This window comes from Medicago sativa, chromosome 3 (genome assembly GCF_051527215.1).
Source record: "Medicago sativa cultivar Bolivia chromosome 3, Bolivia_mono, whole genome shotgun sequence".
Taxonomy (NCBI): Eukaryota; Viridiplantae; Streptophyta; class Magnoliopsida; order Fabales; family Fabaceae; genus Medicago; species Medicago sativa.
Window position 1 is genome coordinate 78745334 of NC_140751.1, and position 72089 is coordinate 78817422.

The 72089-nt window shown below is 33.3% G+C and overlaps 5 protein-coding genes, 1 long non-coding RNA gene and 1 pseudogene across 8 annotated transcripts; all 7 read right to left on the reverse strand.

The window, feature by feature from the left end:
• Positions 1-14096: 14096 nt before the first annotated feature.
• LOC146940557 (uncharacterized) lies at positions 14097-16277 on the reverse strand. Its single transcript, XR_015032059.1, has 2 exons — positions 15245-16277; positions 14097-14962 (listed from the first exon to the last, which is right to left on the reverse strand). It is a non-coding gene; the product is annotated as an uncharacterized LOC146940557 (long non-coding RNA).
• A 1644-nt stretch (positions 16278-17921) lies between these two features.
• On the reverse strand, positions 17922-20388 carry LOC146940558 (uncharacterized; annotated as a pseudogene). Its single transcript, XR_015032058.1, has 3 exons — positions 19880-20388; positions 18800-19594; positions 17922-18288 (listed from the first exon to the last, which is right to left on the reverse strand). The product of XR_015032058.1 is annotated as an uncharacterized LOC146940558 (transcript).
• A 1091-nt stretch (positions 20389-21479) lies between these two features.
• On the reverse strand, positions 21480-23053 carry LOC146940559 (uncharacterized). Its single transcript, XM_085749882.1, has 6 exons — positions 22960-23053; positions 22760-22826; positions 22545-22663; positions 22362-22446; positions 22125-22260; positions 21480-21587 (listed from the first exon to the last, which is right to left on the reverse strand). Exons 1-6 carry the CDS (start codon positions 23051-23053, stop codon positions 21480-21482), a joined length of 609 nt encoding a protein of 202 aa, XP_085606008.1.
• Positions 23054-25544: 2491 nt separating this feature from the next.
• Positions 25545-31444, reverse strand: LOC146940560 (TMV resistance protein N-like). Its single transcript, XM_085754252.1, has 6 exons — positions 30768-31444; positions 29391-30489; positions 29023-29307; positions 27951-28931; positions 27131-27823; positions 25545-26082 (listed from the first exon to the last, which is right to left on the reverse strand). Exons 2-6 carry the CDS (start codon positions 30318-30320, stop codon positions 25765-25767), a joined length of 3207 nt encoding a protein of 1068 aa, XP_085610378.1. The 5' UTR covers positions 30321-30489; positions 30768-31444; the 3' UTR covers positions 25545-25764.
• A 759-nt stretch (positions 31445-32203) lies between these two features.
• Positions 32204-39611, reverse strand: LOC146940561 (TMV resistance protein N-like). 2 transcript variants are annotated; one of them, XM_085754250.1, is made up of 7 exons: positions 39530-39611; positions 38882-39418; positions 36243-37341; positions 35875-36159; positions 34803-35783; positions 34018-34680; positions 32204-32656 (listed from the first exon to the last, which is right to left on the reverse strand). In XM_085754250.1, exons 2-7 carry the CDS (start codon positions 39355-39357, stop codon positions 32339-32341), a joined length of 3822 nt encoding a protein of 1273 aa, XP_085610376.1. In that variant the 5' UTR covers positions 39358-39418; positions 39530-39611; the 3' UTR covers positions 32204-32338. The 2 variants fall into 2 exon arrangements, with proteins under 2 accessions (XP_085610376.1, XP_085610377.1); XM_085754251.1 differs by lacking the exon at positions 39530-39611 and having other exon boundaries at positions 38882-39528.
• Positions 39612-41243: 1632 nt separating this feature from the next.
• Positions 41244-44066, reverse strand: LOC146940562 (vacuolar protein sorting-associated protein 29). The gene is made up of 4 exons (XM_085754253.1): positions 43856-44066; positions 42955-43126; positions 42403-42540; positions 41244-41786 (listed from the first exon to the last, which is right to left on the reverse strand). Exons 2-4 carry the CDS (start codon positions 43084-43086, stop codon positions 41484-41486), a joined length of 573 nt encoding a protein of 190 aa, XP_085610379.1. The 5' UTR covers positions 43087-43126; positions 43856-44066; the 3' UTR covers positions 41244-41483.
• Positions 44067-66067: 22001 nt separating this feature from the next.
• LOC146940563 (ENTH/ANTH/VHS superfamily protein) lies at positions 66068-68981 on the reverse strand. The gene has a single exon (XM_085754254.1). It carries the CDS (start codon positions 68796-68798, stop codon positions 66150-66152), a length of 2649 nt encoding a protein of 882 aa, XP_085610380.1. The 5' UTR covers positions 68799-68981; the 3' UTR covers positions 66068-66149.
• Positions 68982-72089: the final 3108 nt, after the last annotated feature.

Consider the following 72089-nt stretch of genomic DNA (forward strand, 5'->3'; position numbering starts at 1 on the left):
TCGGTCTGCCACGAACAAAGCATTTTGAACGCTCCACATTTAAAGTCTAATGGTTGTACAACTGTTTCAGCTTGCAGTTTCTATCTAAAGGACTGAGAAAATTTTCAGCATATCTTCCTTAATAGTCCTTTTGCAATATGGATTTAAGAGTAGCTATCTCAACTCATTGGTTATAATGCACACATTTTGTCAGCTCATGATTCAAGCAATTCCACTTCAAATATTCTTTTCTCAACTTTCCAGCAGGGTCTGCATATCCTTCACCTTCAGAGCTTCAGGGTTAATGATATGACAAGGAAAGAAAATCTCATTGTTGAGGTTCTTTGGAAGTGTCCTGAAAATGAGTGGATTAAAGCCAACATTGATGAATCTGCTATTGTCAATATTTTTGCAATGAATATTGGTAGAAATAATGCTTTTGTTGATGTGTTAACTTTTATTTTGAGCACAATTGAACATGCTAAGCAAGAAGGTTGGAGCAAGTTATGGATTGAAACGGATTCAATGTTATCTTTTGTAAACAAGGATTTTGTTCCATGGACATAAGCGGTCAAAAAATTATACTTTATTTAACATTTGGCTTTTCTTAAAAAATGAATCACATAATTCGACATTTATTTAAAAAAATACATTGTTCAACATTGGAATATTGGGTTCTTCGGATATCGAATATGAAGAAATCCCAGAGTTGATCAGATATACTAAAAGAACAATGTATCCCAGACCTTTCATTTTTGTGTCAAGTTATCTAATTTATTTTCACGTCACTATGGTACCAAAATTAGATAATTAAAAATTGAAGGACTACAATATTGTGATTTTGCCAAAGAAACTAAGAGCATCTACAACTTAGAGTCATTTATTTAACAAGGACTTCGACCTATTAAGGATCATGATTGAAGAAAGAAAATAGGCTTATTGTGCGATTCTGGTTAGATGGAACTTCTTGTGTTTAATTGCACTTTTGTCCTCTATATTTTTGCCAATTGTGCGATTTTACACCCCCTCTAATTTTTTTGAGCGATTTTGCACCCCATCCTTTGCCCCCATTCCCCTCTTTTAATGATGATTTTGAACAAAACACAATTGGCAAAAGATGGGGTGCAAAATCGCTAAAAAAAAGAGGGGGTGCAAAATCACACAATTAGCAAAAGATAGGGGGAAAATGCAATTAAGCCAAGAAAATAATGGGTATCTGTTAGTTACCGACAACTTTATAAATACTCTCTTCAAACGAACGGGTTCCACAAAATAAAATAAGAATAAAAAAATAGATAAAATACGTCTCCACCATCTCAAATTCATGTGTTCTTACTCTCTATTCAATTTCTTTTTATTAATACTAGCGAAAAAACGGGCACTCACGTGACCGTCTTTCCACTCTTTTTATTGCGCTAACGTTTAAAAATTATGGGCAGTTTTTTTTATTTATGAAATTTTGATTTTGATTAAAACTAAAAATATAAATGATTGTTGCTTTCAAGTTATAACAAACTAAACTAACCATGATTATCTATTTCAATGACACAAAAAATATAACAAAAAAATATAATCAAGATACTTTTTTTAGTGACACCAACAACAATCTTTATTATATAAAAAGTTGTTTAAAGGTATAATTGGGATAATGAAAATGTATGTATAAATATACTCATTAGTTTGTTACACTTTTTAAATGATAAAGGAAAAAAAACCAGACATATATATAATCATATCGTGTTTGTTATAATTTTTTAATATTTAAATATATTTTTATCTATTTGCTACATGTATTGAAAATTGAAGGCATTTTAGAAATGAAAAAATCCAGCTCAAAAAAGTTGAAAGTGGTTGTTTTCTTTATATATATATATATATATATATATATATATATATATATATATATATATATATATATATAATATAGTATAGATTATAAAATACACAAATTAAAGTTAGAGAAACTTATTTAATACTCCATCCGTTTCAAAATGAGTGTCGCTTTAGCAAAAAAAAATTGTTTCAAAATGAATGTCACTTTCAGTTTCCAATGCAAAAATAACTTTTTCTTTTCAATTGTACCCTCCAATTAATACTCTGCACACTACTTCCAAAGTATTACTTTTAAAACTAACCAATAGTTAAGGATAATTTGGTAAAATAACCATTCTCTTTCTTTTAATCATTGCATTTCTTAATATGTGTGTAAACACCTAAAACGACACTCATTTTAAAACGGAGGAAGTAATTCGTTTTAGCTTACTACAATTGAAGTGTGTTTAAACGGAACTCTTAATCACTACCAAAAAAACGGTACTTTTACTAAAATATTATAAATAATTTATATGTAGCAAAATAAAATTTAAACTAATATTATTGAACCCTTTAATTGAAAATTATATTTCCTCCGTTCCTAACTCAAAATTTAAATAATTTCATTCACAAATATTAATAACTATGAAAGGAACTATGTAAATGAAGAGCTAAAAAACGGAGGAAATATGACCTCGTTCGTCGTTGGGATTGTCGCCTTGTAAGAGAAGCATTGTTTTCGTTTTATAACCAAAAAAGGCGGCTTTAACTTGAGAGTTAGTCGATGTGGGCTATAGACAAAAAAACAAAGAAACGCTTTATGCCAAAATACCTCTCTACAAATGCACTTTTATTCTCACATTCATTTGTTTCCAATCATTCTTCATTTCCATTTCTCAAAACAGAACATAAACACTAATACAAAGTTATATCCCTAATCTTGTTAGCTCTTCATTCAGGCAACTCCATTTTAAATGGTCCTTTCTCAGCTTGCCAAGACAGGGAACATAGTTTCATTGGCGATGGGAATATTGTAGCTGCTACTAACATTGACATCAAAATTAGCATGCTTAAACCTAGTCCTTGTCTGATATTGTGAAACATTTTCCCCTGCCACCAGAGATGATGGTAAACATTTTATGATTGAAATGTTCTTGAATCAAATTGTGATGAATTGGAACATTAAGTACTACATAATTCAACAACATTTAGTGTTTCATTCAAGTAATTGCACTCTAGGTGTATAAATATACTCCATCTATGTGAATAAACATAACAAGTCTTTTCATTTATATTCAATCTCTTTTACTCTATAATTCTCTCCATTGTTAACAAAACCAAAACATCATTCATTCACCAACAAGAAAGCCTCACGGTTCTAATCAGCTTCAACAAGTTCAGTTGCTAATATCATAGTATCATTTCTACATCTAATAAATTAGTTTCTTTTGCATCTGAATCTGTTATGTACAAGCATACATGTGGTGAAAGCATTGTTAAAATTGAGTGAATGTTTGATTTTGCGTTGACAGTGATTTTGAATGAAGTGATTCTTTAAAATTGGTTTTGTCTCAAAGTAAGTTGAATGTAAAGTTATTTATGTTTGGATACATTTTAAAAGTGATTTGACAATAAATTTAAGTGTTAACAATCAATTTTAGAATAAAAAACTCAGCTTCAAGGAGAATTAATTTTGGAGGTGTGACAACAAAATGTTCATTACTTGTCTCCTATATCATTTTAATTGATCTTCTTCCTTCATTGTCCCGTCAAATCACTATCACTATGAAATATCAATAATTGGCAGATTAAAATAAGTTAAATATTAAAAAATAAAAGTTTGAACTTATTTGCATAGCTCTTTTATAACAAGTCGTGTCTCCTCACTTTTCATATTTCCCATTTATTGAGTTGAGAAATGATATTTGTACAACTACTTTATTACAAATTTTTGACAACTTTCTCTCTCATACTCATATTATATCTCTTCATTTTCTCTCTCTATTGTTTTGGACCAATAGGAAGAGAGAAAATGAAAGTTTTTTTTTTTTTTGAAGGAAGGAAGAGAGAAAATGAAAGTTGTCATCAAAGTTGTCACAAATGGTCGTACATATATCACTCACTACTCTATTGAGTTTGCCTTCACGATAGCAAACACATGTGAAAGAAACAACACAATTATAAGCAAACATGGTTGCTCATACTTTAGCTAGGGCGACTTGTTCTTTGGCTACTCACCATATTTTTTATTCTTATCATTCTTTTATTAAACATTGGTTGATTAATGATAATAGTTAATTTTGCTTTGCTAAAAAAAAAATTATATAATCTTGAATAGATGAAAAAAATAATAATTAAATTATGAAAAATAAATAGAGTTTAATTTATAGACAAGCCATGTATCCAAGCTTGTGACAATACATTACGTGATGCCGTGTAAAATCACTTATACAGCAGGAGCGCATATCAATAAAACCATAAGAAAGGTTAAATATGTTTTTGTCTCTATAGATATATCAATTTTTTTAGAGCCCGTTTGTTATAGATTTTTTAAGAAAATAATCACTTTTTTTAAAAAAAATAATCACTTTTAAAAGTTTTGCATCCGTTTATTACTGATTTTTTAAAAAAATCAGAATCTAAAAACAGCTTCAAATGAGAAGCTGTTAAGAGCAGCTTCTCAAAAAATAGATTTTTTTTAGAGGAGAGAGAAAATATGATTTAAAAAATTGAACTAATTTTGTAACAAAAAATCCCTTTTATATAGTTGTATCCAAACAAATTAGATTATTTGTTTAAAAAAAGTGATTTTTATTACGGTAAACAAACACAAAATAGATTCTGATTTTTCACAAAATCTCTAAAATATAATTTCTAAATTATTTTATGTTAAAATCACTTTTATTTTAATCCGTAACAAACGGGCCCTTAGTTTCTTTAAAAAAAATTCTTCCACTTTTAGTCCCTATAAAATTTTCAATTGCCACTTTTAGCTCCTACTTTTAAGTCAACTCATGTTTAATCTTTGTATTTTTTAATAAACTTGTGTAGAAATGTGTATAATATTATATAAATTTCTCTATAAAAATTAGAATTTTTTTAACTAAACATAAATTAAATATGAACTTTTAACAAAACTAAAAAATTCATATTTAATTCATGTTTTGTTAAAAAAATAATTTTTTTAGAGATTATTGTATATTATAAACTTGTGCGAAATTTTATTCAAAAATATAAAATCTACATATGAGTTTACTTAAAAGTATGAACAAAAAATGGTGATTAAAATTTTATAAGGATTAAAAGTTGAAAGAAAATTTTAAAAGGACTAAAACAAAAAAGTTAATATATTTATAGAGAACAAAAACATATTTAACCCTATAAAAAATTAAAAATCTAAAAATTAGTAATAAAATTAATTTTATAAAAAAATTAAATATATATTATAAAGCTTTTTTTTTTTTTATCACAAGTCATATCTGATAAGGCTTAGTCAAAAGAGTCCTAGTCTTCAGCATTGTTTGTTAGTTGATTTAGCCAAGTTTGTTAGCCAAGTTTGTTTCCTTATTTTTAGCTAGAACGTGGGTTGTAGCTTGTTACAGCACGTCTGTTTTTTGCTTCTATTTATTTTGCTGCACTTTCATATTGAATAAAACAAGTCATTCCCATAACTGTTATTTGCTTTCTCTATAGTTCTTATTGCATCTAACATTCTGGTATCTAGAGTAGTGACCTGAGAGATGGGTTCAGAAGCAAACTTTGCCGCAGCCTCCATACCAAAGTTCGACGGCGACTACGATCATTGGAGCATGGTCATGGAGAATCTCCTTCGATCCAAAGAGTATTGGGTTGCTGTCGAATCAGGCTACACGGAGCCAACAAGTAGAGATGGGATGACCGCGGTGCAAATAAAGAATCTGGATGAGATGAAGCTGAAGGATTTGAAGGCTAAGAATTACTTGTTTCAGTCAATTGACAAGTCAATTCTGAAGATGATCACACAGAAGGAGACATCTAAACAGCTATGGGATTCCATGAAGTTGAAGTGTCGCGGCAATACTCGAGTGAAGAGAGCACAGCTCAATAGTCTACGCCGAGACTTTGAGGTCTTAGCAATGAAGCAGGGTGAATCGATCACTGATTATTTTGGTCGAGTAATGACGGTTGCAAACGACATGAGGAATTATGGGGAAGATGTGGATGATGTCAAGATCGTTGAGAAGATTTTGAGAACCCTCACTGATAAGTGGAATTACATTGTTTGTTCCATTGAGGAATCCAAGGATATAGATCAGCTATCAGTGGATGCCTTGCAAATTTCTCTGCTCGTTCATGAGCAAAAGTTCAAAGTAAGTGGAGAAGATGAACATGCTTTGAAGGTAACTCATGAACAGAGCTATGGTGGAAGAGGACGAGGAAGAACTGCTTTCCGAGGAGGTCGGGGAAGAGGTAGAGGCAGGAGTAGCCAACCAAGGAGTAAGGAAACAATTGAATGTTACAAGTGTCATAAGCTTGGACACTACCAGTACGATTGCCAAGCAAATTATGCTGATTTGGAGGAATCTGAAGAGATGGTGCTAATGGCGTATGAAGACACGTTTGGAGGTGATCGAGATGTTCTATGGTATATTGACTCTGGGTGCAGCAATCACATGTGTGGTGATTCATCACTTTTCTGTGAGTTAAAAGAAGGGTTCAACAAGGTGGTTCGATTGGGGAATTATGCAAGCATGAACGTTGTTGGAAAAGGAAGTGTTCGATTGAATGTAAAAGGAGTAAGTTACCTTGTACGGGATGTATATTATGTGCTCGGTTTGAAGAATAATCTTCTCAGTGTTGGGCAGCTGCAAGAAAAGGGTTTGGCTGTACTAATGCAGTCAAATGAATGTCGGATTTATCACTACACAAAAGGTTTGGTATTCCAAACCAACATGACAGCAAATCGAATGTTTGTGTTGTTATCGAGCACTCAATCAATCAAAAAAGAAAACAAGGAAGAGTGCTTCCAAGTAACCACTGAAGACGTGGCTCACCTTTGGCACCAAAGATTCGGTCATCTCAGCTACAAAGGCCTGAAGACTTTGCAAACAAAAGGCATGGTAAGAGGCTTGCCAAGTTTCTCTGAGGGTGAAATTGTGTGCACAAATTGCTTGAAAGGGAAGCAACATCGTGATGTAATCTCAAGAAGAAGCACATGGAGAGCATCAGAAAAGTTGGAACTTGTTCATGCTGATATTTGCGGTCCAATTTCTCCGTTTTCGGAGGGTAACAAAAGGTACTTCATTTGCTTTATTGATGACTATAGTAGGAAGGCATGGGTGTATTTTCTTGCTTATAAGTCAGATGCATTCACTACCTTTAAGCTATTTAAAGCTCTTGTTGAAAAAGAAACTGACTTGTCCATTAAATGTCTAAGAACGGATCGTGGGGGTGAATTCACATCAAATGAATTCAAGGAATATTGTAAAATGAATGGAATCAAGAGGCAATTAACTGCTGCATATACACCACAGCAAAACGGAGTCGTCGAGCGGAAGAATAGAACCGTGATGAATATGGTGAGGAGCTTATTGGTTGAGAAAAATGTTCCAAGAAAATTTTGGGCAGAGGCGGTAAACTGGGCATTCTATGTTCTTAATAGATGTCCAACATCATCAGTGAAGGAAATGACACCAGTGGAAGCTTGGTGTGGGGTGAAGCCTTCAGTCGGGCACTTGAGAGTCTTTGGTTGTATAGCATATGCACATGTGCCAGATGCTCGACGAACAAAGCTTGAAGATAAAAGTCTTTGTTGTGTTCTTTTTGGTGTAAGTGAAGAATCAAAGGCATACCGACTTTATGATCCTACCTCCAAGAGGATTATTATCAGTCGGGATGTCGTCTTTGAAGAAAATGGGCAATGGAATTGGGAGAAGAGCTCAGAAGAAGATAACACGTTTGATATGGAATGGGAAGATGAGGAAAGAGAAGAAAGGGAGGAATCGAGTGATGGTAATGAAGAAGAAAATGCAGCTGATGGTAATGATGAAGAAAATGCAACTTATGATAATGAAGATGAAAATGCAGCTTCTCCCGTGACAGAACGCCGAAATAGAAGAGCACCAGGGTGGATGAATGATTATGTTTCTGGTGAAGGTCTTTCCGATGAAGAGGTACAAACTCAGTTAGTCTTGTTTGCTCATGCCGTTCGTTCTGATCCTACTTCATTTGACAAAGCAGTAAAGGAAGTGAAATGGAGGGCAGCGATGGATGCAGAAATGAAATCAATTGAGAAGAATGGAACGTGGGATCTCACGGAGCTGCCGAAAGAAGCGAGAAAAATAGGAGTCAAATGGGTGTACAAAACAAAGTTGAATGAGCTGGGAGAAGTAGAAAAATACAAGGCTCGCTTGGTCGCCAAAGGGTATGCTCAGGAATATGGAGTTGATTATGAAGAAGTGTACGCTCCTGTAGCTCGTACGGACACGGTTCGAATGATTTTGGCACTTGCTGCACAAAGAGGTTGGTGTGTATTTCAGCTGGACGTGAAGTCAGCCTTTCTTCATGGGAAGTTAGCTGAGAATGTATACGTGGAGCAGCCAAGGGGTTATGAAATAAAGAATGAGGAGCATAAGGTATATAAGCTTAACAAAGCTTTGTACGGACTTAAGCAGGCACCGCGAGCATGGTTCAGCCGAATTGAATCATACTTTAGAAAGGAAGGCTTTGAGAAGGAGGACAGCGAGCAAACTTTGTTTACCAAAGTCAAACAAGGTAAACATTTGATCATTAGCTTATATGTTGATGATTTAATTTATACCGGAAATGATGAAAAAATGATGTCTGAATTCAAAGAGTCCATGATGAAGGAATTTGATATGTCAGACTTGGGTAAGATGAGGTATTTTCTTGGTATTGAGGTAGTCCAATTTGATGGCGGTGTTTTCATCAGTCAAACGAAGTATGTGACAGAAGTGTTGAGAATATTTGGAATGGAGCATAGCAATCCTGTTGAAAATCCAATGGTGCCAGGATTTAAAATCTCCAAAGATGAAAATGGTGTTGAGATGGATGGTTCATTTTTCAAGCAGCTGATTGGAAGTTTGATGTACTTGACTGCTACAAGGCCATACATAATGTATGTGGTTAGCTTATTGAGTAGGTATATGTCAAGACCTACAAAAGTTCATTATTCGGCGGCGAAGAGAATTTTACGTTACTTGCAAGGTACAACAAAGTTTGGCATTCTTTACAAAAAGGAAGGAAATTGTGAATTGATTGGATTTACTGATAGTGATTATGCTGGATCGGCGGAGGATAGAAGAAGTACTTCAGGTTATGTTTTTATGTTAAGTGGAGCTGCAGTAGCTTGGTCTTCTCGGAAGCAACCGATAGTAACGTTGAGCACGACAGAAGCTGAATTTGTAGCAGCTGTTGGAAGTACTTGTCAGGCAATATGGATGCAAAGGGTGCTGAAGAAGATAGGCTACAAGGGCAGTGAAAGTACTGTCATTTTTTGTGACAACAGCTCAACAATTAAGTTGTCGAGGAACCCGGTGATGCATGGCAAGAGCAAGCACATTGATGTGCGCTATCATTTCTTAAGAGAGCTTGTGAATGATGGAGTTGTACAACTTCAGTTTTGTGGTACAAGGCATCAGTTAGCAGACATCCTCACCAAACCGCTAAAATTGGAGTCATTTCGGGAGCTGAGATGGAAGCTTGGAGTCTGTGATTTTTCAGAAGTTAACTAGCTGCAAATGCAGTCTAGTTCAAGGGAGGGAATGATAAGGCTTAGTCAAAAGAGTCCTAGTCGTTAGCATTGTTTGTTAGTTGATTTAGCCAAGTTTGTTAGTCAAGTTTGTTTCCTTATTTTTAGCTAGAACGTGGGCTGTAGCTTGTTACAGCACGTCTGTTTTTTGCTTCTATTTATTTTGCTGCACTTTCATATTGAATAAAACAAGTCATTCCCATAACCGTGCTCATTGAATTATTGTACAGGAGAAGTAGTCTTCATTTTATAACTCTAGAAGGTTTTCTTTAACTTGTAAATTGGTCGATGTGGGACAATAAAGAAGTCACACTTCTTCCAAACTAACTTGTCTTGAAATATAAAAAGTCAAATTTAATACACATACAAATAAAGGACACATTAATTACACTAACAATTTTTTAAGAAATGTGAAAAATGTAAAGGGGGCTTACATATAGGGACGGAGGGAGTATTCTTTTGCAATGGAACCAACTATTCGTTATATGCCAAGTCGACTTTGGAGGTACTCTTTTGGACACGGGTCCTCATTGCGGCTGAGTTGAAGCTAGTAGGCTTCTCTCTAACAGACTTGGATAATGCTGCTCAAAGATTGATGGGATGACTTCATCATTGTCCTCTTCCTCAACTTCATCCCCCAGAATTTGGACAGAATGGAGAGAGGGTTTGGAGGCCAGAACCATGTTTTGATTTGAAGGGTTGTCACTTGCCAAACTCATAACAAGCTCCAACTCATGAGTGCTAAAAGTGAGATGTTCAGGATCAAAGGGCCTTGCTTCCGAGGAAGGAGGTGCCTTTGATCTACCTTTGATCTAACATTTTTCTTTAAGCAGTCGCTCTTTCATCCCTAGTCATATCTCCTCAAATCTACCACTTCTCTAATTTATACTCCATCCGTTTTAAAATGAGTGTCGTTTTAGGTATTTACACACATATTAAGAAATGCAATGATTAAAAGAAAGAGAATGATTATTTTACCAAATTATCCTTATTAACTATTGGTTAATTTTAAAAGTAATACTTTGAAAGTAGTGTGCAGAGTATTAATTGGAGAGTACAATTGAAAAGAAAAAGTTAATATTGCATTGGAAACTGAAAGCGATATTCATTTTAAAACAAATTTTTTTGGCTAAAGCGACACTCATTTTAAAACAAAAGGAGTATTATAGAGTTGCATTGACAAATTTTCAAAACTCATGAAAGAAACAAAACAAAGTTAAAAAAAAGAAAAACGGTGAATTTGACTCCTTTGTACTCGTTGAATATGTACAAGAGAAGAAGTCTTCTATTTATAACACTAGAAGGTTTTCTTAACTTGTGAATTGGTCGATGTGGGACAATAATAAGCCTTTCTGTCCGTCACACACCTCTCCCAAACCACAAATGCACTTTTCTCAAAACAGAACAAGAACAATCTTTTTTACTGAAACTTGGTCTCTTTTCTGATGAAGCAAAGCCTTCAATGCCATTTGCAATGAAAATTATCTACGCAATGAGAGCACCATTTGTCATTGATCTTTATACTCTCCTTAAGATGCTCGTGTATTATTAATCTGCACAAAACAAGTTTTTACATTAAGACTTTGATTTGAAAGCCAGCAACAGTAACAAAATTGTATGTGTTTTAAACAATAAGTGGCAACAAATTCCATGTCTTAATAATATATCTGTAGCATATTGCTGGTTCAATCTTATGTCTACTGATCTCTTAGTTATATACCATATGATTGTTTAATGTTATACAAACTTATAAATTTTAATGATAATGATAATGATACAGATGAAAATCTTTGGTCATGGGCTGCATAAATGTTTCAGATTGTAGTTTCTATCTAAAGGACTGAGAAAATTTTGAGCATATCTTCCTTAATAGTCCTTTTGCAATATGGATTTAAGAGTAGCTATCTCAACTCATTGGTTATAATGCTTACATTTTGCAGCTCATGATTCAAGCAATTCCACTTCAATTGTTCCTTCCTCGGCTTTCCAGCAGGGTCTGCATATATCCTTCAGAGCTTCAGGGTTAATGCTAAGACAAGAAAATAAAATCTCATTGTTGAGGTTCTTTGGAAGTATCCTGAAATTGGGTGGATTAAAGCTAACATAGATGAATCTGTTATTGTCAGTTGTATTTGCAATGAATATTGGTAGAAATAATGCTTTTGTTAATGACTTAACTTTTTTTATGAGCACAATTGAACATGCTAAGCAAGAAGGTTGGAGCAAACTATGGATTGAAACAGATTCAATGTTATCTTTTAAAAACAAGGATTTTGTTCCATGGACATAAGCGGTCAAAAAAAATTATACTTTATTTATAAACATTGGCTTTTCTTAAAAAATGAATCACATAATTCGACATATATTTAAAAAATACATTGTTCAACATTGGAATATTGGGTTCTTCGGATATCGAATATGAAGAAATCCTGATCAGATATACTAGTAAAACAATGTATCAAGATACTCTACTAAAACCTTTGCTCAACCTACAATAGAAAAGTTGTAACATATGTGGTCAACTAAATTCTTATAGATAGCAAAATAACATAATGGACACTGAAACAAGTGTTGAATCAATTAACCAAGAAAGCGGAGAAAATGGAAGGTGGGCAATATGAAAGTATTTCATTGACAATCACGTGCGTGGTTGAGAAAGATGGACATGAAAAATTGAAACAGAATATACATTCAAAAGTTTTTTTTTTTTACTTGAGAGGTTGGATACGGTACTCCCTTTATATTTTATTACAAGTCGTTTTGCCCAAATAAAAAGTTAACACAAATAAAAAATAGTTGAAATAGGATATACTATTTTTTATTTCTAAGAAAAGTGGACTCGGATAAACTAGTTAGATTCTTAGTATATGTTATCATATTCTATTTTATCCAAGTATATTCAATTTTATACGATGAATTCAAATATACCATTTGGTTTTAGTCTCAATTTTTTTTTTAAATGGTAGTTATGTCAATATTTTATTAGTTATAAATTGATATATTTTTATATAAATATTATATGATTTTGTTCCCACTAATCAAAGTTTCTAAATCCATCACTGACAGTACCTGTTAGGCGACTCTCTCAGCAAAGATGGGAGACCGATCATGAGGTATTTTACGTGATTCAACAAAAATAATATATTGGTTCTGCTTAATATATTTGTCAATTTAAATAATTATCAATTTTGTAATATTTGGACAAATTTCCTTTATTTATATTAATTAATATCAAATATATTTATATAATCATATTATCAAACAAAATCAAGAGATGAGTGTTGCCACACTCACTTTCGTATAAAATCAAGAGATGAGTGTTGCCACACTCACTTTCGTATTAAGTGAAGTCAATATAAGATTCCACCACTTTATGTAAATATCATTTCCAAAGCTTAGAATCCACGTTGATTTTATTTAATAAGAGAATGAGTCTTAAATATAACGAAAAATGATAAATAATACCCATAGGACATTGTTTAAGGGAGTTGGGATCATCTCTATTCAATGGACACTATCTATCCCCAAATGATAATATTCATTAAATGAAGAGAATGCTAACTCTGTTTAAGGATACTAATATAAAAAAATTATGTTGGAAAATGATGTAAGACAGATATTATTTTTTTCCAATGTAAAAGTTATGTTGGCACAAGGTGGTTCACCTAAAAGTCAGTCTTTTTGCATGACAACTTCTTCAGAATCACATTCCTACAAAGGGATAACCTTTTGAGATGGGGGCTTCTTCAAAATCAACAGCAATTGTGTCTATAATGTGGACATCAATCATTTGTTTTTGCAGTGTAATTATTTTGGATAAATTTGGTCTATGGTTACTCACTGGCTAGGATATGTTAGAGTGAATCTAACTCTCATTTCATACCATTTATATCAATTTGGACATTTAAGAAGATCTTCAAAGCATCATCAGCCAATTATGCATTTTTTATGGCTATCTTGTGTTTGTGCAATTTGGAATGAAAGAAATGGTCGGATTGTCAAGCACAATGAACACTTTTTGCATCAATTACCCGGCTTGGTGGTTTATCCCAATTATATACTTGGGAGCTATAACTTAGTTTGTGAAATAAGATTTGTGAAATAATACACATTAGCTTCTTAACATTTGTTAACAAGACCTTACTACTAGTCAATGCCTATGAGTATGACTACCCAATTTTATGACAAAAATACAGTTATTTTAATTATAAAACGTTAATACAAAACATAAAAAAATGAAAATCTTGTTCAACTAAGAAAAATTAAAATAAGTTAATTAAATAAATAATTGGACTGATATTAAAGAGCTCTTTCATCATATTGCACATTCAAAATAGGTTATTTGTCTTCTTTACAATATTGAGCTTAATTCTTTTATTGATTCTTTATAGATAGGCAACGTTAACTCGACTGTTTTAAAGTAAAATGCTATGTATAACATACTCTTATGAGTATCACACTTTCATATTTACTGAAGAAGAAAAAGACATCATTATCTATTGAAATGTCATAAAAGATAATGTGACAAAAAAAAAAAAAAAGCCTAAATATAGGATTATAATAAAATTATGTAATATAAAGAATACCATTAAGACTTTATACGTTGAGAATCAGAAACTGACTTACCAAAGACAAGTCTTTATTTGATTTTTCTATATTCTGCATATCAAAAGCAGAAATCTCTTCTTTCAATTCATCCAATGTTGATTTGCGCATACCACTGAAATGCTTGGAATTTGAAGGTGCCACAAAATTTTCACTGTTGCTCACCTCTGAGTCTTCAAGATAATCTTCCTTGTGCAACACACGCTAACCACTCTTCTTTATCTTGCAACCCTCCACTTCCACTTCGAAAAGCAACAAACAGTTTTCCCTAAACTCTGGCTTCCGATGCTTGCTAAAGGATTCGCGCATGGACTTCTGATCCCATCTTAGGTGTCCTCGAATGTAAATAAAATCACCACTCACTACCATTGTGAACAGATACAGTTCATTGTTTGCTCCTGAACTTGAGAAGAGAGATAAGGATTTGCCATCTTCATGCTCTGAAGTATCCAAGTTCCAACGCAGACGCATGTGTCTGGTACGAGTGCTATTCGAAAAACACAGTACACAAATTAAAACCAATAATATTATTAATGTTGATAGTATTTCTGAACCAAAAAGTGAGTTTCTCCCAAATCTGGTTTGGTATTGTCAAGCTGGTTTTCTCTGGCCGGAAAGCCTTCATCAATTTTCTCCAAGGCCACAAATACAGCAACTGCCCATCCATCACATTGAACAACATTCATTAGGGATCTCCACCGTTACTGATGCTATTGAGTCCGCTTCTGACACATGTGACGAAGTCAAGGGATACAAATTCTGATTATCCAATCTTGAAGGGATTTCCATGTACACAGGATAAGGGTAATCAACCATCTGTTACAAAAACAGAAGAAATTCATGCATACATTACAACTAGCAAGTAACTTTGTGTGTGTGTAATATAGATGAACAACCTTTCTCTATGTGCTTCCTTATCTATCTCTCCAACAACGATACAACAATTAAACAAAATATAAAATCACTTCAACTTTAAAACTAAAATTGTTTCTCTTAATTGTGTTATGTTTTACTTAGGCTGAGTTGTTTTGTTTCTCTTTTGACGGAAAAGGAGAAAGGAAAAGTGGGCACCTGATTTCAATGTTTTGAAACACATACCCGAGTTACAAGTGAGAGAAAGAGTTCTTTGTTGCTTGATTCAAACAGCTTCCATATCTTTTGTGGATCTAATAAATTAATTTCCCTTGCATCTGAACCTGTTGAGTACAAGCATACATGTGGTAGAAGCAATGACAGAGATTGAAGTCGTGGACAGTCTTCCAATTCAACATAGCGAAGCTTTGAAAGATTAGCAAATTGGCGAGTGGGTAGGTGTATAAAATTATTCCCGGATAGAATTAGTCTCTCCAATGATGATAAGCCATTAATATAACAGGGAATTGAATCATCAGTGAGATTGCAATAGCTCAAATCCAAAACAGTTAATGAGGAAAGACCTGAGAAAATAGAAGGCAATATTAAACCTGTGTGAAAATTGTGGTTCATACCGAGTTTCAAGGTCCGTGCACAAGCTAACTTTTACAATCTACACGGAAGTGACTATGGATCATGAATTTATATTTTCGGTGAACGTTTTTTAATTTACACCTCCTCCATCTCTGTTTGGTATTGATTACAATACCGACTAATTTGCAGGTTAGAAATTATATTTATTTTGTCTAAGTGTAAATTTTATCATTTGGTAATCTTAATCAATAACAATCTGTCTGTTTCTAATCACTTCATTAATAATAGATGTTGTGGGTGTTCTCACCGCTGTTGGAGGATTGAAAACCAACAGTTTTTCGGGGGCAAGATCGAGAAGTGTTGTGGTTGAGTTGGATTCTCAAGGGTAAGTTGATAGCGTGACAATAAACAAGTATTGTAACATACTCCCTCCGTCCCATATTACTTGACCCAGTTGACTCTGACATATGTATCAATGCATATTTTTTATCTTTAATATCTTTAATTCTCTATTAGAAAAAAATTATGAAAATTTAATATTTTAAAAATACTCATCGAGACGAATCCAACATCTTACATGATAATGTTTATCTTTGTATATTAGTAGAAAAATACGGTCAAAGTATGTTAAGTCGATATTATACATTGTCAACTAGGTCATCTATTGTGGGACGGAGGGAGTATTGTATAAATATATACACACGTGTATTTTACTAACTTGGTTGTTATTTGATTGTAGTATAGATAGAGCACTGACTTCCGCACACGACCCATGAACGTCAAGGCTTGAAGAGTGCAGGCGATCTAAGGATGGGCAGCACCTATCCTTAGATCGTCATGAGGTTTGATCCGACAAAAATATATTTTTTCTACTTGGTACTGTATATTTCTCAATTTTAGAATTTAAATTAATATTAATACCAAATTTTGTAACAGTTAGACAACTTTCCTTTACTTATATTAATTAATATAATTTTTTGACAAAATATAAAAATTTATTTATATTTTCATAGTATCTAAACAAAATCAAAATTAACAAGTTAAATATGCATATGATTACCTAATTAATTTCATGTTAAAAAGTAGAGTTAATAAAATTATATATTATTGTTCATGTGAGCATATAGTCAGTCATAGTTCAATTGGTATAGACGATGCATTGCAATATACTGTAATTCGAACCTTAAACTTCCCACTTATACTGTAATTCAAACCTTAAATTTTTCACTTAAATACGTTATGGATGAAATTCAAACCAGTATGCACTTAACCAGGGTCGTTCCTATGAAATAGGAAGCTCGACTCTCTTTTTAAAATAGGCCACCCAATAAAATAAAAACACTATTTTTTTGCGTAGCTAAACTTCATTATAAAATCAGAGTAAAAAGAACTTCTAAACATGAAACGAAATAAAAAAAAAGTGAAAGAGAGGTGAAATTTACCTAACGGTGTCGTTTGGATTTGTCACTCCTCCATTGTGGGAAAGAGAAAAACGAATGGTTTATGCGGAAAGAAAAAAAAAGATTGTTGTGATTCTTTTAATGAAATAGCTTTCCAAATTGACTGAATAAGTGATTATACAAATTGAGGGTGGTTTGATAGCATCATATTTATGTCCAGAAAGGAGAACTATAGTGTAGAAAAAACTCAAACATATACCGAAGAAAGAAAAAGAAGTAACATATTTTTTTATTTAAGTTGGGTGTGAATATTAATTTTTTTTTAAGCCCGTAACTTTTGGAGGCCTGCCCTTAACTATTGTATAAAAAGAAAAATGAAATTTATTTTAACTATGAAAAATCAGTAATTGAAAAATCAAGTTAATTATTAAAAATAAAAATTTGAAGTGATATTTTTTAGCTACATTATCATTAGTCATATGTCCTCCAGATTCTCATTCCGATTTACACTGTTGCTTTCGCATAAAGATGAATAAATAGGATCAAAACTTTGAAAGGAAAAATGACATTGATAATCACAAGGCCCCTTTTGATATAAGAAAGACAAAGTCCTTTCCTTTTATAACGTTAAAAGCTTACTATACCCCTTGGACTAGTCGATGTGGGCTCTGCAAATACAATACCAACCAACAAACCAACCCTTCTATTTCACAAAGAGCCTTCCGTTAGAACAAGTTTTCACTTTAAGACTTAACTCATTTTCATCCCAAAAACAGCAACAAAATTACTATATGTTCCATTTGTGCATCAACAATGTCTTCTTTTAATTCCCTTGTCCCTTTAATTGATTTGCTAAAAGGTTAGGATTTCTGTTTTGGATGTAATAGTAGACGAAAATGTGTAACAAAATATAAAGATATGTTGGAAAATAATCAAACCTGGTCTTGCAACATGGGGTACAATGCAAAGGGATCTTCATCTAGTTATGTAAGAACAAAAGTGAGTCTGAGAGAAACTTGTCCTCCTTGGAAGCTGGTAGTTTAATGGAAATGACATCCGTTGGCTCACATTTATGCTATGACTACGTTGTAATTGAGGTGTATTGACCTTCAATACAGTTTTGTAGGAAAACCGGTGTGACTTCAATGGTTTGGTGTGGAGTTGGTTTGTTGTGGTCTGCTTTTCAAAGCCAAAACATTGCACTGGCGAAGGGAATATTGTAGCCGCTACCATCATTGACATCAAAATTAGCAAGCTTAAATCCAGTCGTTGTCTAATATTGTGAAACATTTTTCCCTGAAACAAAAGATAGTGGCAAACATGTTAAGATTGAAATGTCATAGAATCCAACAGTGATGAATTGAAACTTTAAGGACTACATAAATCAATGACATTTCAAGAATCGCTTTACAGAACATCATCCAATTCGATTCTTTAAGAGTACCTAGAGTTCAGACCCAAAACAAATAGGCATTTGAATTCTTTTAGTCTAAAGATAGGCTATTAATATTATACTCAAAATAGGTTATACTGTCTTCTTTACAATATTAAGCTTAATTCTTTTATTGATTCTTTATAGATAGGGAGCGTTAACTCGACTGTTTTAAAATAAAATGCTATGTATAACATACTCTTATGAGTATCACAGTTTCAAATTTACTAAAGAAGAAAATGACATCATTATCTATTGAAATGTCATAAAAGGTGATGTGATAAAAAAAAGCCTAAATATAGGATTATAATAGAATTATGTAGTATAAAGAATACCATGAAAACTTTATAAGTTGAGAATTAGAAACCGACTTACCAAAGACAATCTTTCATTTGATTTTTCTATATTCCGCATATCAAAAGCATCAATCTCTTACTATCAATTTATCCAATCTTGATTTGCGTATACCACTGAAATGCTTGAAATTTGTAGGTGCCGCATAATTTTCACTGTTGCTCACCTCTAAGTCTTCAAGATAATCATCCATGCGCAACACACGCCAACCACACTTCTTTATCTTGCAACCTCCACTTCCACTTCAAAACACAACAAACTGTTTTCTCTGAACTCTGGCTTCCAATGCTTGCTAAAGCATTTGCGCATGGACTTCTGTTCCCCTCTTAGGTGTCTTCGAATGTAAATAAAATCACCACTCACTACCATTGTGAACAGGTACAGTTCATTGTTTGCTCCTGTACTTGAGAAGAGAGATAAGGATTTTCCATCTTCATGTTCCGAAGTATCCAAGTTCTAATGCAGGTGCATGTGTCTGGTACGAGTGCTATTCGGAAAACATAGTACACAAATTAAAACCAATAATAATATTAATGTTGATAGTATTTCTGAACCAAAAAAGTGAGTTTCTCCCAAATCTGGTTTGGTATTGTCAAGCTGGTTTTCTCTGGCCGGAAAGCCTTCATCAATTTTCTCCAAGGCCACAAATACAGCAACTGCCCATCCATCACTTGAACAACAATCGCTAGGGATCTCTAACGTTACTGATGCAATTGAGTACACTTCTGACACATGTGACGAAGTCAAGGGATACAAATTCTGATTATCCAATTTTGAAGGGATTTCCATGTATACAGGATAACTGCCATCAACCATCTGTTACAAAAACAGCAGAAGTTCATGCATACATTACAAATAGAAAGTGACTTTGTGCGTGTGTAATATAGATGGACAACCTTTCTCTTTGCGCTTCCTTATCTATCTCTCCAACAAAGATACAAAATTTAAACAAAATATAAAATCACTTCAACTTTAGAACTAAAATTGTTTCTCCTAATTGTGTTATGTTTTACTTTGGCAGAGGTGTTTTGTCTTCTTTGAAGGGACGGAAAAGGAGAACAGAAAAGTGGACACCTGATTTCAACGTTTTGAAACACATACCCGAGTTACAGGTGAGAGAAAGAGTTCTTTGTTGCTTGATTTAAACAGCTTCCATATCTTATGTGGATCTAATAAATAAATTTCCTTTGCATCTGAACCTGTTGAGTACAAGCATACATGTGGTGGAAGCAATGACACAGATTGAAGTCGTGGACAGTCTTCCAATTCAACATAGCGAAGCTTTGAAAGATTAGGAAATTCGCGTGTGAGTAGGTGTATAAAATTATTCCTGGATAGAATTAGTCTCTCCAATGATGATAAGCCATTAATATAACAGGGAATTGAATCATCAGTGAGACTGCAATAGCTCAAATCCAAAACAGTTAATGAGGAAAGACCTGAGATAATAGAAGGCAATATTAAACCTGTGTGAAAATTGTGGTTCATACCGAGTTTCAAGGTCCATGCACAAGCTAACTTTTACAATCTACACGGAAGTGACTGTGGATCATATTTTTTTATTTTTGGTGAACGTTTTTCCGTTTACACCTCCATCTTTGTTCGGTATTGATTACAATACCGACTATCTTGCAGGTTAGAAATTATATTTATTTTGTCTAAGTGTTTGTAAATTTTATCATAGGGTAATCTTAATCAATAACAAACTATCTTTTTCTAATCACTTCATTAATAATCGATCTTGTGGGTGTTCTCACCGCTGTTGGAGGATTGAAATCCAACAGTTTTTCGGGGGCAAGATCGAGAAGTGTTGTGGTTTAGTTGGATTCTCATGGGTAAGTTGATAGTGTGACAATAAACAAGTATTGTAACATATTGTAAAAATATATACATACGTGTATTTGACTAACTTGGTTGTTATTTGATTGTAGTTTTTGGTTTCACTGCACTTTATTTGGTCCTTGTGTCGACCAGCTTTACTCATTCCTATCCACTGGTGGTATGAACGTGGTACTTGCTATCATGTTTGCTAAAGTTAAGTCCTACAAAGGTAAGACCTGCGTGCAAATAATATATTGTCAACAACATATGTACTAAGTTTACAAGAATTTTGTAAATGTACTAAATTTTGTCGTTCAACTTTGGCAGGTGCTACTGTGCTTCAAACCACTAGAGAAAGTTCAAAAATAATATTCAATCTAGATATCACTGAGGCTAGGCAATTAAGGAACAAGTTAAAGCATAACACCTATTGACATCATGTATCGGAACTGACTTTTATTTCAATACGAAGTTTAGAAACTAAATTTTTTTCAATTGTTTATGTATCAGTAATGCCGAAAAAACATCTCCTATGATCATTCAGCGTTTCAATGGGAATCAAGATGACAAGTGGGTTGTCCTCTATGAGCATTTTATTATAAACACGGATTGATATGAATGGACTCAGGTCTTATCAAGAGGTATTTCAATAGCACTGCCTTGAAGAAATAATTTAAACATGAATAATATGTATAGAATCTGTAAATAGCTATAAATTCATATTTATATCATATTATTTGGTAATATATATGAAAAGTATTAATTTATACCTCAATCAGAGACTTTGCAGACACTCAATTGTTGTTTTGGGTACCATTGCTGAGATCATCGTTGATGAAGGATGGTGGCACAACAATTGCTTGTGCTGCAAAAGAGTTGTTCATGGTGAAAGTGTTTTTCGGATACACGAAAGGTTGTTTAATAACTCATAAGCTTCGAAATCCATTGCTTCATCTTCAAACATATCCAAATCATACAAATGACTCTCCTGAAAAAATATATAAGTGTGAAACTTTGTTAAGAAATGCTTCAAAGTTCTTTGCCAATGTCAGAGAGATCTCTGAGGAAAATTAAAGTTATTCTAATGGCACAAGTCATTTTTTTGTTGTTTATACAATTGGCAAAGGACTTTGAAGCCTTTCTTAACAAAGTTTCACACTTATATATTTTTCCAGGAGAGTCATGTGTATGATTTGGATATGTTTGAAGATGAAGCAATGGATTTTGAAGCTTATGAGTTATTAAACAACCTTTCGTGTGTCCGAAAAACTCTTTCACCATGAACAACTTGTTTGCCGCACGAGCAATTGGTGTACAACCATCCTTCATCAACGATGATCTCAGCAATGGTACCCAAAACAACAATTGAGTTTGTCTACAAAGTCTCCGATTGAGGTATAAATTAATACATTTCATATATTTTACCAAATAATATGATATAAATCTGAATTTATAGCTATTTACAGATTCTATACATATTATTCATGTTTAAATTATTTCTTTAAGGCAGTAGCTATGGAAATACCTCTTGATAAGACCTGAGTCCATTCATATCAGTCCTGATTGTGTTTATAATAAAATCCTCATAGAGGACAACCCACTTGTCATCTTGATTCCCAATGAAACGTTTAATGATCATAGGAGATGTATTTTCGGCAATACTGATATATAAATAATTGAAAAAAAAATTAGTTTCTAAACTTCGTATTGAAATAAAAGTCAGCTCCGATACATAAAATGTCAATAGGTGTTATGCTTTAACCTGTTCCTTAATTGCCTAGCCTCAATGATTTCTGAATTGAATATTATTTTTGAACTTTCTCTTGTGGTCTGAAGCATAATAGCACCTGTCAAAGTTGAATGACAAAATTTAGTACATTTACAAAATTCTTGTAAACTTAGTCCATATGCTGTTGACAATATATTATTTGCACTCAGGACTTACCTTTGTAGGACTTAACTTTAGCAAACATGATAGCAAGTACCACGTTCATACCACCAGTGGATAGGAATGAGTAAAGTTGGTCGACGTAAGGACCAAATAAAGTGCATTGAAACCAAAAACTACAATCAAATAACAACCAAGTTAGTAAAATACACGTGTGTATATATTTTAACAATATGTTACAATACTTGTTTATTGTCACGCTATCAACTTACCCATGAGAATCCAACTCAACCACAACACTTCTCGATCTTGCCCCCGCAAAACTGTTGGATTTCAATCCTCCAACAGCGGTGAGAACACCCACAACATCGATTATTAATGAAGTGATTAGAAATAGATAGTTTGTTATTGATTAAGATTACCAGCTGATAAAATTTACAAACACTTAAACAAAATAAATATAATTTCTAACCTGCAAGATAGTCGGTATTGTAATCAATACCGAATAGAGATGGAGGAGGTGTAAACGGAAAAGTGTTCACCGGAAATAAAAATTCATGATCCATAGTCACTTCCGTGTAGATTGTAAAAGTTAGCTTGTGCACAGACCTTGAAACTCGGTATGAACCACAATTTTCAGACACACGAAAGGTTTTGAAAACATATGGCAGAATCAAATCTCGTCCAGAGTTGGAACCTGGCCAACCACATCCACTTAGAGATAACCGTTTAAGATTCTCTAATTGAAATAATGAGGGATCAAATTCCCCAATAGCAGTTCTACTCAAGTTCAGATCCTCCAAAGCCGTGTTTTGTTTTATACCATCTGGCAAGCTTCAAATTTTTTTGAACATCCCGATATGTTGAGAATTTTGAGAGACTTCAGGTTACTAATGCTGTTTGGAAGGCATACAATATTTTTGCAATGCATTAAATTAAGGATTGACATGCTTGTCATAGTTTTCCCAAATTCCGGAAGTCTTGAAACGTTTCAGCAGTCAGATAGAACGAGCATTTTCAAGGAATCCATTTCCAATATCCTTGGAAAGGTTTTATAAGCAACAATAATGCATGCAATGCAAAAGTGGAAAGAAATAAAAAACATAAACACAATGTTCAACTCTGATTTTGATCTGCCAGGTTCAGAACATATCTTCTAATAGTACCTCCTATCAATTTTAAAAGATATATGTAGAAAAGTCAGAGGATATTATTGATCATTATTAGAATATATTATGCCATTATTAGTCATGATAAGACATTATTTGTCATTATATTTATTGTAATTCCTTTTCCTATAAAAACAGTCCAAGACTGTAGAAATAAAATATGAAAGAATTATTCCTCTAATCTCTCATATGATTTCTTATATGTTTTTCAATAATATATTTCTTTTCACATAAATAAATATGGCGACCATATTTCTACTTTAAAATACTATTAATATTACTTCTAATTGAGAAATGGATTAATTGTTAAAATTATAATGTGTAATGTATGTGTTTGGTTTGCAAAACAGTAAGTACTGGACAGAACAGTACAAGACAGAACAGCACAACACAAGGCAGAACAGTACAGGACAAATTTTAATAGCATTGAATAATTTTTTTTTGTTTTATATGATTTTTAGGGGACGAAATGCTATTTTGGTATTTTAGACAACTTGTACGTGGGACAAAAAGTTGTGATGTGGTTTGGTGAGGGACAAAAATATAGTTTTTGTTCTGTCTCTTGCCTCCAGTTTGTCCTGTACCTGAAACAGTTTTATAAATCAAACACTGGACAACTGACGTTGTTCTGTCCTGTCCTTCATTTTTTAGCAAATCAAACGCACACGATCCTAGAATAAATAAGCAAACATTATTACAACCACATAACACAGAAATCTCAAACTAACTAGTTTAAGGCTCTATTAGAACTGCAGTCCCAACTCCCAAGGCACGTTCGCAACAGTAAAAGATGCACGATAAATGAATTACGTGCTCAGTTACAAGTATGCACTTCATAGGGTTAGCACTATTCTTTGATATCTCATCTTATGGTATTCATATCTTATCATTCACATCAGCATCAATGTATATGTTTTGGTTCTGAATTTCTTTCCTAAAATTTTGGCAGTTTTAACTACTGTGAAGTTCCTGTCAAAACCATAGTCACCAAGTTCGTAGTTCGCTTCGGTACGTGGTACGGGTTCGGGTACGCGGTACGCAAGTTTTAAAAAATTGGGTTCGAAGGGGGTATACAGAGTCGGTACGTTATTTGGGTTCGCGGTACGTTCTAATATATTATTCGGTACGTTGTGAATAGAATAAATTATTTAGTTAAAATATATGAGTAGAAATATTGATATCATCACTTTTTTTGTGAAAGAAAAAATATTAATATCATCATATTCATTCAAAATCCGAGCCTTGCATAATTTCCCTAGTTTTTTTTCTTTGACAAATTTATCTTTTAATAAAAAAAATGTATTTTTCTTTTAGAATAAAATGTATTCCTACTATTGTTAACAGCTATTTCCAAAGTAATTTAATTACTGTTTGTTTCAGTTACCTATGCATGGTTATCAAAAAGTGTAATTACCAATGGTCGAATTTTTATACAAACCAAACTTATTTTTCCGATTACCAAGAAAGAATAATACTAGAAAGAAAAAGCTCTAAAAAAAATTCAACGGGTCTGTCTCTCTCTCTAACCTTCAATGTCTCCATCTTCTTCTTCTCCCCTGTTTTCATTATCTCCTTTCTTCTTCTCCCCTAAATTATTCATACAACAAATTGCTTCGTTTATACCTTCTTTATGTCACAATTTTGAAATTCGTAACTGGAAAAGGGCAAATCGCAACATTTTTTTACGGTTCATCTTCTATTTCACCGGTTCGTTGTCTTCTACGAATGCTACACGAATTTAGACGAACCCGGTTCGCAAAAGTACCGCGAACCGGTTCGCGCGAACCAATTCGCGGTTCTCTAATGGGGTGACGAATTATGTGACTATGGTCAAAACTATTGTGTTTTAAGAAGGAAAATAATTATAAAATGAAATTTCTTAGAATGATAGAAAAATAAAATGAAATATTGTATAAAATACAAATAAGAATAAAATTGGTAAACAGCAGAATGTCTCTCTCATTTAGCATCTGTTTGTTGCTGCGGCAGATAGGCATTAAACGTGCGTTTTTTCCAGAAGCTAGTAATATTAGCTTCTTGTTTTCACATCAAAAAGAAATATAGACGTACATTTGACACCTCAAACGCACAACCAAACACAGTCTTAGTTAAGTTAAACAAAAGTGGCTCTGAGAGAAACTCAACCTCCTTGGTGGTTGGTATGTTGGACATGACAACCGCTGCCTCACATTTCTGTTACAATGATTGTGTTGCGATTGCAGTGTATTGACCTTGAGTACAGTATCATTGGACGAAATCCAATGTGATTTTAATAGTGTATTTGTTATCGTCTCAATTGTTGTGGTGGGCTTTTTCAAGCGCAAACCATGCATAGGCGAACGGAATACGGTAACCCCAACCATCACTGATATCGAAGCTAGCATACTTAAACCTAGTCCTTTCCTGATATTGTGGAATGTTTTCCCCTGAAATATAAGAATAGCGATAGACAAGTTAAGATTGTTATGTAATTAAAGTCCAATAATGGCGAACCAAAAATATTAAGAACAATTTAACTTTTTTAAGAAAATTTCCAGAGATTTAATGTTTATTCTTTTGGATAATACTAGGCCACCGAAACTGAATGAGAATAAATAAACATTACCATAAGATTTCTTCATAAGTTAAGGTCTACCCTATTTTAGTATTTTAGGCTGTATAATTTACAAGACCCGCTTTTCAGGTCATCGTCTAATTTAGGTACTCTCGGTTTAGACAAACAAATCGAAATAAATAGACATTTGAATCCTTGCAGTCTATGTTTTGAATGTTGAATATAGTACAATTAGGACATTAGTATTACAATCAAAATAGATTATATCATGCTGGTTGTTAGTTTGACCATAACATCAGCAGCTAAGGTTTTTTCACTATATGAAATCTACCATATATATGGATCACATGGCAATATAATATTCATTTAGGAAGTGCAGGTAATGACAGCTTAATTAAATTTAAATAATTTTTACAAATTTGTTCTACATTAGTGTTTTTCACCCTTTTCAGTCTCAAGCGATTGGATTATTCATAGTATTGTCTGTCCTTCAAAAAACATTTTACATTCTTATGATCACATGCTTAAATTATCTTAGGTGACACTATCATCTTTCCGATAATAGTTGTTACCTTAATTTTTTATTTCACAACTTCATTTTATTATAATATTCTCACTCTACAGTATGAAGCTTAATTTTTTCATTGATTCTTGATATTGACCTAGTCATCTTGACCACCAGTAAAATATAGTTATACTTTGATGTGCTCTCATGAGCATAATACTTTCAAGGGTAATTAACTAGAAAATAAAAAGGTGTCATCAATTATTGTGAAAACATTATGAGATGTGATTAATAACACGGTGAAAAAGGAAGTATAAAATGAGTTTTAAAATTAGATTTGGATAAACTTAAGATGTATGAAGAATATCATTAAAATTATGAGGTCATTTCATGCTATTATTAGAAGGTGACTTACCAAAGAGAAGTTCTCATTAGACCTTTCTATGTTCCGCACATCCAAAGCAGTAGTATCCTTCCCATTGGATTCATCCACAGATGATTTGTCCATACCAGCTGAATGCCCAGAATTGGAAGGTGCTACAACAAGTCCACTACTATTCAACATTTGCAAGTCTTCAAGATAGTCTTCCTTGCGCAACATACGCCACCCACATTTCCTTATCTTGCACCCTGTCACTCGCATTTCGAAACGCAGTGAACTGTTATCCTTGAACTCTGGCTTTCTATGCTTGCTGAAGGATTCCTGCATGGACTTCCGGTCGCCTCTTCGGTGTCTCCGTATGTATATAAAATCACCGCTCACTACCATTGTGATGAGGTAAAGATCATTATATGCTGTTGAACCTGCAGACAGTGATAAGGAGGGACCATCTTCAGGTCCTAGAGTATCGAAGTTCCAATACAAGCGCATGTATCTGAGAAGAAAACCTTTAGTAGCTTCCTTGGAATCCTGTGGAACTTCAGCTTCTAAGGCCACAAATACAGCCACACCCCACCAGTCACTTGAAAGACAATCATCAGGGATGTCCACTGTTACTAATGCAACTGAATCTAGTTTTGACACATATGACGAGCTCAAGGGAAAAAATTTCTGATTATCAAATCTTGATGGGATTTTGAAGTACATAGGATAGAGGAAATCAAACCTCTGTAATAATGTAGGTAAAAACAAAAGATGAAATCCATGAATACATTATAAAAAAAAAAAAAAAAAAACATAGGTGGCTTTGTGTGTGTAATGTAGGTAAAAATTTATAGTTTGCAGATGCACATACTCGAGGTACAGGTGACTGTAAGAATTCTTTTTCACTTGATTCAAACACCTTCCATATCTTTTGTGGATCTACTGCATTAGCTTCCTTAGCATCTGAATCTGTTACATACATGCGTACATGAGGTGGAAGAATAGGTAAAGATTGAAGTAGTGGGCAATCTTCTAATTCAAGATAATGAAGCTTTGAAAGATTAGCAAGGTAGTAAGTGGGTAGGCGTCCAAAATTGTTCCCACTTAGAATTAGTCTCTCCAATGATGATAAGCAATCAATATCACAAGGAATAGAATTATCAGTGAGATTGCAATAGCTTAAATCTAATTCAGTTAATGAGGAAAGGCCTGATAGAAAAGGGGGTAAAGTTAAGTCAGTCGCTTGAGCTGGGAAAAACCTAAACTTCTTGCCAAAAGGCAGATGAAACTCCCAGATGGAATTGGACATTGGCCCGCTACAACTTCTCAAAGATAATCTTTTGATATTTCTTAACTGTAGTAGAGATGGATCCAATTCTCTAATAGCAGTTCTACTCAAGTCAATGTCCTCCAAAGCCTTGTTTTGATTTATACCATCTGGCAAAGTGCAGATTTTTGAACATCCTGATATGTTGAGAATTCTGAGAGACTTCAGGTTACTTATGCTGTTTGGAAGGCATAGAAGATTTTCGCAATTCAATAAGTTAAGCTCTGTAATGCATGTCATATTCTTCCCAAAATCAGGAAGTCTTTCAATGTTTGAGCAGTCAGAAAGAAATAGCATCTTCAAGGAACACATTTCCAATTTCTTTGGGAAAGTTTTCAGATCTACACATCCCATAAAGCTTAATATCCTGAGTTTTTTGTGTTGTCGGATGGATTGGTGAACATCGACAAGTTTTCTACAATCATTAAGATACAACTCTTCAAGATTTGGAATTCCTGAGATATTTGGAGTTTGACGTAAATCTCTGGAGTTACTCAAATCAATTACTTTCAACTTTCCAAAATGCTGACCAAAAAAACCAAGAAACAGATTATCATTTGAAAATCATTGGTCAATACTATAAGTTATATAAAGGCTCTTAACTAAAAACTCTTACCTCATTTCCATTCCACAACTTTTTAACTTTACTTTTGATCAATTGTAAATATACAAGCTCATCTAGTGGAACTCCAAGTGGTAGAGCATTGAGTGGACATCCCCACCATACAAGCACTTTTAGAGAACTAGAAAGACATTTCAGACCAAGGGAAAGATGTAAATCACATAATATAATGAGTAACCTAAGATTACCCATCTTCGAGAATGCCTCAGGGTCCCAATGTGCTTCATACAGTTTAGATGGCGATGATTTCAAAACTATAACTTGCACAGCTTCAGTTCCCTAATAAACAATAATTTTCAGATAGGCAAGAGAATATACAAGGAACACATTAAAAGTGGTGTAACATTAAATTTGACAACTACCTTGTTTTTTCTCAGCACATGATCAATATCTTCCACAGACCACAGTCTACTTCGTCTACCAGGATCATTAGGGGATTCTTGAAAAACTATTGTTTTACCCATTTCTTCAAGCATATCATGCATCCGGATAACTCTTCCATCAAAGCTTACTAAAGATTTCTCTATAAGAACATTTATTCCAACTGTTGGGTGAAAGCCGCAATTTTCTAATATTTGTACGACTTTATGTTTGTACCATCCTTTAAAAAAGCAGGCAATATCTAGAAATATGGTTTTGTGTTCATCTTCTAACATGTCATAGCTTATTCTAAGTTTGTTTAGGATATCATCATGTGGAACTTGTTTAATCTTGATTAAAGCATCTTCCCAATCAGATATACTTCTTCCACAAAGAAAAGAACCCAACACTTCAAGAGCCAAAGGAAGGCCTCCAGCATATTCGACCACACTTTCTGACAACTTTACATAACCCTCTTTAGGTGCATATTCTTTGAATGCTTTTTCACAAAAAAGTTGAAGGGATTCACTTTTATTTAAAATTTTACTCTCATACATTTCAAACAATACATCATGTGCTATCAATAGGTGCTTATCCCTAGTTGTGACAATAATTCTACTACCTCGACCAAACCATTCTTGGCTTCCAGCCAAATTCTCAAGTTGGCTTTTAGAACTTACATCATCAAGGACAAGAAGAACCTTTTTGTTGGATAAAAGGTTTCTTAAGCTGTCCTTTCCTTGGCTTAATGTTTCAATTACCATTCCTTTTATGTTCAGATGAGAAAGAATTTTATTTTGTAACTGTTGCAGACCTTGGTTTCTTTCCCCAGAGACCTCTCTTACATTGGCAATGAAGCAACTTACATCAAACTGGTTTTTGATTTTTTTGAAGAGAGCTGTAGTAAGAGTTGTTTTACCTATCCCGCCCATACCCCATATTCCTATGAAACAAACATCCTCCAATCCTAGCTTCAGAGTTGAATATAATTCTTCCAATCTTGCATCAATTGCAACCAGTCCGTCGTTATAGGATGGGAATTTGAGTTCCAGTTTTTTCCATACTTGTGCAATAACTTCTTCAATGAGTTTAGTTTCATGTCTGCATAGAATGAAAACCGAGTTTTGGTTTAGTCATTTTTCTTACGATTTTGCCCTTCCTTTCAACTATTCTATTTACAATTTTGTCATTTTATCCTCAAATAAATAACTGAATTTTTCTAAATGGCTACATATAATATTTTTACTTCTATTATTTTTTTGACAAATAATAAATGATAGATCGAGAAAAGCGATCAGACATGCACTAGTTAAAATATTGTAAGTTCTGTAAATATATGATGTTTACAACCCAAGCAAAAATTAAAGGCAAGCACTTACTGATCCTTAGAGTCCCACCCTGACAAATTGGCAACCTCTCTCAATGCATCTCTCCACCTTTGCACCTTCTCTTTGCTTTCAGTAAATTTCTCTTCATGTTTCCTAAAAGCCTCGGCAAAACTTCCCCTTTGATTCCTTACATCGGAGGGATCTACACCGTAGAATATTGGGAACACATGTTTTCTTGAAGAACTAAACTCATTGAATAACTAGGCCTTATGATTTCTCTTCAATGAATATTGGGAACACATGTTTGCTTGAATAACTAGGCCTTATTGTTTCCTTACAATAAGGCCTAGTTATTCAAAAAGTTACACAGATCAGGTTCAAAAGATTGAAGTTGCAGAGACCCAACCTTTGCAGAGAAAGCAATAGTGGTCACTGATATCACTCTAAAGATGATTTTCAGCTTCAGAATGGATCAATGTCTCGAGAGATGAATATGTGTAAGAGTTTTCCACGCTGGGAGTAGTTTTTCAGTCACTCCTTGTTATAATTAATATATCTATAAAAATCCTTGGTCTAGTAAAAACTTGACAAGAAAAAGATAATTGACATTAGAATAATAATAGACATATTTAAAAGTACATAGAGATTCCTGAGTTTAGCCAAACTAGATATTGGCATTTGTGATCACATGCTTAAGTTAACCAAACTGTTTATCACTGGGACCACCCCATTTTAGTTGACATGTGACTAATTTAGTTCACCCTTATAAGTAATGGAACAAAGACATGTAATAACATCTATAAGCAACATAAAATCTATTGAGTTGTCAAGTTCAGAACACATCTTCTAGTCTGTCAAAAAGAAACACATCTTCTAATAATACCTCCTTTCAGTTTTAACAGTTATATTTCTTTCACATAAAAAAATATATGGCCACCATATTTCTACTTTAAAATACCATCACCACCCTAATTATATTGCTTCTAATTGAAATATGCATCAATTGTTTAAGACTCATTTAGAAATACAGTGATAGGTTCTTTCTTGTATCCCAAGCCATGTTCGCAACAGAAGTTATCTCGAGTAATTTAGTAACTTGATATTAGACACGGTGAGTGAATTACATACACAAAAACAAATATGTGTTGGGATCCTCTTCATTTCTCAAAACAAATGGAGGATTTCATTTGTAAAGAGAAAGACACGAATATGAGATTGGTGGGACCCATGTTTGAAATTATATTCAAACATAGATCCCACCAATCTCATATTTGTCCATCTCTCTCATAAATGGAGTCATCAATTTCTTGACCCAATATGCACTTAATAGGGTTAGCATTACTCTTTTGCATCTCATCTTATGGCATTAACATCATATCAGTCGCATCAACATCAATATATTATATTGTTCTGAATTTCTTTCCTTTTTGTTCCATTCTTAAAATTTTGGTAATTTTAACTATTGTGAAGTTCCTGTCAAAACTATGTTTTTAGAAAGAAAATAATGATAAAATAAGATTTATTACAAAACCCCATTAGAATGAAGAAAAATAATGAAATATAAACTACAAAAAAAAAAAAAAAGAACAAAACTGTCAAAAAGAAGAATGTTTCTCATCTAGTTAAGTTAAACAAGAGTGGCTCTGAGAGAAAATCAACCTCCTTGGTGGCTGGTAAATTGGAAATGACAACCTCTGGCTCACTTTTCTGTTACGAGGATTGTCGTGCAATTGCGGCGTATTGACCTTAAGTACACTATCATTGGAGGAAATCCAATGTGATTTTAATAGTTTATTAGTTACGGTCTCATTTATTGCGACGGACTTTTTGAAGCGCAAATCATTCACAGGCGAATGGAATATTGTAGCCCCAACCATCATTGATATCAAAGCTAGCACACTTACACCAAGTCCTTGTCTAATATTGCGAAGCATATTCCCCTGCAAGATAAGAACAGTGGTAGCAAACAGGTTGAGATTGATATGTAATTAAAGTTCTATAACGTCGAACCGAAAAACAGTAAGAGTGATTTTACTTTTTTTATGAAAAATGCCCAGAGATTGAATGTCTTTTATTTTGGATAAGAGATACATGACGCATGAACATTGTCACAGAAAATAAATGTGTACAGATAAACATTTGGGACCAAAAACAAGTTTTCTTCATGATTTAAGAGCCACATGAATATTGTCTGTTTTATAGTTTTAGGCATTACATTTAATAAGACCCACTTTTGAGGTCATCATCTATTTTAGGTACCCTGAGTATAGACCAACAAATCGAAAAAAAATAAGCATTTGAATCCTTGTAGTCTATATTTTGAATATACTATAGTTAGAATTAGGACATTATAATCTAAATAGGTTATATATTTTTCATTTTAGTTGTTTGCTTGACCATAACAACAACAGCTAAGGTTTTTTCAGTATGTGAAATTTCCTATGTATTTGGAGTCACATGACAGTATGATAATCATTTATAAATCACGTCTAATGACAGATTAAGTAAATCTAAAACATTAAAAATAATTTGGTCTGCATTGGTTATTTTTGGTCCCTTTTATCTCTAGCTATTGAATTTTTTCACAGTATTGTCTATCCTTCTCACAAATTTTTTTACGTTCTTCTGATCACGTGCTTAAACTTTCTTAAGTTAAACTATTGTCTTTCCAATTATAGTTGCCACCTTATTTTTTCACTTTAACTTCTCCATTCTTAATATAATACTCTTAAATCTACAATATGAAGCTGAATATTTTTTATTGGCTGTTGATATCGACTGTTGTCATCTTGACCATTTGAAGTTACTGCTCTGGACTCAAATATAAGTAAAAAAAGTAGTTATATTTGATGAACCAAATTATAAACAAAATCTAACTAACTTCACCCTATTTAATGCTATTATTCTCAAAATATCGTTCAACAAAACAAATACTCGTAAAAATTAAATGAAAATAAAGGCTAGTTTTGGAAATGCAATTATTTTCTAATTACATCAAGAAAATTAAACAAGATTAACCATTTTTCTTAATCTTTGTGTAATTAGTTATTTTTGCTTATAATGGAGTCCGGATGGAGTATATATATGATGTTCTCTCATGAGCATAACACTTTCAGATTAACTAGAAAAGAAAAAAGTTGCCATTATATGTTCTGAAAACAATGTGAGATGGAATAAATGATGTAGATTGAAAAAGAAAAAAGAAAAAGATGTGTAAAATGAATTTGGATAAATTAAGTTGCATGGAGAATATCAGTAATTTTTTTTAGGTATTTCATGCACTTACTAGAAGAGGACTTACCAAAGAGAAGTTCTCGATGGACCTTTCTATGTTCTGCACATCCAAAGTAGTAGTTTCCTTCACCTTGGATCCATCCTCAGATGATTTGTTCATACCAGCTGGATGCCCGGAATCGGAATGTGCTACAACAAGCCCACTACTTTTCAGCATTTGCAAGTCCTCAAGATAATCTTCCTTGCGCAACATACGCCACACACACTTCCTTATCTTGCACCCTTCCACTTGTACTTCGAAACGCAGTGAATTGTTTTCGCTTAACTCTGGCTTTCTGTGCTTGCAGAATTGCTCCCGCATGAACTTTGGGTCCCCACTAAGGTGTCTCTGAATATATATAAAGTCACCACGCACTACCATTGTGAAGAGGTAAAAATCATTGGCTGCCGTTGAACCTGTAAGCAGTGACAAGGAGGGGCCATCTTCAGACCCCAGAGTATCAAAGTTCCAACTCAAACGCATGTGCCTGGCCACAAAACCTTCAGCTTCTAAGGCCACATATACAGCCACCCCCCACCAGTCACTTAAAAGACAATCATCTGGGATGTCCACTTGTACTGATGCAATTGAATCAAGTCTCGACACATATGAAGAGGTCAAGGGAAATAAATTCTGATTATCAAATCTGGATGGCATTTCGAAGTACATAGGATAGGGGAAGTCAGGAACCTGTAATAATATAAGTTTTCTGTTAACAACAATAGATAAAATTCATGCATACATTTTAAAATAATAAGAGGGTTCGTGTGTGTATTCTAAGTGAGAATTATTTAGTTTGTAGATGTACACACACGATGCATAGATGAGTGTAAGAGTTTCTTGTCACTTGATTCAAACAGCTTCCATATCTTTTGTGGATCCAATGCATAAGCTTCCTTTGCATTTGAATCTGTTACGTACAAGCGTACTTGAGGCTGAAGCATTGGTAAAGATTGAAGCTGTGGACAATCTTCCAATTCAAGATAACGAAGCTTTGAAAGATTAGAAATGTAGTGAGTTGGCAGGCGTACAAAATTGTTCCCACTGAGGATTAGTCTCTCCAATGATGATAAGCAATCAATATTGAGAGGAATTGAACTATCAGTGAGATTGCAATCACTTAAATCTAATTCAGTTAATGAGGAAAGGCCTGATAGAAAAGGAGGCAAAGTTAAGTTAGTTGTTTGAGCTGGGAAAAAGCTGAACTTCTTGCCAAAAGGCAGATGAAAGTTCCAGCTTGAATTGGTAGCTGGACCTCTACAACTTCTGAAAGATAATCTTTTGAGATTTCCTAACTGAAGTAGGGATGGATCCAAATCTCTAATAGCAGTTCTGCTCAAGTCAATGTCCTCCAAAGCCGTATTTTGATTTATACCATCTGGCAGGTTACAAATTTTAGAACATCCTGATATGTTGAGAATTCTAAGAGACTTCAGGTTACTAATGCTGTTTGGAAGGGAAAGAAGATTTTCGCAATTCAATAAGTTAAGCTCCGTAATGCATGTCATATTTTTCCCAAAATCAGGAAGTCTTTTAATGTTTGAGCAGTCAGAAAGAAATAGCATCTTCAAGGAAAACATTTCCAATTTCTTTGGAAAGATTTTCAGATCTACACATCCCATCAAGCTCAATATCCTAAGCTTTTTATGTTGTCTGATGGATTGGTGAACTTCAACAAGTTTTGTACAATCATTAACATACAGCTCTTCAAGATTTGGAATTCCAGAGACATTTGGAGTTTGACGTAAATCTTTGGAGTTACTCAAATCAATTACTTTCAGCTTTCCATAATACTGAACAAAAAAAACCAAGAAACAGATTAGCATTTGAAAACCAAGAAAAATATTATATGTTACACCAAGGCTCTTAACAGAAAATTCTTACCTCGTTTCCACTCCATAACTCTTTAACTTTACTGTTGATCATTTGTAGGTGTACAAGCTCATCTAGTTGAACTCCAAGTGGAAGAGTATTCATCGGATATCCCCACCATACAAGCACTTTTACTGAGCTAGAAAGACATTTCAGACCAAGCGAAAGATGCAAATCACATAATATAATGAGTAACCTTAGATTTCCCATCTTCAAGAACGCCTCAGGGTCCCAATGTGATTCATGCAGGGTAGATGGAGATGATTTCAAAACGATACCTTGCACAGTTTCAGTTCCCTAAAAAAAATAATCATCAGATAGGATAAGATTATATACAAGGAATGTGATAAAACTATTGTAACATTAAGTTTGGCAATTACCTTGTTTTTTCTTAGCACTTGATCAATATCCTCTAGAGACCACAATCTACTTCGTCTACCAGGATCATTAGGGGATTCTTGAAAAACTATAGTTTTACCCATTTCTTCAAGCATATCATGCATCCAGATAACTCTTCCATCAAAAGTTACTAACGATTTTTCTATGAGAACATTTATTCCAACTGTTGGATGAAGGCCGCAATTTTCCAATATTTGTATCACTTTATGTTTGTACCATCCCTTAAAAAAGCATGCAATATCTAGAAAAATGGTTTTGTGTTCATCTTCTAACATGTCATAGCTTATTCTAAGTTTGTTTAGGATATCATCATGTGGAACTTGTTTAATCTTGATTAAAGCATCTTCCCAATCAGAAATACTTCTTCCACATAGAAAAGAACCCAACACTTCAAGAGCCAAAGGAAGGCCTCCAGCATATTCAACCACACTTTCAGACAACTCCACAAAACCCTCTTTAGGTGCATCCTCTTTAAATGCTTTTTCACAAAAAAGATGAAGGGATTCGCTTTTATTTAAAATTTTACTCTCATACATTTCAAACAATACATCATGCGATATCAAGAGGTGCTTATCCCTAGTTGTGACTATAATTCTACTACCTCGACCAAACCATTCTCGGCTTCCTGCCAAATTCTCAAGTTGGCTTTTAGAACTTACATCATCAAGGACAAGAAGAACCTTTTTGTTGGATAAAAGGTTTCTCAAGCTGTCCTTTCCTTGGCTTAATGTTTCAATTACCATTCCTTTTATGTTCAGATGAGAAAGAATTTTACTTTGTAACTGTTGGAGATCTTGGTTTCTTTCCCCAGAGACCTCTCTGACATTGGCAATGAAGCAACTTACATCATATTGGCTTTTGATTTTTTTGAAGAGAGCAGTAGTAAGAGTTGTTTTTCCTATCCCGCCCATACCCCATATCCCTATGAAACGAACATCCTCCAGTCCTAGCTTCAGAGTTGAATATAGTTCTTCCAATCTTACATCAATTGCAACCAGTCCATCGTTATAGGATGGGAACTTGAGTTCCAGTCTTTTCCATACTTGTGCAATAACTTCTTCAATGAGTTTAGTTTCATGTCTGCATATAACAAAAACCATAACATATGATCAAGTCATAAACTAATATGCAAGGTCAGCTTACATCTGCACCTATCTATATTATTACCTATATATAAAGGGGATACCTAATTTTGGTGTTGTCATTTTTTCTTCTGATTGTAGCCTTTATTGAAACTATTTTTTTCTGTCAAGTAGCCTAGTGGCTAAAAATTCATCCTTTAAGGTAAATGGGGAATCCGGGGTTCGAACCCCAGCCCCTGCATATTGCAATTAGGGGTGTTCATGGTTCTAAACTGCATTGGAACTGAACCATATTAATGGATACAATTCAGTTTTTAAAACCACTTTAAAAAAAACTGGTTTATTTTTCAAACCAGTTCCAATTCGGTTTAAAACCGGTTCTGAACTGGTTTACAGTTTTGAACCGGTTTATTTATTTCGAATCAGTTTCGAACCGGTTTACAGTTTTAAACCGGTTTTTGAACCAGATAATTCTTGAACTAGTTTTCAAACCGGATTTTAGTCATTGTTTTTTAATGAATCAAGCTCAAGTATTGCAATCAAAATTATGATTGCTTCAAACAACCACTGAGATCTAACAATTCAATCGATAATCTACAACAATGAAGATGAAGCTTGATACCACTGCTCTCGAATCGTTCAAAATTACTAATACTCAATAATTACTATGGTTGCTGGAGAAATCTCTGCACCCCCATCGTTCCAGCTTCCCAATTCCAACGATGTAAGCTCAAGCATTGTTAAAGGGAGTAAAGCATGCTTTTTGTGAGTGTTAATTTTGTTCTAGAGCTGAATAAAATTCCAACGATGGTGAATAAAATTCCAACTTGCCTCACATTTATGCAATATATCAGATTGGAAGACCAGTGGTGTTAATTTTGTTCTCGGGATGTTAAACATTTTGCAGATAATTTTATTTTATTTTTTTAAAAAAGTTCTTAAATTCAAACCGGTTCTGAACCGGATTTAAACTGCACTGGAACTGGTTTGAAAAAGTGGTTCAGTTCAAAACTGTTTGAAATGGTTCAGTCCAAAACAGGGTTGGATGCAGTTTGGTTCATAGTTTGGTGCAGTTAACTGAATTATTTGAACACCCCTAATTGCAATGTCCCTGCCAATTGACTATGATCATGGGGACTTCATTTAAACTATTTAATTTACAATTTTGTTACTTTCTCTCCAATATAAATAAATGTATTTTCCTATATAAGGGCATAGAACTTTGTAACTTCTATTATTATTTTTGACAAATTATAAATGATTGACTTAGAAAAGTGGACAGACACACGCTAGTTACAATCTTTGTAGCACCGACACTTCTAATTGAAGACGGGTCCATTGTTCGACACTAACATGTCACCAGCACATGTGATTACGTTCAGTGAATTCATTTTTTTTTTTCACCGTTTTCAACATGTCCATGTCAATGTCGTGTCTAGTGTTTGTGTCGGTGCTTAGGTTACAATAGTTTTTGGACAAGTAGGCTCTATCAATACATGATGTTTAAAACCAAGTGAAAATTAAAGCCATTCACTTACTGGTCTTTGGAGTCCCACCCCGACAAGTTGGCAACCACTCTCAATGCATCTCTCCACTTTTGCACTTTCTCTTTGCTTTCACTAAATTTCTCTTCATGTTTCTTAAAAGCCTCGGCAAAACTTCCCCTTTGATTCCTTACATCGGAGGGATCTACACCATAGAAGATTGGGAACACTTGTTGTCCTAACAAACATTTGGATTCGAGAATCTTGACTAACTCATCCAAACACCAAGCTGAGTTAGCATAGTTTTTGGAGATTATGACAACTGCTGAGAGAGATTCTTCAATTGCAAGGAGTAGTTTTTGTGAGATGAATTCACCTCTTGCAAGTTCTTCATCATCTCTGAACGTTATTATACTCTTGCGCACCAAGGCTGCATATAGGTGATCGGTGAAGCCTAAGCGCGTGTCTTCTCCCCTAAAACTCAAGAAAACATGATACTTCCATTTTGAGTTTTGTGAACAGTCTTCCATTGAAATAATTTAAGATTCAACTACAGGAAATGAAAGGATGTGCTGCTTTAGATTGAAGCACCTGAAAATAAAAAATAAAAAATAAAAAACATTAAGGACAAGTTATTCAAAAAGTTATACTCAGATGCAAAAATAGAACTTGTAGAATTGGAGTCAAAGCAAGAGTGCTCACCAGTACCAGTGAAAATATGATTTTCAGCTTCAGAATGGATCAATGTCTCGACAGATTAATATGTGTAAAAGTTGTCCACGTGGACACCACCACATGGTATTATTTGTTAGAAATGTTTTTTTTTTTCAAAGTTGTGTACTTTTTTATTGCCATTCCTTATATCAATGTCAGCGAATCTTAATATATTTAAGTCCTAGGTCTTTTAAAACCCTGACTGGGAAGAAAAAGTTAACATTAAAATAACAGACATAATTGAAAGTTCACTACAAAGAATCGTGGGTTGAGTTAAGGGGTAGAATTTGGCATGAGAAATGATATTTTGACAACCACTTTTTGACAACTTTTGGACAACTTTCTCTCTCATACTCACATGATGTTGTTATCCTCTCTCTTCCTTTTTCTCTCTCCATTGTTTTTGACCAATAAGAAGTGAGAAAAACAAGATTGTCAACAAAGTTGTCATCAAATGAATGTCAAAATATCATTACTCTTTGGCATTTACCTTCCCTCAGTTTCAGATTTTTAACTGAGGGTTATTTTATCTTGAACTTGTATTGTAGTACTACAGCCTACAGCCTACAGCCTACAGGCCTTGCTATAACGTTACTCCCTCCGTCCCGGAATAACTGACCCATTTTCTAAAAAAAAGTGTCCCAAAATAACTGACCCATTTCAATTTTCAATACAACTTTCATCATTCCCAATACAATATAACACTAAATAATACTACTTTTATCATTCCCAATACAATATATTCTACTTTCCCCTTTATTTATACACTTTTCTTAATCTGTGTGAAAAACCAAAGTAGGTCAATTATACCGGGACGGAGGTAGTAATAAGTATGAGAGTACAATTATTGATGATTGTAAAACTATAAATTCCAATATTTAATTTATCTGTGCTTCAAATTTATTCAAAATATACAGTTCTATTTTGAGTCTTTACTTTTATTATTAATATGAAGCCCAGATACGGATACCGGTACGGGTACGATACGATACGGGTACGGGAATACGCAAATTTTTCAAAATTTAGGATACGATACGGCTAGGATACGTCAACAAAATTTTTATACTAAAACTTATATGTATGTAAAATAATTGAAGAAAATAAACATTGATTAAAAGAACTCAACACAAATTTTGATTAACTGAATCATCTCTGTCTCGTTACCTTCATTCACAAGAAGTATAATTTTAAGCGGTTCATCGAGAAACAATTCTAGTGATGCATATCTAAAATTGAATCATATATATCTCCACCGAATGTTTACAACATTGTCTCACTTTTTTACTCTTCATCTTTTTCTAGGATACGTATCTGTGAAATATCTTATAAGTATCCTTGTGTATCTGCGGAGTATCGGATAAGTATCCGTTAAAATATTTTTTAAAAATTTAAATAATTAATTCGGATACTTCGTGGGTGCGTATCCGCGAGTATCCGTGGAGTATCGGTATCCGATACGTATCCGGTACGGGTACGTCTCCGTTTTGGAGTATCCGGGCTTCATAGTTAATAAGTAATAGCTTCTTCTATTTTACTTGTTTTCTCTATATAACCTGTGAGTTCTTCTACATTTAATTTTGAATTTGAATTTGAATTTCATAAATTTAAAACGTGATAGTGGTATATGTATCTACATTCTTCTCTTGCTAATACAAAAGTTTTGGGTGCCAATATTGCGAAGAAATTAGAGTCACAACCAACGTAGGAACAAGTTAAAATCAACATACTAGTTCACCGGTCACATTAAGTCACATCTAATCAGCTATATATGTTGTCCACAGTTGACAAATTGGTCAAATGAAATAAATCCTGTAAACCTATAATATGCCCAGAATACAACTGTTCAAATTAATGTATAGCTATAGCAATTAAAACCAGAACCTCTTTACAAAGTTTGAAGGAAAAATACAAAAGAACAAGAATTCTGGACTAAAGACCACGTTCAGTGAGCAGAAGAGTTTGAGGATGTTTTCTTGAAATCTATCTTATCAACCTTAACCTCTCCATCAATTAGTTCATACACATAGACCACAACACGCAGACCATCAATGTCCATGAGGACGAAACTTGGGTTCACGTCATATGTGATGCTGCTATAGGCACCAGTTGCAGAACCTGGATTTATAACCACGCCACCCTCATGTTTGTATGCTGTAAACTGATGGGTGTGACCTGTCACAAGGATGTCTACATCAAGCTGCCTCTGCAGCATTGCTAGTGAATCTAGGTCTCCCCATGGAACAACCTTCAAAAGTAATAAGAACACTATCATCACGTAGCATAGCAATACATAATGATGCAGAAATTTGGGTCTTGAATTAAGAGGAAAAGCAAAGCAGTTACTTAAGAACCTTATCACTGGTGAAAGACGGATAAGTGGAAATAAATTTAAATTTATATATCAATCAGATAAAATGTCAAAAACACCATCAATGGAGAGGAAAGGAGGCACTAATTGAACACATACATGGGCAACGTATAGGGTTACAATGAGAAAAATCATTCAACCTAGACTCAGCTGTTCATGGTGTTTCAAGATAAACTATAGGAATGACTCCATATTCTTCCCTGTAGTTTGTTTTTCTTGTTGCCTTATGTCTATAACTTCGATCAAGAAAATGAAAAGTACATTACCCACTAATAGGCAGTAAAATCCTAAATTACTGTCTTGCGTTTAGAATTAGAGTTTGACCCAACTCAACCCCACAAAATCAATTTGTAATGTGAGAAATCTCTTCCATATATAAGCACCTTTTCAGACTGTATTATATCTAATGTGAGACTCTCAACATTGTTCATGCCTGCAAATATGTATTATACATGAAGTGGTAAAATAACTTCAGAGTAAACATGAATCAAACCTGATGACCATGGCAAAGTCCAAGCTTAAATTGACCGATGGTTAGTGTTTTAGTCTCTGGATATTTTGTCTCTTCATCATACTCGCCACGAGTTATATGTAAGTCTGGACAAAGAGTCTTCAAGTAGTCATGAACTTCCTGAGCATAATTCACATAAAATTTAGGTTAGAAATCCAAGCATTAAATTTAAATATTCACCCAATTCGAATACCGAAAATGTAATTCACCTAATTCCACATGATACAACTTGCAAAAAAAATGAATCTTAATAATACTATATAGAATCTTCACTTTGACACCCAATCCCCTCATACCATTTAAGAAAATATTTGAAACGCTCTTAACGTTTGATTGCATTAGGCATAACTGAAAGACAACCCAACTAAACAAAGAACGAACAAAGGAAATTTTTCCTATGTTTGTAAGAAAGTTTTAGAAAGTAAACAATAAAGAAGGGAACATGAGTAATTAGTATTTCCAAAATAAGTAACACGGAAACAATCAACTTGGATCGGTATAACTTGTTCCTGTAAGACAGAAAATCACACATACTTTAATGCATAAATTTCCAGTGCAAATAATATGCTGGATCTTGCCCGGGACAAGCATGGATTTGAACTTTGCAGGGAGATCAGCTGCTCTGTGGGGCACATGCAAATCCCCTAGGGCCAACACCAGCACCATCCTCACCAATCAAAATATGAAAACTCGGCGAATAAAGAACCTAAAGAAACAAAATATCACCCATCAACACAGTATTACTGACTTTGCATAAAAAAATTGCCAAACAAAATCTACGTATTTATGCATTCATAAAATATTTAATTCGTAAACAATGTTAGTGTAAAGATGTTTTACACTGTCAATCAATTATAACCGTCAAATCATAAAAAAATAAAAAAAAACATTTAAATTTAAACATAACTATTTTTAAGAGTTTAGTGGACAATGACAGTGTAAAATAGTTTTACACTATCATCTAATAAGAAACCATCAATGTCATGTCATACAATGATACAACTAATTTTAAAATATCATTGTAATTTGGAGGAATACACGATCAAGATGTTCATTGGGATGTCAGTGTAAAACTATTTTACAATGTTGATACATCTTCTATTTTCTCTATTTTTTAAGACATTCATTTGATTGATTGTGATTTGCTGACAGAGTAAAACTATTTACACTGACATTAAATAGAATAATACACAAGTAGTGTGAAAATTAGAGTTGCAGAGATTAACACTGACAAAACAAAATCGAAATTGAAGTTGAAGAATCGTGAAAGTAAGTGTGATCAATCCGCAAAATCGAAACAAACAGGTTACGTAAGAACTCGTGCTAACAAAATAAATGATAGAAAATTTTGTTTGTTCGGCGATGGCATCGAATCTTGTTTGAAATGATAACAGAATTCGATCAGAGAGAGAAAATCAATCGCCAAAGAATGAACCTGATGAAGGTGAAGCTGTGGTGACTACGCGCCACGGTGGCGATAAGTTGTGGCAGCGGCAGCGGCGGCGAAATGGGAAGCAGGATCAAAGACAAGAGTTAGTTGGTCAGAAGAATCATTATCAAACGGAAAATTAATTTCCACGCAGATTTGTCAAATGATTCTTAATTTTGGAGAAATTAACTTTTTTAATCAAAATGAAAGAGAAATAAACAAAAAAATGTCACTTTAAAAATTAAACTAAAAAAAGTTTGTCCCTTTAGCTTTTTTTATATCCTAAAAAAATTATTAAAATATAGAAGTAATCAATGGAGTCAAAAAAAAGGCTTAAGTGCAGTTTTGGTCCCCTTATTTTTAAAATTTCTCAATTTTGGTCCCCCTATTTCTAAATCAGCAATTTTAGTCCCCATATTTTGTGAAATTCAGAAATTAAACTCATCCCTTGCCACTTGTGCCGATGTGGCACATTAATATATGATGTAACATTTTCTATTTTAAATAATCAGTGCCACATCAGAATATATTTAAAATAAAAAACAATATTATATTTTTAACTATTTTTTTTGAGGGATTTATATTTTTAATTATTGTTAAGCAAATAATTAAAAGAATGGATATTGAAAAAGACAAACACTGTTAAAACGACAAAATCAAACGCAGAAACATGAAAAGTGATTATTACTTGACCGCTCAAGAACCCTAAAATGCCAAAACTCCATTCTTGCGATCCTGGAACCTAAATCGTAGGATTAGTAAAAATAAGAATAGAACAGTACTGCAGGATATGGAAAAGAAGCTCAACAAACACAAAGAAGCTCAAAGAAGGTTGATATGGAAATGTTGCGGATTCGATGAAAAAACTCACACCAATAACAACTTGATGTGTGGAGCAAGGGATAATAAAGCAACCAATAATCAAAGTGAATAGAACAGTTATAATCACAAGCCAAAAGTAGAAAACAACACAGCAAGAGAAAAGAAGAAGAGAGAACACAAAGAATCTGTTTACCCAATTCGGTCCAAATTGACCTAGTCTGGGGGAGAGAGCAGCCCTCCGTTCCACTATATGATGAGTAACGTTACAAAAGAGATGGATTACATGAATAAGTCTCCCGCCTAATTCTACCCAAATCCCAGCCTCTTCCCGTAACCAAGAGACTCAATCCTAATAGTGTTTCCCAAGGTGAATCAACCCTCAAAACCTAGTGTTTGTTCCAAAGAGACAAACTCTATACAAACCCTAGTTTTGTTGTTGCCTTTCTAAACCCTTGTTTCAGCCCCCTCTATCTCAAGGTTTACACTGAAACAATGCCTATATTTATAGTAAAAGTAACTCCCATAAAATTGTACCAAATCTGGCCCAAAAATACGTTTCTGAAAAATAACAGCACGCAAAATCGGGCCCCGATTTTTACCATTCGGGCGCCGATTTTTCCAGTACCAAACTGCTCCCAAAGACAGCCAAAATCGGGCCCCGATTTTTTGCCATTCGGGCCCCGATTTGTACTTTCAGCAAACATCAATTTTTGGCCTCCAAACTCCAATTTTGAGTCACTTTCACAACAATCTCCACCTTGACTCCAAATTAGTGGTGATGCCCATTTAACATCAACACCTTGCTGCTCTTTCCCTTGCTTCCCACTACACCAAGTAGCTCCACAAGTTTGCACCCTAACCTCTTCAGCCATCGGAATGTCTTCCGCCTTCTCGAAGATACTTGCAGTCCAACTACGCCAGGAATTTTAGGTAGTTCCACAAGCCTTTACCATAACCTCTTCAACACGAGACATCTCTCGCTTCCTTGAAGATCTACTTGTTCCCAATCACCCTTGGCTTTTAGAGTAATCCACAAGTATACACCTCCCATCCCTTCAGCCCTCGGAATGTCTTCCGCCTTCTCGAAGGTCCTTGTAGTCTAACTACGCTAGGTATTTTAGGTAGTCCCACAAGCATTCACCATGACATCTTCAACACAGGACATCTTCCGTTTCCTTGAAGGTCTCCTTGCATCCAATCACCCTTGGCCTTTTTTTAGGGTAATCCCGCAAGCTGTGCAGTACATTCTTCAACCTTATGAAGAAATCCCTTGCTCACCATAGAGCATAGCACCCAAGGTCCTCCATAGTCGTACCATTACCGGTGTGTTCAACTCCACCTCAAGCTGAGCGTACTTTACCTCAACTAGCAAATGCGTACATCCCATTATGTCTTCAACCTTGAAACTCCACCTCAACAGGTAGATCATGAGTATTGTTGCCTCCGCCTCTCCAGACTGATCATGAGTATTCTTACCACCGCCTCTCCAGGCTGATGTTGAGTGTTTAACGTCTCTCCAGACGACCACCGCTCTACCAGGCATCAATCCCAAGGTGACCAACATCACCTTCTTCATCCTCCAAACAACACCACACCATCAGAGCACTCGCATCCTCAAGACGCACCTTAATGTTCTCCAAATCACCAATGATTTTGTTGAACTCCACAAGTAGCTCCATGACGGCCTTTAACTTTACCATCCTGAATAAGTAAAGTTATTGCTTTAGGAATTGCCGACGAGCCAAAGACTTTGTCATATACAAATATTCAAACTTTGACCACATCGATGCCGCGGTTGTATCCTTTGTTGCTTCTCTCAAAACTTTATCTCCGAGGCACAAGACAATGGCACTCCTGGCCTTGTCCACCATCTCGGTCTTCTCCGCTCGTGACATGGTGACCGGTAACGCACCTTCACCCTTCAAAGCTTTCTCACACTTTTGCTGTATTAACACCGCTTCCATCTTTACCTTCCATAACCCAAAATCGTTATCTCCGGTAAACTTCTCAATATCCCACTTCGAACCCATGGTACTAGATTATCCTTTGACCTTGCCCCACGGTGGGCGCCAATTGTTGCGGATTCGATGAAAAAACTCACACCAATAACAACTTGATGTGTGGAGCAAGGGATAATAAAGCAACCAATAATCAAAGTGAATAGAACAGTTATAATCACAAGCCAAAAGTAAAAAACAACACAGCAAGAGAAAAGAAGAAGAGAGAACACAAAGAATCTGTTTACCCAGTTCGGTCCAAATTGACCTAGTCTGGGGGAGAGAGCAGCCCTCCGTTCCACTATATGATGAGTAACGTTACAAAAGAGATGGATTACATGAATAAGTCTCCCGCCTAATTCTACCCAAATCCCAGCCTCTTCCCGTAACCAAGAGACTCAATCCTAATAGTGTTTCCCAAGGTGAATCAACCCTCAAAACCTAGTGTTTGTTCCAAAGAGACAAACTCTATACAAACCCTAGTTTTGTTGTTGCCTTTCTAAACCCTTGTTTCAGCCCCCTCTATCTCAAGGTTTACACTGATACAATGCCTATATTTATAGTAAAAGTAACTCCCATAAAATTGTACCAAATCTGGCCCAAAAATACGTTTCTGAAAAATAACAGCACGCAAAATCGGGCCCCGATTTTTACCATTCGGGCGCCGATTTTTCAGTACCAAACTGCTCCCAAAGACAGCCAAAATCGGGCCCCGATTTTTTGCCATTCGGGCCCCGATTTGTACTTTCAGCAAACATCAATTTTTGGCCTCCAAACTCCAATTTTGAGTCACTTTCACAACAGGAAAAGAATAGAACTGCAAGATTAGTAAAAATACAAATTATCATTATATTGACAGAGCAGTACAATAATCATAATCGGAGATGAATATTCAATAAACCACATGATCATGGATATCTTTATGAATTGTAGGAGCCGATACTAAAAAAAAACAATTTTCATTTTGCAAAGTTATTCTTGTCAAAATTATAGAATAGAAATAGACAAAAACTACTTCTATGTTTCCATGCTAAGCATTAGAGACAAATAGAATAGAATCGCAAGAATGGAGTTTTTGCATTTTAGGTTTCTTGAGCGGTTCTGCAATAATCACTTTCATGTTTCTGCGTTTGATTTTGTCGTTTTAACAGTGTTTGGCTTTTAATATAATATTGTTTTTTATTTTAAATATATTATGACGTGACACTGATTATTTAAAATAGAAAATGCCAAATCATATATTAATGCACCACATCGGCACAAGTGGCAAGGGATGAGTTTAATTTCTGAATTTCACAAAATAGGGGGACTAAAATTGCTGATTTAGAAATAGGGGGACCAAAATTGAGAAATTTTGAAAATAAGGGGACCATAACTGCAATTAAGCCCAAAAAAAAATTATGACTTTTTCTAATTACACCATGTATATTCTTGGTTACATCTCAAAATGACAAAGTTACCCTTTCATAAAATTTATTTTAAAAAAACATTTTCCTTCTTTCTTGTTACACCCCAAAACTCATCTTCTTTCCTCTTCCAAAATTATACTTCTCCAAGCAAGATTTCTCCCTTCTATGCTAGATTTCAAAGAAAATTCGAAGCAAATGAGGTTAGTAAGTTGTGTTCTTCAATCGATTATGTTTTTCTTGTTACTGGTTCCATAATTCTTAGCTTTTTCTAGGTTCCATTTGTGTTTCCCTTCTACTGTAATTTAATCTTAAACTCAGTTTAAGTAGGTCATGTAAATTTAGTTTAAGTAGGTCATGTAAACTGAGTTTAAGTGTACATATCAACCTTATTCAATGATTCTACGTAATCTTATTTTAAATATGTACATGTAAACTCAGTTTAAGTAGGTAATGTAAACTCAGTTTAAGTAGATTCATGTAAACCTAGTTTACATAAACCTGCTTGAATTGAATTTAAGTTGACTTCAACAATGTAAATTGAAATTGTAGTGCAGTTGAACAAGAAGAAAAAAATTGAAACTAGCATTATTGAAAAAGAAGAAAAAATGCACTTGCTTATATGCAATCGAATATGGACGAAAGAAGTTTTGATTCACTCTTTAATCTTTCATAGAGATTGATTGAACATCAGATTGTTTGATCGTTTGTGGGGTGAAAGAGGGTGAAGCTCAGTGACAATGAATAAGATTAAGGTTTTAAGAAAATTTATATGCAATTTTGATATTATTAAGGGTTAATACCTCTTTTGGTCCTTGTAATATTAGCGATTTTCGGTTTTAGTCCCTATAAAAAAATAATTTAGATTTTGTCCCTATAATTTCAGATTCTTCCACTTTTGGTCTCTCGTTTAACCATGTCAGCAGAATCTATCTACGTGTCACGCTGATTGTGTAATTAATTTCTTTTTCCATTTTTTCTTTATCCAATCACCTCACATGTGGCTTATTCATGAATTAAAATTAAAAAAAAAAAAAATTCTTCATCCATGTTCATCTTCTTCACTGTGTTCCCCCCTCTTTTCTTCAACCGTAAAACCAGAAATCCATTATAACATCAAATCATCCTCTTTCTTCGACCTAGAAACTCATAAACCAAAAAAAAAATCAAAAACATATTTAAAAACATATTCAACTCAAACTCATAACACTCAAAAAAATACAAAAAAAAAAAAAAACAAATTCAACTAACACATGAAATGCCTCGCCGTTTTCCTCACACTGTTCGACACCTGCATAACAACACATATTCTTCTCACCTCCACCTCTATTAATGGTTTCTTTTATATTTTCAAACCCATGGCAGTGGCGCTGTGTTGTTTATGGAGGTTAGTAGTAACATTTTTTAAAATAAAAAACTAATAATTAATACCTCATTTTTTCACACTTTCCTATCTAGTGTCAAATCTTCCCACTTTCTCTTTTCCGATTTTAATTCCAATTAAAAATCAGTGTTTGACTATAAACTTTAACTAGGAAAATATGAGGCGGACATTAGATCTAGATTTGGGTCTATGAAGAATAAGAAGGTGGGAAGATGATTTAAATGCGAAGAGGAGGAAGAAGATGAAATGATAGATTTAGATACGAACATGATGGATGTGATTCATTTGTCTGGGTTGGGTGTGGTTGTTGCCCCCAAGGCTGCCGGGCCATGATGGAACATGATGGAGATTAGATACGAACTTTAATGAGCACAAGGCTGCCGGGCCTAAAGCCCCCAACTTTAATGAGTATGCAATGGACTCAACTTCCTACAACTTAGACAACTTATGAACATCTATGACATCCTAACATCTTGATATCTTGACAACATAACATCTTAACAACTTGATGACTTCATAACGACTCGACGACTTAACAACTCTTATCATCTTAACGTCTTAACATCTTAGCATCTTGACAACAAATGGATCACATAAATAATTCATGTCATATCATAATATAACAATATCAAATGATAATAAACAACGTCTTAAAACATCATATTCATCAATCATAAACAACTTCATATAACATCGTATTTAAACATCAACAATAATTCACTATGTATCTTTGTAAAAACATAATAAATTATGCACAACATATTTTCATGTCAAACAAAAGCTACTGGAAAAATATCACAAATATCAACAACTTTCATGTTAACAACAAAGATCAATTCAAAACAGAAACATATGAACAAAACGCAAAAACATGAAACAGAGAATGCTGTCACCGTACAATTTTGCAAAGACCTCCCTGTAGTATTTTAATCATAACTCAAAGACCAAACATCATTTTCACGTCAAACCAAAGCCACTAGAAAGCTAACAAAATTATCTAAAACTTTCATGTTTACGCTTAAGACCAATTCTGTACCGATCAATACCAGTTTTCATTTTAAATTCGGAAAAGTTGTGCTGAAAGTCCATAAAAATTCACTGTGATCTACGTGTAGTAATTTGACTATAACTCAAGTTCTATATATTGTTTTGACGTGAGACCAACGACATTAGAAAGCTAACATCCATACCTACAACTTTCGTGTTTACACCTAAGACCAATTCGGCACCGATCAATTCCAGTTTTAATATCAAAATTCGGGCTGAATGCAGATTTTCTCCAAGTTTCACCTAATCTCATGGTTCTAACCTCAAAACTACTTCCAATAATCATCCTATGGATTATCTAAGGTCTGTATACAATTTCTACATCAATTCAACAAGTTTTCATCATCTAATCATCAAATCTCTCTCAAAACCCTAATTCTCAAATTCTCACAAACTTTCCCCAACTTGTTAGATGCAATCTAATGATTTAACAACGTAATATTAATGCAAGATAGTCTCACCCTCACCTTAGATTAATTCCTGAATCAGCGGCAGCGTTCTTCTTTCCTAAGGTCTTCTCCTTTTCTCTTCTTTCTTGTTCTCCTCTTTTCCAAAAAGCGGTTTTCGGTAAACTCTTTCTAACCTAAGCTTCTCTATTTATAATACTTAACGCTCTTCCTAAATCTATTTTGGCCCAACAACTTATTCTTCTTTCTATTCTAACCCCTTTCTTATTTCTCTTACACCTCAAAACTACTCTATTCCTCATAATCTTATTTATTTCTAAATTAAATATATCTCTCCCCCACTTAATAATAATAATCCTTTCTTATTTCTCTTACACCTCAAAACTACTCTATTCCTCATAATCTTATTTATTTCTAAATTAAATGTATCTCTCCCCCACTTAATAATAATAATAATAATACACCAATAACAAATATATCTCTAACAAATAACAAATATATTAACAAATATATCTCTAACAAATAACAAATATATTTCTACACCAAATAACAAATATATCTATAACAAATAACAAATATATTTCTACACCAAATAACAAATATATCTATAACAAATAACAAATATATTTCTACACCAAATAACAATTATATTATGCTAGTAAATACCAACATATAACATAACAAAATATCACATAAATCATGTAAATCATACCAATCATATAAATATATTCCAAAACTCATTTAAAATAATTAAATAAAAAGGAGGGCGTTACAACTCTCCCCAACTTAAAGGAATTTCGTCCTCGAAATTCAAGCACAATAGAAAATAAATTTAGTCATTACTTCTTCAAACAAAACACAAAAACCACATCAAGTTAGTCAATTAAACATGATCACATAAAAAAACATAAGTACTAACTAGAAAACAAGACGACACGACACAACGACTCATCTACTTGGCCGGACGGACCGACCTGCTCTGATACCAATTGTAACACCCCGTTTTCCCAACGTAAAAATTTCATAATTAAAAATCAGAGTAATTCAACCTTAAACGGAATGCTACACTTCTTAAAAATTTATAAACGGAATAAATAACAATTTATTCTTCAAAAATATAACAACATAATCTTTAAATCTTCGCAGCGGAATAGTTTGACAACTTAAATAATCTTTGGCACAAGGGCCTCAATATAAAATTTCATAAAACTTAGTTCAACATCAATTCTTGAAAGATTCATAAAGTAATACGTAAGGAACAGAAAGTAAAGACATAATCCCATCCCGTTACGTATCAAAGCACTTAAGACACACTTGTGAGTAGTCCACTCACGACCGCAACTAATCCTGGTTACCTGCAAGTTACCCATACGAAGAGCAACATTTCCAAGCAGAGGGGTGAGATTTCTCAAACAATAATATAAAGCATATAAATCATGTAAAGTACATTCAACAACTTAAACATCCTATAATTCATTAATCATATCTAGCAACTTAAACTTCCTTAACTAGTATCATTATTCTTCCTACATTAGTCATATACTTCATATTATATCATCATATAAATATCATCACATATCTACAAATATTAGTCATAAGCATTATCATATATCCTTTTAATCATAGCATCTTAATCATAGACATAAACAACATCATATAACATCAAGTACTAATCATAACCATCTCATAACATTATATATCAACCATAAACATAATCACAAACAATCCATCTTAAATATAATCACGAGGAATCATCATACATCATCATTAGTAAACGTATAACATCTTATCATATTCACATATCAGCATATCATAAATCACATAGCATCTTATCATAACAACTTCATATTCAACCATCATAAACAAATCATAATCAACATCATCATCAATCCTAAACAACATCATCGTCAAACATGAACAACATCATCGTCAAACATCATCATCAAAATCAAACATCATCATCAAACATGAACAACATCATCGTCAAACATCATCATCATTAAATATAAGTTATGACGACTCTACAATGCAACTACAACTTCAACAACAACTTAGACAACTTCAACAACAACTTAGACAACTTCAACAACAACTTCAACAACTTCATTATGCATGTGGTACCACCAGGGCATTAAGCCCCCATCGCTAAGGTCATAAAGGACCTGACAGGCATTAAGCCCCCATCGCTAAGGTCATAAAGGACCTGTCAGGCATTAAGCCCCCATCGCTAAGGTCATAAAGGACCTGTCAGGCATTAAGCCCCCAACTTTAATGAGCACAAGGCTGCCGGGCCTAAAGCCCTCAACTTTAATGAGTATGCAATGGACTCAACTTCCTACAACTTAGACAACTTCATGAACATCTATGACATCCTAACATCTTGATATCTTGACAACATAACATCTTAACAACTTGATGACTTCATAACGACTCGACGACTTAACAACTCTTATCATCTTAACGTCTTAACATCTTAGCATCTTGACAACAAATGGATCACATAAATAATTCATGTCATATCATAATATAACAATATCAAATGATAATAAACAACATCTTAAAACATCATATTCATCAATCATAAACAACTTCATATAACATCGTATTTAAACATCAACAATAATTCACTATGTATCTTTGTAAAAACATAATAAATTATGCACAACATATTTTCATGTCAAACAAAAGCTACTGGAAAAATATCACAAATATCAACAACTTTCATGTTAACAACAAAGATCAATTCAAAACAGAAACATATGAACAAAACGCAAAAACATGAAACAGAGAATGCTGTCACCGTACAATTTTGCAAAGACCTCCCTGTAGTATTTTAATCATAACTCAAAGACCAAACATCATTTTCACGTCAAACCAAAGCCACTAGAAAGCTAACAAAATTATCTAAAACTTTCATGTTTACGCTTAAGACCAATTCTGTACCGATCAATACCAGTTTTCATTTTAAATTCGGAAAAGTTGTGCTGAAAGTCCATAAAAATTCACTGTGATCTACGTGTAGTAATTTGACTATAACTCAAGTTCTATATATTGTTTTGACGTGAGACCAACGGAATTAGAAAGCTAACATCCATACCTACAACTTTCGTGTTTACACCTAAGACCAATTCGGCACCGATCAATTCCAGTTTTAATATCAAAATTCGGGCTGAATGCAGATTTTCTCCAAGTTTCACCTAATCTCATGGTTCTAACCTCAAAACTACTTCCAATAATCATCCTATGGATTATCTAAGGTCTGTATACAATTTCTACATCAATTCAACAAGTTTTCATCATCTAATCATCAAATCTCTCTCAAAACCCTAATTCTCAAATTCTCACAAACTTTCCCCAACTTGTTAGATGCAATCTAATGATTTAACAACGTAATATTAATGCAAGATAGTCTCACCCTCACCTTAGATTAATTCCTGAATCAGCGGCAGCGTTCTTCTTTCCTAAGGTCTTCTCCTTTTCTCTTCTTTCTTGTTCTCCTCTTTTCCAAAAAGCGGTTTTCGGTAAACTCTTTCTAACCTAAGCTTCTCTATTTATAATACTTAACGCTCTTCTTAAATCTATTTTGGCCCAACAACTTATTCTTCTTTCTATTCTAACCCCTTTCTTATTTCTCTTACACCTCAAAACTACTCTATTCCTCATAATCTTATTTATTTCTAAATTAAATATATCTCTCCCCCACTTAATAATAATAATAATACACCAATAACAAATATATCTCTAACAAATAACAAATATATTAACAAATATATCTCTAACAAATAACAAATATATTTCTACACCAAATAACAAATATATCTATAACAAATAACAAATATATTTCTACACCAAATAACAAATATATCTATAACAAATAACAAATATATTTCTACACCAAATAACAATTATATTATGCTAGTAAATACCAACATATAACATAACAAAATATCACATAAATCATGTAAATCATACCAATCATATAAATATATTCCAAAACTCATTTAAAATAATTAAATAAAAAGGAGGGCGTTACAACTCTCCCCAACTTAAAGGAATTTCGTCCTCGAAATTCAAGCACAATAGAAAATAAATTTAGTCATTACTTCTTCAAACAAAACACAAAAACCACATCAAGTTAGTCAATTAAACATGATCACATAAAAAAACATAAGTACTAACTAGAAAACAAGACGACACGACACAACGACTCATCTACTTGGCCGGACGGACCGACCTGCTCTGATACCAATTGTAACACCCCGTTTTCCCAACGTAAAAATTTCATAATTAAAAATCAGAGTAATTCAACCTTAAACGGAATGCTACACTTCTTAAAAATTTATAAACGGAATAAATAACAATTTATTCTTCAAAAATATAACAACATAATCTTTAAATCTTCGCAGCGGAATAGTTTGACAACTTAAATAATCTTTGGCACAAGGGCCTCAATATAAAATTTCATAAAACTTAGTTCAACATCAATTCTTGAAAGATTCATAAAGTAATACGTAAGGAACAGAAAGTAAAGACATAATCCCATCCCGTTACGTATCAAAGCACTTAAGACACACTTGTGAGTAGTCCACTCACGACCGCAACTAATCCTGGTTACCTGCAAGTTACCCATACGAAGAGCAACATTTCCAAGCAGAGGGGTGAGATTTCTCAAACAATAATATAAAGCATATAAATCATGTAAAGTACATTCAACAACTTAAACATCCTATAATTCATTAATCATATCTAGCAACTTAAACTTCCTTAACTAGTATCATTATTCTTCCTACATTAGTCATATACTTCATATTATATCATCATATAAATATCATCACATATCTACAAATATTAGTCATAAGCATTATCATATATCCTTTTAATCATAGCATCTTAATCATAGACATAAACAACATCATATAACATCAAGTACTAATCATAACCATCTCATAACATTATATATCAACCATAAACATAATCACAAACAATCCATCTTAAATATAATCACGAGGAATCATCATACATCATCATTAGTAAACGTATAACATCTTATCATATTCACATATCAGCATATCATAAATCACATAGCATCTTATCATAACAACTTCATATTCAACCATCATAAACAAATCATAATCAACATCATCATCAATCCTAAACAACATCATCGTCAAACATGAACAACATCATCGTCAAACATCATCATCAAAATCAAACATCATCATCAAACATGAACAACATCATCGTCAAACATCATCATCATTAAATATAAGTTATGACGACTCTACAATGCAACTACAACTTCAACAACAACTTAGACAACTTCAACAACAACTTAGACAACTTCAACAACAACTTCAACAACTTCATTATGCATGTGGTACCACCAGGGCATTAAGCCCCCATCGCTAAGGTCATAAAGGACCTGACAGGCATTAAGCCCCCATCGCTAAGGTCATAAAGGACCTGTCAGGCATTAAGCCCCCATCGCTAAGGTCATAAAGGACCTGTCAGGCATTAAGCCCCCAACTTTAATGAGCACAAGGCTGCCGGGCCTAAAGCCCTCAACTTTAATGAGTATGCAATGGACTCAACTTCCTACAACTTAGACAACTTCATGAACATCTATGACATCCTAACATCTTGATATCTTGACAACATAACATCTTAACAACTTGATGACTTCATAACGACTCGACGACTTAACAACTCGTATCATCTTAACGTCTTAACATCTTAGCATCTTGACAACAAATGGATCACATAAATAATTCATGTCATATCATAATATAACAATATCAAATGATAATAAACAACATCTTAAAACATCATATTCATCAATCATAAACAACTTCATATAACATCGTATTTAAACATCAACAATAATTCACTATGTATCTTTGTAAAAACATAATAAATTATGCACAACATATTTTCATGTCAAACAAAAGCTACTGGAAAAATATCACAAATATCAACAACTTTCATGTTAACAACAAAGATCAATTCAAAACAGAAACATATGAACAAAACGCAAAAACATGAAACAGAGAATGCTGTCACCGTACAATTTTGCAAAGACCTCCCTGTAGTATTTTAATCATAACTCAAAGACCAAACATCATTTTCACGTCAAACCAAAGCCACTAGAAAGCTAACAAAATTATCTAAAACTTTCATGTTTACGCTTAAGACCAATTCTGTACCGATCAATACCAGTTTTCATTTTAAATTCGGAAAAGTTGTGCTGAAAGTCCATAAAAATTCACTGTGATCTACGTGTAGTAATTTGACTATAACTCAAGTTCTATATATTGTTTTGACGTGAGACCAACGGCATTAGAAAGCTAACATCCATACCTACAACTTTCGTGTTTACACCTAAGACCAATTCGGCACCGATCAATTCCAGTTTTAATATCAAAATTCGGGCTGAATGCAGATTTTCTCCAAGTTTCACCTAATCTCATGGTTCTAACCTCAAAACTACTTCCAATAATCATCCTATGGATTATCTAAGGTCTGTATACAATTTCTACATCAATTCAACAAGTTTTCATCATCTAATCATCAAATCTCTCTCAAAACCCTAATTCTCAAATTCTCACAAACTTTCCCCAACTTGTTAGATGCAATCTAATGATTTAACAACGTAATATTAATGCAAGATAGTCTCACCCTCACCTTAGATTAATTCCTGAATCAGCGGCAGCGTTCTTCTTTCCTAAGGTCTTCTCCTTTTCTCTTCTTTCTTGTTCTCCTCTTTTCCAAAAAGCGGTTTTCGGTAAACTCTTTCTAACCTAAGCTTCTCTATTTATAATACTTAACGCTCTTCTTAAATCTATTTTGGCCCAACAACTTATTCTTCTTTCTATTCTAACCCCTTTCTTATTTCTCTTACACCTCAAAACTACTCTATTCCTCATAATCTTATTTATTTCTAAATTAAATATATCTCTCCCCCACTTAATAATAATAATAATACACCAATAACAAATATATCTCTAACAAATAACAAATATATTAACAAATATATCTCTAACAAATAACAAATATATTTCTACACCAAATAACAAATATATCTATAACAAATAACAAATATATTTCTACACCAAATAACAAATATATCTATAACAAATAACAAATATATTTCTACACCAAATAACAATTATATTATGCTAGTAAATACCAACATATAACATAACAAAATATCACATAAATCATGTAAATCATACCAATCATATAAATATATTCCAAAACTCATTTAAAATAATTAAATAAAAAGGAGGGCGTTACAACTCTCCCCAACTTAAAGGAATTTCGTCCTCGAAATTCAAGCACAATAGAAAATAAATTTAGTCATTACTTCTTCAAACAAAACACAAAAACCACATCAAGTTAGTCAATTAAACATGATCACATAAAAAAACATAAGTACTAACTAGAAAACAAGACGACACGACACAACGACTCATCTACTTGGCCGGACGGACCGACCTGCTCTGATACCAATTGTAACACCCCGTTTTCCCAACGTAAAAATTTCATAATTAAAAATCAGAGTAATTCAACCTTAAACGGAATGCTACACTTCTTAAAAATTTATAAACGGAATAAATAACAATTTATTCTTCAAAAATATAACAACATAATCTTTAAATCTTCGCAGCGGAATAGTTTGACAACTTAAATAATCTTTGGCACAAGGGCCTCAATATAAAATTTCATAAAACTTAGTTCAACATCAATTCTTGAAAGATTCATAAAGTAATACGTAAGGAACAGAAAGTAAAGACATAATCCCATCCCGTTACGTATCAAAGCACTTAAGACACACTTGTGAGTAGTCCACTCACGACCGCAACTAATCCTGGTTACCTGCAAGTTACCCATACGAAGAGCAACATTTCCAAGCAGAGGGGTGAGATTTCTCAAACAATAATATAAAGCATATAAATCATGTAAAGTACATTCAACAACTTAAACATCCTATAATTCATTAATCATATCTAGCAACTTAAACTTCCTTAACTAGTATCATTATTCTTCCTACATTAGTCATATACTTCATATTATATCATCATATAAATATCATCACATATCTACAAATATTAGTCATAAGCATTATCATATATCCTTTTAATCATAGCATCTTAATCATAGACATAAACAACATCATATAACATCAAGTACTAATCATAACCATCTCATAACATTATATATCAACCATAAACATAATCACAAACAATCCATCTTAAATATAATCACGAGGAATCATCATACATCATCATTAGTAAACGTATAACATCTTATCATATTCACATATCAGCATATCATAAATCACATAGCATCTTATCATAACAACTTCATATTCAACCATCATAAACAAATCATAATCAACATCATCATCAATCCTAAACAACATCATCGTCAAACATGAACAACATCATCGTCAAACATCATCATCAAAATCAAACATCATCATCAAACATGAACAACATCATCGTCAAACATCATCATCATTAAATATAAGTTATGACGACTCTACAATGCAACTACAACTTCAACAACAACTTAGACAACTTCAACAACAACTTAGACAACTTCAACAACAACTTCAACAACTTCATTATGCATGTGGTACCACCAGGGCATTAAGCCCCCATCGCTAAGGTCATAAAGGACCTGACAGGCATTAAGCCCCCATCGCTAAGGTCATAAAGGACCTGTCAGGCATTAAGCCCCCAACTTTAATGAGCACAAGGCTGCCGGGCCTAAAGCCCTCAACTTTAATGAGTATGCAATGGACTCAACTTCCTACAACTTAGACAACTTCATGAACATCTATGACATCCTAACATCTTGATATCTTGACAACATAACATCTTAACAACTTGATGACTTCATAACGACTCGACGACTTAACAACTCTTATCATCTTAACGTCTTAACATCTTAGCATCTTGACAACAAATGGATCACATAAATAATTCATGTCATATCATAATATAACAATATCAAATGATAATAAACAACATCTTAAAACATCATATTCATCAATCATAAACAACTTCATATAACATCGTATTTAAACATCAACAATAATTCACTATGTATCTTTGTAAAAACATAATAAATTATGCACAACATATTTTCATGTCAAACAAAAGCTACTGGAAAAATATCACAAATATCAACAACTTTCATGTTAACAACAAAGATCAATTCAAAACAGAAACATATGAACAAAACGCAAAAACATGAAACAGAGAATGCTGTCACCGTACAATTTTGCAAAGACCTCCCTGTAGTATTTTAATCATAACTCAAAGACCAAACATCATTTTCACGTCAAACCAAAGCCACTAGAAAGCTAACAAAATTATCTAAAACTTTCATGTTTACGCTTAAGACCAATTCTGTACCGATCAATACCAGTTTTCATTTTAAATTCGGAAAAGTTGTGCTGAAAGTCCATAAAAATTCACTGTGATCTACGTGTAGTAATTTGACTATAACTCAAGTTCTATATATTGTTTTGACGTGAGACCAACGGCATTAGAAAGCTAACATCCATACCTACAACTTTCGTGTTTACACCTAAGACCAATTCGGCACCGATCAATTCCAGTTTTAATATCAAAATTCGGGCTGAATGCAGATTTTCTCCAAGTTTCACCTAATCTCATGGTTCTAACCTCAAAACTACTTCCAATAATCATCCTATGGATTATCTAAGGTCTGTATACAATTTCTACATCAATTCAACAAGTTTTCATCATCTAATCATCAAATCTCTCTCAAAACCCTAATTCTCAAATTCTCACAAACTTTCCCCAACTTGTTAGATGCAATCTAATGATTTAACAACGTAATATTAATGCAAGATAGTCTCACCCTCACCTTAGATTAATTCCTGAATCAGCGGCAGCGTTCTTCTTTCCTAAGGTCTTCTCCTTTTCTCTTCTTTCTTGTTCTCCTCTTTTCCAAAAAGCGGTTTTCGGTAAACTCTTTCTAACCTAAGCTTCTCTATTTATAATACTTAACGCTCTTCTTAAATCTATTTTGGCCCAACAACTTATTCTTCTTTCTATTCTAACCCCTTTCTTATTTCTCTTACACCTCAAAACTACTCTATTCCTCATAATCTTATTTATTTCTAAATTAAATATATCTCTCCCCCACTTAATAATAATAATAATACACCAATAACAAATATATCTCTAACAAATAACAAATATATTAACAAATATATCTCTAACAAATAACAAATATATTTCTACACCAAATAACAAATATATCTATAACAAATAACAAATATATTTCTACACCAAATAACAAATATATCTATAACAAATAACAAATATATTTCTACACCAAATAACAATTATATTATGCTAGTAAATACCAACATATAACATAACAAAATATCACATAAATCATGTAAATCATACCAATCATATAAATATATTCCAAAACTCATTTAAAATAATTAAATAAAAAGGAGGGCGTTACAACTCTCCCCAACTTAAAGGAATTTCGTCCTCGAAATTCAAGCACAATAGAAAATAAATTTAGTCATTACTTCTTCAAACAAAACACAAAAACCACATCAAGTTAGTCAATTAAACATGATCACATAAAAAAACATAAGTACTAACTAGAAAACAAGACGACACGACACAACGACTCATCTACTTGGCCGGACGGACCGACCTGCTCTGATACCAATTGTAACACCCCGTTTTCCCAACGTAAAAATTTCATAATTAAAAATCAGAGTAATTCAACCTTAAACGGAATGCTACACTTCTTAAAAATTTATAAACGGAATAAATAACAATTTATTCTTCAAAAATATAACAACATAATCTTTAAATCTTCGCAGCGGAATAGTTTGACAACTTAAATAATCTTTGGCACAAGGGCCTCAATATAAAATTTCATAAAACTTAGTTCAACATCAATTCTTGAAAGATTCATAAAGTAATACGTAAGGAACAGAAAGTAAAGACATAATCCCATCCCGTTACGTATCAAAGCACTTAAGACACACTTGTGAGTAGTCCACTCACGACCGCAACTAATCCTGGTTACCTGCAAGTTACCCATACGAAGAGCAACATTTCCAAGCAGAGGGGTGAGATTTCTCAAACAATAATATAAAGCATATAAATCATGTAAAGTACATTCAACAACTTAAACATCCTATAATTCATTAATCATATCTAGCAACTTAAACTTCCTTAACTAGTATCATTATTCTTCCTACATTAGTCATATACTTCATATTATATCATCATATAAATATCATCACATATCTACAAATATTAGTCATAAGCATTATCATATATCCTTTTAATCATAGCATCTTAATCATAGACATAAACAACATCATATAACATCAAGTACTAATCATAACCATCTCATAACATTATATATCAACCATAAACATAATCACAAACAATCCATCTTAAATATAATCACGAGGAATCATCATACATCATCATTAGTAAACGTATAACATCTTATCATATTCACATATCAGCATATCATAAATCACATAGCATCTTATCATAACAACTTCATATTCAACCATCATAAACAAATCATAATCAACATCATCATCAATCCTAAACAACATCATCGTCAAACATGAACAACATCATCGTCAAACATCATCATCAAAATCAAACATCATCATCAAACATGAACAACATCATCGTCAAACATCATCATCATTAAATATAAGTTATGACGACTCTACAATGCAACTACAACTTCAACAACAACTTAGACAACTTCAACAACAACTTCAACAACTTCATTATGCATGTGGTACCACCAGGGCATTAAGCCCCCATCGCTAAGGTCATAAAGGACCTGACAGGCATTAAGCCCCCATCGCTAAGGTCATAAAGGACCTGTCAGGCATTAAGCCCCCATCGCTAAGGTCATAAAGGACCTGTCAGGCATTAAGCCCCCAACTTTAATGAGCACAAGGCTGCCGGGCCTAAAGCCCTCAACTTTAATGAGTATGCAATGGACTCAACTTCCTACAACTTAGACAACTTCATGAACATCTATGACATCCTAACATCTTGATATCTTGACAACATAACATCTTAACAACTTGATGACTTCATAACGACTCGACGACTTAACAACTCTTATCATCTTAACGTCTTAACATCTTAGCATCTTGACAACAAATGGATCACATAAATAATTCATGTCATATCATAATATAACAATATCAAATGATAATAAACAACATCTTAAAACATCATATTCATCAATCATAAACAACTTCATATAACATCGTATTTAAACATCAACAATAATTCACTATGTATCTTTGTAAAAACATAATAAATTATGCACAACATATTTTCATGTCAAACAAAAGCTACTGGAAAAATATCACAAATATCAACAACTTTCATGTTAACAACAAAGATCAATTCAAAACAGAAACATATGAACAAAACGCAAAAACATGAAACAGAGAATGCTGTCACCGTACAATTTTGCAAAGACCTCCCTGTAGTATTTTAATCATAACTCAAAGACCAAACATCATTTTCACGTCAAACCAAAGCCACTAGAAAGCTAACAAAATTATCTAAAACTTTCATGTTTACGCTTAAGACCAATTCTGTACCGATCAATACCAGTTTTCATTTTAAATTCGGAAAAGTTGTGCTGAAAGTCCATAAAAATTCACTGTGATCTACGTGTAGTAATTTGACTATAACTCAAGTTCTATATATTGTTTTGACGTGAGACCAACGGCATTAGAAAGCTAACATCCATACCTACAACTTTCGTGTTTACACCTAAGACCAATTCGGCACCGATCAATTCCAGTTTTAATATCAAAATTCGGGCTGAATGCAGATTTTCTCCAAGTTTCACCTAATCTCATGGTTCTAACCTCAAAACTACTTCCAATAATCATCCTATGGATTATCTAAGGTCTGTATACAATTTCTACATCAATTCAACAAGTTTTCATCATCTAATCATCAAATCTCTCTCAAAACCCTAATTCTCAAATTCTCACAAACTTTCCCCAACTTGTTAGATGCAATCTAATGATTTAACAACGTAATATTAATGCAAGATAGTCTCACCCTCACCTTAGATTAATTCCTGAATCAGCGGCAGCGTTCTTCTTTCCTAAGGTCTTCTCCTTTTCTCTTCTTTCTTGTTCTCCTCTTTTCCAAAAAGCGGTTTTCGGTAAACTCTTTCTAACCTAAGCTTCTCTATTTATAATACTTAACGCTCTTCTTAAATCTATTTTGGCCCAACAACTTATTCTTCTTTCTATTCTAACCCCTTTCTTATTTCTCTTACACCTCAAAACTACTCTATTCCTCATAATCTTATTTATTTCTAAATTAAATATATCTCTCCCCCACTTAATAATAATAATAATACACCAATAACAAATATATCTCTAACAAATAACAAATATATTAACAAATATATCTCTAACAAATAACAAATATATTTCTACACCAAATAACAAATATATCTATAACAAATAACAAATATATTTCTACACCAAATAACAAATATATCTATAACAAATAACAAATATATTTCTACACCAAATAACAATTATATTATGCTAGTAAATACCAACATATAACATAACAAAATATCACATAAATCATGTAAATCATACCAATCATATAAATATATTCCAAAACTCATTTAAAATAATTAAATAAAAAGGATGGCGTTACAGTTGTGAGGAAGAAGAGGAGGACATATATGGATGGATTGAAGGTTGAGTACGATGGTGGTGGCGATGAAGATGGTGGCGGTGACTGATGATGGTGTGGTGGTGAAGAGGAACAAAGAGACGTGGATGGTGTAAAGGGAGAGGGAGAACGAGGGTGGTGCTATGAAGGAGGGAGAAGATAAGTTCATAGAGAGAGGGAAAGATGAGAGGGACTGAAAAAATATTTTGTTTTTTTAATTTATTTTTTGAATTTTAAATATTGAAAATAATTATAAATTCCAAATGGATTAAAAAATATTAAAAAGACACAGTCAGCATGACATGTGGCTAGATTCTGCTGACATGGTTATTTGAGGGACCAAAAGTGAAAGAATCTGAAATTGTAGGGACAAAATCTAAACTATTTTTTTTACAGGGACTAAAACCAGAAATCGCTAATATTACAGGGACCAAAAGCGACATTAACCCTATTATTAAAAACTTTTAAGAAAATTTGGGTGTAACCAGAAAAATATAGGGTGTGAATAGAAAAAACTCGAAAATTATGACTTTTTAACATTTTAATTTTTTAAACTATTCCAAATTTTCACATATAAGAACGAAAAATAATCAAAATTTCATTGGGGAAAATAATTACAAAACAAGATTTTAGGTATGTATGGTGTTCTTCTTTCAAAAAAAAAAGTATGTATTGTGTTTTAGACAATTCAAAGTTCAATTTTTTATTATCACACGGTCGAATAGACCTAATCTAAAGAATCGATCCACCTGAAATTGAATTCCCTAGGTTCCTAACGTCTCATCCAACGACATTGACTATATAAGAGAACAGTCTCTCCACCAAAGACATTGGCTATATATGAGAGCGGTCTCTCCAAAATCACAACGTGCATTCATTATGCATCACTCAACCCCAACTCAACTTAGCGATTAGATTATTTGCATGTACACCACCCTATTAAAGAACCTTCACCAACATAGTCAACCGTAATGCAAACATTCCTATCATCTCTTGAGGTCCAGTTCGGATCAAGAATTATGTTTAAAGAGTTGTCAGATAGTGAATATTTATGTATGTGTTTTCTAGAAAAAAATTTCATCGTGTTGTAGAGGCTTAACACATAACAACTATACAAGGTAGTCATATTTACAACTCAAAAGTAAACTTATACTCATTCTTGAATAAAACTATACTCCTCACTCATAAGATATGAGAACCAAACCTCTCATATCATTCCCCATTTCGCATGAAGATATGACTACCTTACAACTTATCATGAAAGAAATCATGTAATGGAGATTGGATTATTATCCAGATTCGAGCGTTTCTCGGAAGAGTTAACAAAATAAACAAAATAACTAGGAAAGCGGCAATAATAACTCAAGAAATTGGAAAAATGAAAAATGTGGAGAAAAAAACAGGTCTATTTCAATGCATAAACATCTTCTATACAAAATTTAAATGCTTAAACATTTACAACATTTTTTCAAGTCATATGCTTTGCTATAATCTTGTTTTGTTGTTCCAACCACAGTTGTTGTAACTGCAACAAAGTTTGATCTTGCATTGATGACACATTAGACGTTTGATCATTGGTCGTCGCACTAGGCCATGGTCCAAAGGGATCATCTTCTATTTGTGTTGACGGTGTTGTTTCATTGCCTCCATTTGCACTAAATGTTGGAGCCGCCGTTGAATTGTAAAAACTACTATGTGAATCAAAGGGAACAATACTAGTATTAGGATTCTCAACAGTATAGATTGGTGATTCTACTATGCCATTATCATTTGAATTGTGCACTTGAGAAGTTGGTGTTGAACTATTCCTAAAGGAATGATGAGCTTCAAAAGTTGGTGTTGAGTCATGCTTAAAGGAATGTTGAGCCTGAAAAGTTGGTGTTGAATCCTTCCTAAAAGAATGTTGAGCTTGAAAAGTTGGTGCCATAGTTGAATTGTAAAAACTATTGTGTGAATCAAAAGGAACAGTACTAGCATTAGGATTCTCAACATTATAGGTTGGTGATTCTGTTATTGCATTATCATTTGAAGTTTGCAGTTGAAAATTTGGTGTTGAACGATTCTTAAAATAATGTTGAGCCTGAAAAGTTGGTGTTGAGTCGTGCTTAAAAGAATTTTGAGCCTGAAAAGTTGGTGTTGAACCATTCTTAAAAGAATGTTGAGCCTGAAAGGTTGGCGTCGAACCATTCTTAAAAGAATGTTGAGCCTGAAAGGTTGGCGTTGAACCATTCTTAAAAGAATCTTGAGCTTGAAAAGTTGGAACCACTGTTGAATTGTAAAAACTATTATGTGAATCCAAGGGAACAATACTAGTATTAGGATTCTCAACAGTATGGATCGGTGATTCTACTATAGCATTATCATTGGAATTGTGCACTTGAAAAGAATGTTGAGCCTGAAAGGTTGGTGCATGATTAAAAGAATGTTGAGCCTGAAAAGTCGGTGCCAATGTTGTGTCATTTGGATTTATGTCACCAAAAATTAGATCCAAATTTGGTAAAGAATTAGAATTTTGATCAGAGAAAGTTGATGCAAGAGGGTCATGAGCATTAAAGGTAGGTGTTGGTGTTGCCTTAAAAGTTGGTGATACACCAAAAGCATCATCAAAATTATCATTGGCATTGGTATGAGGAGCTAAAGTTCCAATGTCTTCTAGGAATGGATTGTATTTTTGGTGAGGTACTAAAGCTTGATCAAATGCATTGACAAAAGAGTCAAATCCATTATCCAATTTAGGTGATGATGTTTCATTAGTTACTGTCTTTGCTAATACTATTTCCCAACAATCTTTGGAACTTTCCTTTGTTTGATGATTTTGTTGCACATGCATATCATCAACACTTGTTATATCAAAACTTGACCTGGAATTTTTATCGATTGTCGATGATCTAACAGAACCAGAACCATTAGCACTACCAAACCCATCGTCATATTGTAATGAATGTTTCTCATCTTCAGATTCCTCGGAATACCTATCATGTTCAACCGAACCGCGGGAACTCTCGGCAACATCAGTAGCACTCATTAAATCTTCCAATGATGTACATTGAGATCCAAACTCAGAACCAGTCTCAAAATACCTATCAAGTGTTCCACATCTTTCAGTGCCTAATTCGTCTTGAGATGAACTTAAACCGGCATTAGATTTTTTTTGTGCAGAAAGAATAAAATGTTTTGAAGCAGTATTATGGAATGAAGCTTGATCCTTCAAGAAAGCTTGTAATGTCTCCATAAGCTCTTCGGAAACTTTTTGCACACTTGGATACTCATAAGACCTTCCAATTCCAATATTTAAACAAAAAGAATAAAATGCAGATAACTCATCAAATTGTTTATATGATTTAACACATGCATTGAATGCAGTAACACAGGCTGAAAGTGGTAAATTGAAGAAATTATCCAAAACAACCCCAAGCCCATCAGAGATATCTTTGTAAAGATCAAAACTTTCTTGCACAACAGCATAAAGAGAAATCTGAACCAAACGATTATTCTTAGCCGCTCCAGTCGGTCTCGTACCAATAGCTCTATCCAACAACCTTTGCCAATAAGTAATTCTATTAAGGACCAATGTAGGTTTCATGTCTCTAATACCAGGTTCATTCCTTTGATTCTTTTCATGAAACCGGTTATTATACGTAAATCGTCTTTGAAGTTTTCCCGTTAGGAAACAATCTAAACGTTCATCAAGATACAATGCAAATGTTCTTATAAATGCAGTATAATCCCAAGGGCTAGAATTGGAATCATCTTTGAAACTTGAAAGGTTGAGAATTTTTGCACCCCTTTTCATTGAATGAAAAACTTCTCTAGGAAAATATGGATCACCATCTTGAAATATTCTTAGGACAATCATAAGAGATTTGAGTGCAACAACCCAATTCCTAGTTTTGCCAATTCTTTTGCCTATGCATTGTGCACATGCAGCAGCATAGGCTTTGTTGGAAGATACTATGTTGACAATTTCATTCACATAACGTTCTTCAATTGGATTTTTATCATGTGTTGTTGCTTTAAGAATTGTTACCTCAAGATTTGCTGCATGTGTTACCTTTGCTAGGCTAATGCTTGTTTGGTCTTTTACTGCACCAATTGCCTTCCTTAGTTTGCTTGGCATTGTGAGAAAATCAAATCAAATTAAACAACTAGAAAAAGAAAAAGAAAATGTTGTTTATTAGGATTTTAGAGCATCACAATGCACATCTATGCATGAAGTTTGTTATGGAATTAATTTGTTCTAAGGAAGGTTGGTGAAAAGTAAAAGTTGTTGAAAATTGACAGGATTTGTGTGAAGACAGTTTTTTTGAGAGGCATAGAACAAAGAGAATGGAGGTTCAATTTGATCTATTTTTAGATTGTGGATTTAGATGGCGGAGAGTAAAAGGTGGGAGAGGAAGAAAAAAAGGTGCAATGACCAGAGTGTTTTTTTCTCTCTCTTGGTGACCAATCATGCTTTGGTGTTACTAGTAATTTTAAATTTAATGGTTTCACTGCAATAATCAAGGCCAAACAGGAAGTTGCTTACCCTCTCTATTTCATACTAACAGTCAGTGGCGGAGCCACTTGTGTGTGAGGGGATGCACCTGCATCCTTTGGTTTTTTAAATGAGGAGTGTTATTTGAACAGCCAGTTTGGTGACAACCATATTTTACAAAGAAAAAAATGGTATTGACACGGAAACCATAATAATAGAGAGATAAAGTAAAAAATAATGTGAGTATGAGAGATAAAGTTGTTGCAAAAGTTCTCACTAAATATCATTTCTCTTTTTAAATTTCCACCCAATAATATGGTTTGTTTATACATTTGCACATCGTGAAATTGTTTTCATGCACCTCCTAAGACTCTCACATCAAACTTTATTGGCACACTCTACTTTTTAGGTCTTAAACATTGATGATGTTGTTATAGATAACCATCATACTTTGTTGCTTTTACATGTTGACTTTGTTATTTTTATTTAATATTTTGTAATTTGTAATGTAACTACATTTTTTTAATTAATATAGGTAATTGGTGTTTCATTGTGAAGTTTTTTTTTCAACAAAACGTAAAAAAGAACCCAGGGAATTAACTAGACTCGAATAACCACTACTAGGAAAAGCAAAATTAGGGAGGAAAATTAGTGACGGGAAAAATAAAATCCTACAAATTACTTGGTCGCAACATTTAGTGACTAAATTAGAGAGGGATTTCACGCTTTCTCACTCTAAATTTTCCTCACTGATTTTTGTTTTTTAGTAGTGAACTTATTTGTAATCCTTAATGAATTAACTAAGCCACATTACTATTTAGCTGCTTGTTAAATTCAATCCTATAAAATTTATAGGGTTAACTAAGTTTTTCGTTTTTAAAAATATTGTGAATTTTGATTTTAGTTTCTAAAAAAAATAAAACGAAATGTTTTTTGTTCTCACAATTTTAATTTTGTTTCATTTTTTGTTTCTAATAGAATAATTTTGACACGTCTTTGACATTTCTTGAGTATAAAATGGACATATATATGTTACAACAAAATTTGGTAAGACACGAGACATATATATTCACACATAGAGACATAATTGAAGTTTCAAAATTTTGCATCCCCTAAGTCAGGGTCCTGGCTACGCCACTGCTAACAGTATACCTCAGTTAACGTAATTTTATTATAACTTTTAGGGTCATGTTAACTTGTGCCCTAAGGGCACAAGTTAAAGAGCTTAAAATGGAAATTAAAAATAAATTTTATATTGAAAGTATAACTTTTGCAACTTTTAAAACATTGAATGCACAAGTTCCAAGAAAAACCTTCTACATTTATCTTCTTAACTTATACCCCAAAGGGCACAAGTTAACATTTCCCTATAATTTGAAAACTGAGCATATATCTTGTTGGATTACGTGGAGATTCGGAAGTTCATCACATTGAACTTTAAACAATCGTATAAGTAAGAGAAACACATCACACTTTAACCAAAAAATTTAAGTTCAAAAAGGATTAGGTTTATGAATCATCTTACTCATAAAGTGTTCAACATTTATTCTTTAATCTGATGTGAAATTTATTACTCGCACTTTTTCTAAAAGGAATATTACTAACACTTGATATTTCATTATCTTTTCTATAAAGCATGTCTAGATAACTTATTTTGGCAAAGATGGATAATGGACAAATATGCTAGGTAAGTGGAATAAAAAGAAACGTAGGAGTTTAATTTTCTTGAATATCATAAAACTTGATACGTCCAGATTCGTGACACATAAAGCAACATGTCCAAATCCAAATCAACTACATATTATTTTTAAGGGATCAAGTCTATAGTGCATAAGGTATATTTGTCTTGTAGTATATATAAACTATAAAGTTGTTCTTTTTTATCAAAAAAATTCTCAATTAAATTAAATGAAAAGTGATGTGGTGAAAAATAAATCTGTGCATCATATAATACTAATTTTTGTGTGCATATTAGACAAAACAGCATTAAAAATATCGTAATTCTTTTCAAGAACACTGTTTAAAGAGAAATAGACCCAAATAATTTTTTGATGAGACCTGTATTCAAAAATGTACGACACCAGACTTTTATGTGTCTCCTTCTATATATAGAAAACTCTCAAGTAAATATATATAGGGAAATGTTAATGCACACCCATACAAAAATTAGAAGATGTGCATTAACAAGATACATCTTTTATGTTTGACAAAAAAACCACTTTTTTCTTTCTTCAAATATAATTATTGTATGTCGCAACTCATCCCAACCTTTTCTCTCTCTCCTCATTGCAACTAATCATTTTTTTTAGCAAAACTAAACATTTTTTTTAATGAAACAACTACTAATTTTTTCATTAAAAAAATGAATTTTTGTCCATGGAAATATAGAATCAAAAAACTTTCTGTCAAATAATCCACAACCTTGATACACAGTCTCCAAAACTAACACATCAGCTACATCCGACAATATATATGGCTGTGTTTGGTAACACAAAAAAGCTAGCTTATAGCTTGTTGGACTAGCTTATAAGCTCGTTGGATGAAAACGTGTTGTGTTTGGTAACAAACTTTTTTCACGAGCTTATAGCTTTTTCTGAGAAGCTAATTCAAGTAGCTTTTTACGTTTTCTTCCAATAATAACCTTATTATTTTATTTTTATTACATTTTTACCTTTTGTAAACAAAGCAACCGTCGTCCCACTCACTCACCACTCCCCACGTTTCGTTCTGTTTTGCTTGTGGAGGCTGATTTGCATAGTGTTTTAGTGTTCCTTTATCATGTATTATGTGCCTTCTTGTTATATTTTTTTTAATAAAAAATTTCTTTGCTTTTTAAAAAAAAAATTGTCACTTTAATCCTTTAATACTGTGTTTGGTAACAACAAAAAGCTAGCTTATAGCTTCTTGAATAGTTTATAAGCTTGTTGGATCAAA

Excerpts from the sequence above, each read along its gene's own strand:
- LOC146940559 (XM_085749882.1), bottom strand. The coding sequence starts at position 23,053 with ATGGATCATGAATTTTTATTTCCGGTGAACACTTTTCCGTTTACACCT. Across the intron at positions 22,664-22,759 it reads GTTGAGTTGGATTCTCATGG|TTTTTGGTTTCAATGCACTT; the intron begins GTAAGTTGATAG and ends ATTTGATTGTAG. Across the intron at positions 22,447-22,544 it reads TAAAGTTAAGTCCTACAAAG|GTGCTATTATGCTTCAGACC; the intron begins GTAAGTCCTGAG and ends CAACTTTGACAG.
- LOC146940560 (XM_085754252.1), bottom strand. The coding sequence starts at position 30,320 with ATGGGCGGGATAGGTAAAACAACTCTTACTACAGCTCTCTTCAAAAAA. Across the intron at positions 29,308-29,390 it reads ATGTGCTGAGAAAAAACAAG|GGAACTGAAGCTGTGCAAGT; the intron begins GTAGTTGTCAAA and ends ATTGTTTATTAG. Across the intron at positions 27,824-27,950 it reads TACAGTCACCTGTACCTCGA|AGGTTTGATTTCCTCTATCC; the intron begins GTATGTGCATCT and ends ACATTATTACAG.
- LOC146940562 (XM_085754253.1), bottom strand. The coding sequence starts at position 43,086 with ATGGTGCTGGTGTTGGCCCTAGGGGATTTGCATGTGCCCCACAGAGCA. Across the intron at positions 42,541-42,954 it reads CTGGAAATTTATGCATTAAA|GAAGTTCATGACTACTTGAA; the intron begins GTATGTGTGATT and ends AATTATGCTCAG. Across the intron at positions 41,787-42,402 it reads GACTTTGCCATGGTCATCAG|GTTGTTCCATGGGGAGACCT; the intron begins GTTTGATTCATG and ends TTACTTTTGAAG.
- LOC146940563 (XM_085754254.1), bottom strand. The coding sequence starts at position 68,798 with ATGCCAAGCAAACTAAGGAAGGCAATTGGTGCAGTAAAAGACCAAACA.
- LOC146940561 (XM_085754250.1), bottom strand. The coding sequence starts at position 39,357 with ATGGAAGACTGTTCACAAAACTCAAAATGGAAGTATCATGTTTTCTTG. Across the intron at positions 36,160-36,242 it reads AAGTGCTAAGAAAAAACAAG|GGAACTGAAACTGTGCAAGG; the intron begins GTAATTGCCAAA and ends TATTTTTTTTAG. Across the intron at positions 34,681-34,802 it reads TACACTCATCTATGCATCGT|GTTCCTGACTTCCCCTATCC; the intron begins GTGTGTACATCT and ends ATATTATTACAG.